Source organism: Xenopus laevis, chromosome 3S, assembly GCF_017654675.1.
Source record: "Xenopus laevis strain J_2021 chromosome 3S, Xenopus_laevis_v10.1, whole genome shotgun sequence".
In the NCBI taxonomy this organism is placed as follows: domain Eukaryota; kingdom Metazoa; phylum Chordata; class Amphibia; order Anura; family Pipidae; genus Xenopus; species Xenopus laevis.
This window is the reverse complement of record NC_054376.1, coordinates 64,855,882-64,910,466: the sequence shown is the minus strand read 5'-3', so window position 1 is coordinate 64,910,466 and position 54,585 is coordinate 64,855,882. Positions and strand designations below refer to the sequence as shown.

Here is a 54,585-nt window from a genome sequence, read left to right as displayed (position 1 = left end):
GCATGCAAAGATCTGTGCTCAAGGCCACCATTATTCTAAGATCATTATTTTATCAGACAATATGTCAAAAAGCCACCAGCTGAGTCCAGATGCACGACTGCCATGTTTTGGTTAAACTGGCATACTTATCTTTGCGACAAAGTTACCGCAGATCTGCATGTTCCCTTGTTGGGATGTGTCTGAAAGGGCTGCTTCACCTTTCGGTTAAATTTTAGTATGTTGCAGAATGGCTAATTCTAAGCAACTTTTCATTTGACATTAATTATTTATAGTTTTAAAATTATTGGCCTTCTTCTGCAGACTCTTTCCAGCTTTCAAATGGGGGTCACTGACCCCATCTAAAAAAACAATGCTGTGTAAGGCTACAAATGTATTATTATTGCTGCTTTTTATTACTCATCTTTTTATTTAGGCCCTCCCCTTTTAATATTTCAGTCTCTTATTCAAATCAGTGCATGGTTGCTAGGGTAGTTTGGACCCTACCAACCAGATTGCTGAAATTGCAAACTGGTGAGCTGCTGAATAATAATCTAAATAACTCCAAAACCACATAATAAAAAATGAAAACCAATTACAAATTGTCTCGGAATATCACTCTCTACATCCTACTAAAAGTTAATGTAAATGTGAACAACCCCTTTTAAATGGCTGGCACAGGGATTAGTTCCCTTTGGTTACAAGTTTTCATTAACAAGAAGCCAATCGACTGCATTTAATGGATTTCTGAATTGCTTTGAAGAATCCTAATACTAATTATGACCATCTGTAAAGAAATAGCTGATGTGGTAGACTGACATGCAGTGCTATTTTAGTGGCCAGTCAGATAATAATTAATATTGGACATGAAACTGGTTAAGGGCTCTTACAGATGAGCGTTTTTACCTGCGCTCCCCTGCGTTCTGGTTTAATGCGTTCAGCCGCAGGGGAGCGCAGGAATTCTTTTCAATGTGGATATACTCACACAGACGCTTGTAACCGCTGAATGGGACGCATCAAGTTGCATTTTACCTGCGTTCGGCACTTACATGTGTCTGTGTTTGTACCGCCACATTGAAAAGAATTCAGTGCATCTACTCGATCTCCTGCGGCTGAGCACATTAAACTTGAACGCAGGGGAGCGCAGGTAAAAACGTGCTTCTCTAAGAACCCTAAAGCAGGAGAGGACAGTCTAGGGGCCCCAGGTGTTGCTGAACTATAGCAGCATTCCTTTTCCAACTCTGCTGATATGGGAGCAATGAATTGTGTATAGTGCCAAAGGTTGCCCATTTCTGAGTTCAAGCTTTCTTAAAAAAAAAAACATTGGATTTAAGCAACTTTTTATATAGATGGGATGGTTGGAATGGTCATTTCATTTCAAAAGTCTTTTCTAACAACCCTCTTCCTAATTTACCACATTAATATATCCTACTCTGACACCTTCATTAAAAGCCTAAAGACATTTTCTGGGTGGAAGTTGTAGTTTGCTTCATATCTACCAACAGAGAGAGAGTTTGGTTCCCAAAAGCAAAATTTCATGCTTAAATATCAGTTTGTCTAATATGCACAAAATATTTGAGAAGCTATGGGCCACATTTTCACTTAGCCAAATTTTGGCACTAGGTTCCGGGAGGTCCCCATAGGCTAACATAGCAATTCGGGAGGTTTAAAGTGGCGAAGTGTCGAAGTCGACGTTTTATTAAGAGACAGTACTTAGATTTTCTAATGGTCGAATATTCAAAGTATTTTCAATTTGAATCGGTCGAATTTGGCCTATTCGATGGTCGAAGTATCCAAAAAATACTTTGAAATTCGAAGTTTTTTAATTCAAAAATTCACTTCGACCCTTAGTAAATGTGCCCCTTAGGGGCATATTTATTAGGGGCCGAATTTCGAATTGAAAAAACTTTGAAACTTGAATTCAAAAAGAACAACCGAAATTAAGTCTAAGGTTTTTTTTTTTGGTTGAATAGGTCCATTTTCGAATCGAATAGGTCCATATTCGGCCAAATTTGAATTGAAGGAATAGCGCATTTGATCAAATTTGATTCAAAAATCTTCCCAAAAAAAACTTTGATTTTTTAAAGTCCACCAATTGACTCCATAAAGGTTCTAGGAGGTCCCCCTTAGGCTAAAACAGCAATTAGGCAGGTTTTAGATGGCGAATGGTCAGTTAAATTTCTAGAGAGACAGTACATTTAGATTTTTGAATTTTTTTCAAATTTGTATCGAATTTGGACTATTCTCTAATCTAAGTACACAAAAAAGAGCTTGAAATTCGAATTTTTTTTTTCATTCGAAAATTCACCTCGACCTTTGATAAATCTGCCCCTTAGAGACCCATTTATCAAAGGTCGAATTTTGAATTCATGTGAATTTTATTTAATTCGAATATATTCACAATTTGACTGGGAGATTAAGAAAAAAAATCAAATGTCTGTTAGATCGAATAGTTCTGACCCCAAAAATTCTAATCGTATTCGATTTGTACAAATCAAGTTTTTCTCCAAAAAAAGACTCGAATCTCAGGAAGGCTAGTAACCTCTCCAAATGGCTCAACTGACCTCTGCCATTGACTTGTACATGAACTCGGCACATTTTAGGTGGTGAATATTCAAATTGACTGTTTCTATGGTCGAGCAGTGCTAAATCTCAAATTTGAATGTGTGAATTTTGAAACTCTAAAATTCTAATTTACTTTTTGGCGCTTGATAAATCTGCCCTACAGTGGAATTCTGTCTAGTTCTCCACATTGTTTCTGATCTGCCAACCTGTAACAGTATTACTCATTGATAGAAATGTACCTGTACGTGGGTAAGGTTTTACAATACATAAAGTTGCACATTAGATTTTAAATTAAGGTGGTGACTTAATAAATGGGTTCCCGGATAGAATTCTCTGCAGCCTTAGAAGTGTTCTGCCCATAGAAAACAATGGCCATTAACCTGATGACCATATAAAGAATTATATAAAGAAAATTAATGTAATTTCAACAAATCTTTATAGGAGTTGCTGAATTTTTCAGAATGCATACCTCCCAACATTTTGGAAATAGAAAGAGGAACACAAAGAATTGCAGTGCAGAGAAATTTTTTGACCGAACCCATTTTGTAGCCACACAATTACCATGTTCATTTTACAAAATTTGGCAGGTTGTGAAAGTTTAAACACATTTTTGAGGTTTTTGTGTTATTACTAATGAAGGTGAATTGCCCTTTAAGATGCAAGTCACAGTTTCCTCAAGAGACCTGCTTATCTTAAATTGTTACAATTGCGTGTTTGCTTAACTTAAATTGTAACAAATGTATCTATTTTGGGCTCTCTGCCAAAAGCCAATTAAGTTAGAAACATTGAATCTTTTTCTGGCTGTTCAGTGCAGGAGATCAGAGAAAGTCTGGACATTTAAGTAACAATCCGGGACTGCGGTTGAGCTGTCAAAATTGGGACTTTCCCCGAAAAAACTGGACAGTTGGGAGGTATGAGAATATCAGTGAAACTATGATAACATTCTAACTACAGGGAAATATAAGGAATTCCAGTGTGTATCCTTCAATTAGGCTCTCCCAGAGCCTAAGCAGTTTAAAGGAGTATCAGAGATAAATTGCAGTTGAATGTGACAAGATTTGGAATGGAGTAACATAACATACAATACATAACAGGTGCTTTAAAACAATCCATGTGTAAGAGCAAACAGTTGTATCAGCTTTGCCATTACATGGGAAGCATGTCCTAGCTGCATGGTTAGAAACAACCAAACCCGATTGGGAGTAGTAGTAGTAGTTCCACTTCAGTTACTCTTATAAGAAATGTAATTGCCAGAAAAAGTATATATTTGATATAAACGTAGAAGAATGCTTCCATGAAAATAAAGATTTTTAATTACCTAAAAACCATGAGTAATAATTAATAGTTTAACTTAAACCATTCGTATAACAGGGCAATAAGCACAAGGTTTTTGTTTTTAAATGTTCAAATGACTTGTTCCTTTAAAAGTGTTGTTCAGTGCACCAGGATAAGATGCCGGAGGCAGGAATGATAGAAGATGCAGAACTACAACTCGCCAACTACCCATACACCCAAGAATTTCTGCCCAGTATTGCACAACAGGGGAATGCAGAAGGGAACATTACAGTCTTTACTACTAGTTCCTACTCCCTGTGAAGTATTAAGTTGCATTCCACCTGCGTTTAGCACTTGCCTGTGCCACCGTGAGAATGAACTAATAGAATCAATTGCGCTGTAGATGACCCCATCTAAAAACAAATGCTCTGTAAGGCTACACCTGTATTATTGTTGCTACTTTGTTTTACTCTTTCTATTCAGGCCTCTCCTTTTCATATTCCAGTCTCTTATTCAAATCAGTGCATGGTTGCTAGGGTAAGTTGGAACTTAGCAACCAGATTGCTGAAATTGCAAACTGGAGAGCTGCTGAATAAAAACCACAAATAATAAAACCTGAAAACAAAATTGCAAATTGCCTCAGAATATCACTCTATGTTAAACTAACAGTTAACTTAAATGTGAACAACCCCTTCAACAAAAGAGGACATAGCAGAGAAGACCTATATGTTGAGGTGCCAAGCTTCTAGTACAGGTATGGGACCTGTTATCCAGAATGCTCGGGACCTGGGGTTTTCCGGATAACGGATCTTTCCGTAATTTGGGTCTTTATGCCTTAAGTCTACTAGAAATTCATTTAAACATTAATTAAACCCAATAGGCTGGTTTTGCTTCCAATAAGGATTAATTATATCTTAGTTGGGATCAAGTACAAGCTAATGTTTTATTATTACAGAGAAAAAGGAAATCATATTTAAAAATTTGGACAATTTGGATAAAATGGAGTCTATTGGACACAGCCATTCCGTAATTCGGAGCATTCTGGATTTTGGGTTTCCAGATAAGGGATCCTATACCTGTAGTAGTTCTGCCCAGGTCACGTCCTGCAACAAAACTGTTTAGTTAAGTTGTGTGTATATTTACATACAGTGTGTCTGTATTGGTGACTATTGATTATTAGTGATTTGGGCAGAGCCATTATCTTCCTGAAACCGTGAGACTGCCTGCAACCAACCGATTGACTAAATGCCCAAAATGGAGGCAAGTCTAAGGTAATGATTGCACATCAAGGCTGAAATCACTAGACTGTAGTCTGTAGCACACAGAACAGCTTTAATTGTACTTGTGTACTTGCTCTCCTTCATGGAACAGCTAACTGTGGAACAAATGCCAAACAATATCGTTTCAAGTGAATAAGAACAATGGAATATATTCTGCAATGGTCAGACCAGTTCTAAATGCCACAAGCTGTGCTCAGGTGGAACGTTTCATACAAAGATACATCTTTTTAAAAATAATAATAAAATAATTGTGTGATCATCCAATAGAATGACCATGGAGCAAAGAGTCCTCTATAGCTCGATAGGCACTGAAGATATTGCACCACTTTTATTTGTTTAGAAATTGTTCTCTTTAGTTTGGTGTTTATCACTCTACGGGGGTTATTTACTAAACTCCGAATGCAAAAATGCCAAAAAATTCTTCCCAAAAAAATGGGATGGAAAAGTCAGAATTAGAAAATCTGGCATCTCAGACCTGTGGTGGTTGCATATAAGTCAATGGGAGAAGTCCCAATGATTTTTTGATGTGCACTGGGTTTCGTGCAATAATCCAAAGTATTTGGGGTTTTCAGGTGAGAAAAAAACATGAAAACCGTGCGAATCTGGGGGTTTTTTCCCCGGAAAGCAAATTTTCGGGAAAATGTAATAAATAAGTGTAAAAAACCCGGATTTGATCGGAGTTTGCAGCAGAAAATATTGAGATAAATTTGGACTTTGATAAATGAGCCCCTACATGTGAACTTTTCCACCCCTTTTGCCTTAGGTATAAACAACAGTCCTTTAGAAAGCAGCAACTAGTGACATATACTTGCTATGAAGTTCCAGTCCTTTTGATGTTCCTTATGGACTATGGTCCTACAAGAGTCACACCTCATCGGGCCTTCTTTAGGACTGGCATTACATATATCCTGAGAGCTATAATGCATGGCTTTGTTCACCCTAATTCTGCTACATGTTCCTAGAGCATAAGTACTACTAGTTATATATCTAGCCTTCTGCATCTGGTTCTACAGCAGGGGAATGTAGGGTGAAACATCTGTGAGGAAGAACCCTTATAGAATTAATGGCCAAAAAGTATAAGATAGCAAAAAGCATCAAAATCATACCTGAAAACATTTTACAAAAATGGGTTATTTATAAAATTTTAAATTCTTATGATTCTTTAAATAATTTATAGCATAAATTATCCTGACTTCCCCACAGGGTAATGGTCTGGCCATCTTTCTTGCTGCATGGACTACATAGAACTTAGAAATAGAGAAAACATGGTGTTATTATTTAAAATACAACCACAGAACAGCAGGACTTGTGTCAAACCACATGGCAGTATCAATAGCCTGTTTCTGTGGTACATGTATGTGGGAAAATTCCTATTATATATATATAGTGAAGCCATCTGAGACAATTCCTGGGGGCAAATTCACTAACCTCCGAAAAGTCACCAGCGATGGCTTCGCTCACATTGCAACACTTTGCCAGGCATAGATTCGTCAGGACAATGCTAATCCACTAAAATCCGAAGTTGAGTCCATGCGCCGAACGCTGGCGAAGTTGCGCTAGAGTTACTGCGTCAAGCGAAGCAGGAAACCTTAATAAAAGAAAATAGAGCTGTTATATTGCCCTACACATGACCTAGTGTATAGTTTATGTGCCATATGTTAGGAAATGTAGGGGGAAGCCGGGTACCCCAGAAAAAATGTACGATCTATTGCAGCCTATCACCCTGAAAAATGACAAGTTGCCAGCGTTTTTTGGGAGGAAGTCCTATCTACTCTATTGCACTTCGCCTGGTCTGAGGTGGCAAAAGCAAGTCTGGCGCAAGAGGTAACGTTCAGTGAAATCTGCATCTTAGTGAATTTGCATAGTTACGTCCATTTGCCAGAGCGCAACCTCGCCAGGCGTAAGGGAGCGAATTACTGCTAGAGTCTATCTCCTTCGCTAGTGAAGTTACACCTGCACCCCTTAGTAAATCGACGAAGTAAAGAAATTACTAATTTTCGCCAATGTTAGTCACTTCGCCCTTTAGTAAATCTGCCTCCTGGTGTCTTGTCACTAAGGGTTTTACACACCGACGGTTCAACTTCCATCTTATTGTGGAGTGGAATTTTATGCATCCCCCCTACAAAGCAAATCAATTATACATTATTATCTTTCTGTTCTATGAGTCTCTATCAACAGGATTGTTCAACAGTGAAAGCAATTCCTGGTCAGTTCTGTGTAGGGAGGCACTGAATCCAGGATTCAGATCAGGTTTCAGACAAGATTCTACCTTTCTCACCATGATTCAAATTTGGCTAAATCCAAGTGCCTAGATGAACCGAATCCAAAAAAAAAATCACGTGACTTTTTGTTACACAAACAAGTAAAAAATGTTTAACCTAGCGCAGTGCACATTTCTCTTTCTCATTCTTTCCCCTAATTTACATATGCAAATTGGGGTTCAAATCTTTCACAAAGGATTCAGGGTTCGGCCAAATCCTAATATAGTGGATTTGGTGCATCCCTACTCCTGTAGATACAGATCCATCAATAGGGCAGTTTTAGCAGCATTAGCACTTGAATGTCATAGGCCAAAATTAGCAGGATAAAGGTAAGGAAAATAAAATATCTCCAGTTATTATTATTATACAGGCTTCATGATATTCATTAAGTAGTGCCTATTGAAAGGCCCAGTAGTGCTATGTGTTGGTTGCATTGATTTTAACCTTTGTATCTCATTTAGGGGGAAATTTACTTACCTGCAAAAATTCGCCAGCTGGCTTTGCGCACATCGCAACACTTCGCTCAGTGTACATTCGTCTGGACAACGCTAATTCACGAAGATCTGAAGTTGCGCACAGGGTACCGAACGCTTGTTAAGTTGCTTAGCGAAAATACAATCAGCAGTTGGAAGTTACGCTAGCATTGGCTAATTTGCATAAGGTGTGCAGTTAAAGTACAATGGGTGTATATGCTGCAGCAAATACATTACACTACACAAGGCCAGGGAACCTTAATAAAATTATATAAAGTTGTTATAATGCCCTACACATGTGCCCACAGTTTAGTTTAGGTGCCATATGTTATCAAATGTAGGGGGAAGGAGGATACCCCATATACTTTTTTCAATCTTTTTCAGCCTATCAGCCTGTAAAAAGAAAAAGATGCCAGCGTTTTTTGGGACTTAGAAAAAATTTCAACAAAATTTCAAGTAAGTCCTATCTACTCCATTGCACTTCGCCTGGTCTGAGGTGGCAAAGGCAAGTCTGGCGATAGAGGTAACGGTCAGTAAAATAAAAAACTTAGTGAACTTGCGTAGTAACGCTCTTTCGCCAGAGCGAAAATTCTCCTTCACTAGCGAAATTTCACCAGCGTTAGCCACTTTGCCTTTTAGAAAAATTTGACCCTTAGTTCTTTGTTTTTAACCTTTGTATTCTCATTCAGTTCTTCACTAATATTTGTTTTACTGAACTCTTTCTTCCAGGAATAAAATAAAGAAAGCTGGTTGGTTTCATTCTAAAATCGCTTCATTCTACATCTCTGAATCTACAGGAGGGGAATGTTTGGAATTCAATCGTGAGCTGTACTCAAAACCTATTTGCATATGCAAATTAGCACCAGGAGTGGGAAAAAAAAACACAGATGTGTTCTACATGCCAAAACTGTCACGCACAATTATGTTTGCACATTGTCTACACCAATCTTGTGCAGCTTTATATGCATGGAAAATACATTCTGAAAACGGGGGGGGGGGTAGATTAAATTGTACCAGACCTAGGGATAATACATATTAAACAGTGTTTCGGGGGAGGAATGCGGTTTGTATGAATTTTAAATTCTGTCTAAAACCTATACAGGCATAGGTAACTTATGCATTGAAAAAAAGGGCATGGAGCAGTTCATCATTATCTTCCTTTAAAATAAATGCATACCTTTAAAATGGGAATAGCATGCAACTCTATTAGGCAGGTTATACATGAGGGTAAAACAGGCCCCATCCTTTTAAAAGACATTGCCTGTTATGTATTGTTACTATTCATAAATACACAAATGCTATTGTATTGCTTAGAATTTTTGTGCATCTATTAACATATTTGTGAAGTTAGAACACTGCAGGGATATGAGGCTAATAGCCTTTTCCTGGCTAATTATCCTGGAGTGAAAATTCGTCCAAAAGGCAAGGTGCAACCAACATCAGATTTTCTCTTCTTCTAAAGTTCGTTTGGGTCTCAGAAATAGTGGGAAACAACTGTGCCGTACAATTGCTGCTGTAATATACAGAACAACCATTAGATGTCGGCCTTGTCTAAGAACACTGCCTGCGATATATTAATCGGATGGTGATTACATGTAATGAAAAGGAGTGGTTCACCTACAAAAACTATGGGTTGAGGAGAGTTTTCATTGGATCCTGTTTGTTGAGAGAGGAAAGGTTTATTCACATGTCTTGCATTATCAAATGAAATATACCATTTTGTAACTTATATAGCACACATTTGTATTTCCTAGAATTTGTACCAGGGATTATTAGCCTAGGGGTTGGAAACAAACATAGCTCCTCATACTGTTTAAAAAACATTTTTACACCAATATTATTTGGCTACCCAGGCAAAGCAAGTCCTAGGATGGATATCAGATAACCCATTAACAGCATGGGCAGAAATTGAGAGGACTTATCCCCAAATGGATGCCCCGACAGGTGCCCTTTGGAAAAGCCGCAAACATGCAGAGCAAGCTACATGCTGGTATAAGGTGACCTCTCATCTGAGATTAGACCCTAGCAAGTCCCCCCTGATCCCACTACTGCTCAATCCTGATTTCCCTCCGGGAATGTCAATAATTACCAGAGAAACTCTAAAATCAGCTAACCTTGCTCACCTTTGGAGCATGTTCAAAAAGATGGACAGAACACTACGCTCCTACGGAGAGGCTGCAAACGCAGGTGAAGTTTCTCATTTCCTATATTTGCAGCTGCGGCATTATACTCTATCAGAATATCCAAAGGCGTATTTACCACCAAACCATCTTCTGATTGAACTATGCACGCAACCAAGCACTCAGCGGAGACTGATCACTGGCTGGTATAAAATTATCAACAAGGCAGACCCGGTTCAACACCCACATAAGTGTATGAGATACTGGGAAAAGATGTTAGGGGAAACAATACCACTCTCAACCTGGGAGAAGGTATGGGAGAACGCCAGGAAAACATCAATCTGTGCCACAATTAAAGAGAACATATATAAGGTGATAATGGGATGGTATCAGACACCCCAACTTTTGCATAAGCTGTTTCCAGATACAGCAGCTTCGGTGTGCTGGAGATGTGAGGAACAGGAGGGTTCACTTCTACATATGTTCTGGAGTTGCCAAAAATTAAAGAGATTCTGGGAAATGGTGAAGGGGCTAATTGAAAGAGTGACAATGCTAACACTAGATCCAGACCATTTAATCTTTGTACTAGGTAACAAAATCACTAATTTAAAAAACCCAGCACAGAAAATGGCCAACTGTATTCTCACAGCAGCTAGGTCTAATAGCAAAAAAATGGAAATCAACGATTCCCCCCTCAGAAAGTGAGTTATTGGAGAGAGTAAGATATGTACGCAGAATGGACTATTTAACAGCCCTAAAACACGATAACATTGACTTGTGTGACAAAGTCTGGGGCTATTGGGATGCAATAGAGGCTACTGAACACGTCAGACATGATGGAGGACATTGGGCTTAATGTGACAGGGTGCACACAGAGGTTAACCCAAATGTCTTTACCAAAGATAAATGAGAATGATATCATGTATATTTGAAAAGCTAAATATGATGTTATGTCGGATTATGCATAGTATTTCACCACTGTATTTGACCAGAAAAATGTGTTTTTCTTTTTATTGAGCCTTGTATAGAAATGGAAAATGTTATTGCCCTTGAGGGCAATCTGTCTGATGTTTCTTTGAAAAATAAAAAAATGATGAAGAAAAAAAACCATTTTAAATATCTTCTTACAATAGGCAATAATAAACAAAATAAATAGCAGAATTCATTCTAAAGCAGTTCTTGGATGGGAAAGTTGACTCTGACATAGCTGAAAAAAACCCTGATAAAAAGCTTTTAAAAATGAAGCTTTATACAATATTAAATCTTGTTGTGGATAACAGAATCACGTCACATTAAATATACATTATCTGCTGGGTGTTCTCTGTAAATGTAGATGCATTTTTAAGCCAGTGCCGTACTTGGGTAATTCCTTGTGCCATCAGCCTAAAAGAACTCATTCTGTAACAGTTGGTAATAATATTTGGTAGAGCCAAATGCTATGCCTTCATCAAACTCTTGAGTGAGCTATTGTGTCTATTTTGACTGCAATAAAAAAGCTCAGACATTTTGTTTTAAATAGGCAATAAGTAAGTTGAGCTTACATTTCAACTGCCTGCTATTACACATTTCTTATTGGCTGTATGACTTGTAATGCAAGGCAGGTATTTATTAGATCATATATATATATTTGTCACCAAAACAAGTATAAATAAATATACATGGAAATAAGGGGTACGTGGCTGTAAATAAAACCCCTCAGGGTAGTTGTTCATAGCTTCAGTAGGTTACTTAGAAATTGATGTGGTTCATAGATCCCCAAACCATAAGAGCTGCTCTAACTAGAGGAACTTCTAGCAGCAGGATAAATGGGCAGCCTAAAAGCCAGGTAGAACAAGATAAGAGGTGAACTTCTTTTTTTCATTATCAGTTTTATTTTTATTTTGGGTAAATTCCACGATGTTAGTTACAGTCTTTTGTGCCCTGTTTAGTTACTATGACTGCCCTGGAATGTTTGGTCTGTTATCATAAGTAAAAAGAATGCCCTTTGGCATCCAGTTGGCAGAGTTTTCTTTTTTGGAAGCTTGAGCCTGATGGACTTGGACTCTGATTAAAAGTTAAGAAAAATGGTCTTGTGGGGAGCCATCCAATCTTTACCATTTGTATGCAAATGAAATGATCTATTATTATATGTTCGGAATTGCAATCTAGATCCGAATAAATCAATCAAGCTAAACAAAAAATCTTCAAATAGATGGAATCTGACAAAAACAAACATATGGTTTTAAACTGGCAAAGTATCCTAACTTATACAAATAAATACAGATCTCTTTTAGCTCTTTAACTAGAAGTCTGGCATTTCTGGTGAATGATTTATTAAAAATGTGTTCCCATTGATAAAGCACATCTACAATTGGCAGTGAGTTGTGGCCCATATAGTGAATAATGCCCTTTCTAGCATGGCTCACATCATGAAGAAGAACCTCCAGGCACTTTTTCAGTGGATATCAGAGCACAACATTTAGAAAGGAACTGTTGTACAACAGTTTGGAAAATAGATCTTGGGTGAGCAGAAACTACAAAACTAGCTCCACTGTAATCCACCTTTACTAGTCCCTATAGATTAACAGTCAGAGTTTGTAAATATAAAAGAACATCTTGTAATAAGTACATGAGTTTTTGCATGTGTTCATAAGGTAACAAGTTGGCAGCCAATCAGACTGTTAGAATGTTTACAACACTGCCATTGAACAAAGGTAATACTAATGGAAATATTCAGACTTGTTCAGCTGCTGGCACTCAGGACCTGAATGATATGGCCACACATATTTTTTGTAATACATGAACAGCTTGCATCCTTTTTGTTATCCTATTCCATTATCATCTATCATCTATCTATCTATCTATCTATCTATCTATCTATCTATCTATCTATCTATCTATCTATCTATTTAGCTGCAATTTTACTCAGCCCAGTCCTTAGGAACCACCAAATCATTCTAGTAACTTATATGATCCTGATTTAAAAACAGATGAGCAATGCAGAATGTCCAAGCTCCTTACCACCGTTTCAGTATGTCACTAGGGTTCCCGCAAGGCTCCTCTACATTCCTTGCAGAAGGTGTGCTGAGGGCTGGGCAAATACACATTTTATAAATATATTATATCATGATCAGCATGGTTTAATGTATAAAATGAAATTATGGGGATATTGCTTCAACTGTTTAGTAAAAGAATTCAACTGAAATCAACCATAGATTAAAAATATGTAAAGGACAATTAAAACAAAGAACAGGGTTACATAAAAAAGTTAAATCAATGAATTAAATGAGTGGGATGCCTTTCTTGCTTCATCTGGACAGACGAAAACTGGAATGTGTTAGTGTCAGTATTTTTTTTTTTCCAGCAAAATCCTCCTTTAGTGCATTATTATTTGTTTGCCATCTGTGCCACTATTTGGGAAAATGGACCCTTCCATTTATTATTCATTATATGTAAGTGCTCCCTATGGACTCTCTTTTCTCTATATACATATATATACATCATTCACAAAGTATCCACACTTATACCTAAATATGTAGTAGACAGTAAAACACACACTCACACACACGGACTGGTATCTTCAATTGGTGTAGTAGAAAACCAACATGTTGTTCCTCTTAACAATGGGCTTGGGGGCTTTCCTAAATTATCTTCATGTGAAAATATACTCTATTTATTAGCAAAATTTCTATTCACTTTTTAAATGTCAGATTACAGATGTAGTGTATTCTGGGCAGTTAGGTGCCTGTTTATATTTACTGTCCATATAAGTACAAGCTTCCTTATGCTTCTCATTATGGTAAGTAAAACGTGCAATAAAAATGGAAGTATTTTTGCTTTGTGTTACCAAGAGATGTCTTTTGAAAAATATAAAACTGATATATATAACATTCATGTTCCATTGTTTTAAAAATGCACACTGGGTCAGCAGAGTGATTACAAATAGTTTCTAAAGAAGGAACGTAATTTAAATAAAATGTATGTATTGATTAGTATTTTTTACAGCCACTAAGCCTTTTCCAAAGGGAAAAATATTATATTATACATATGCTAACACATTCCACCATCTGCAATGTTTAAAGAATGATACTGTTCTCTGAAGAACCTTTCTGTTGGTTAAAGGGAATGTTTACTTATCAACTACCTTTTAGTGTTAAATGGGACCCGAGTAAACAAGCAGGTTGAGGTGGAGAACAAAAAGCCAAATAATTCAAAATAATTGAAAAAGTGTTAAAAGATAAAAAAAAAATCAAATATAGGGTAAATGTATTAGATTTCTATATAAAGCTTTCTGGATTGGCTTTTTACAGAGAGATCATGAAACTATTATTTCGTCCCTTCAACCAACAGCTTTTTTGTACTTTGTCTATCACATGACCAGACAAACTGGCCTATAGATAACACAAGACGGTCTTTGCTATATATTGCCATTATGCATAATCCCATATAGCTGTCCACCCCCCACTTAATGTACTATAGGGAATTTAGATCTTAGATACATTTGTCAAAGGGACATAGGCCATCCTAGATCATCAGAGCCATGCTTTTTGTGTTCACAGAATTATGAAGATGATTATTACATTATGATTAATGTTATAATTAACACATATTTATAAGCAGCAATATATACTGCAAAGTTGCACAACAGAAGGGTGTATACAAATGATAGGATTCAAGAATTTTTTTTTATTGTCAATACACCCATTAAAGCGTATTGAAATCATGTTTCACCAAGGCCCCTCACAGTGCAAAAATAAGAAAACTGAAGAAAACTCAATAAAATAAAGTCTATTCTATGACTCATAGAATAAAGAAGGCCCTGCTCAACACAGTTTACAATTTTTGTTCTATAAAATACTCTCCAATATTTTCTGTTAAAATTATTTTTACACGCACACGTTATTCTTCTTTATTTATATAATCGAGCCTAAGCCAGCGATGCTAGATAACACAACCACTATGCCACTGCTGTACATATGTACACTGATTTTAGATTGTATTATTACAGAATATACATTTACCCAGCAATCCAGCAGAAATGCTTCAAAGCTTTAACTTCCTTGCCCCACATTTTGCCTTTATCACTCTGTAGCATAGAAACATCCTGCTCTCATCTTATTACCCTGCATCATTTTGTGGCGTTGGGAAACAGTGACACATGGTTTAATGCCAACTTTAAGGTCATTAATAAATAAATGAAAAAGAAGAGGCCCAAGGACAAATCCCTGAGGTACTCGACTTACATGACTGGCCCAACTGTAAAACACTGGATTAACTGGGACTCTATATATTTCATTTTGCAGCTCCTTTAACTACAATTTGGACAGTGTCACTGTCGGACTGGGGGGGGGGGGAGAGCTGGGCCCTCTGAGACTGCCACAAGAGAGCATCACTGTGATGAAAGAATAATCATATAAGTGCAGCATATATAAGTACAATAGAACTCCCATTTTACATTTTTCAAGTTTTTCAAGGGAACCAGAAAAAAATGGTGTAAAATCCAGGAAAATGTAAAATCAGGGAAATGTATTATGCATAGTATATACTGTAGGTGGGACCACAAACAACAATGTCAAATGAGGGGAAACTTAAAATCAGGGGATGTAAAATTGAGGCTTCACTGTAGTGCTATATAAATAAAAAAACGACTAACATACTGTACGTATTGTTTTTGGCCCAGTTTCCAACAGGGTGATAAGAGGAAAAAACCTCAGGACCCAGAATACAGACAAGCTGAAATAAAAGGAACAGTTTCAGAGACCCAAGAAGCAGTATAAAATCACAGGACTTTTGTCTCCGTGATTAGAATTAGGTTCCTAATTTGTCATAATCCTCTGCTACATTTCATTGACAGTATAGAGGAAACATTATATGGCTGAAGCCTTTTGCTCACTGGAAACTGTAGACAGTGCAGGGCTGGCAATGTACCATATTGTTAACAATGGACACACTGAGACAGTACTGTATTACAAGAGCTGACTCACTGTTTGCACACAAAACTAATATGACCACCCCCTGTTACCTGTAACGAGAAGTGGAAATGAAGTGTGAGGCCTTTGGATAGCAATGTACATGAGGGGGTGCCATAAGGAGACATGACTATACCTGCTTACTTTGAGCAGCAGGAGACAATGTAATGTTGCAGAGCACTGGCCAGTATTTTGGACATATGGCTGCTTTGTATCAATTGCCCATGCTCAGAACAACAAACATTATAAAGTCATGCAGGCTGAGGCTATAGCTCATTACTCATATAATTTCTCTATACAAAAGTCTTCTTCCTATGAATGGCGTTTTGATTTTTGCCAGAACTGGCATTTTTCATAGCATACCCACTCTGGAGTGAAGTCCATTTGATGAGGGGGGTCAATACATCCCAGAAGGGGTCAGTACAACCTCAGCTCCCTATAACTTATTCATGCATCTCTTAACTGCATTGCGTTGGCTAAGGGAGGGGGACTAAATGGGCTGTTCGATCTGGGTGATGTAATGAGCCACAAATAGCTCTCTTTCAATCCAATTGGTTCAGTGGGAGATGAATGCATCACGTGCCTTGGCTTAGAATGACATTCTGTAGTTGTCCTCAGCTAATCCTCCTGCAGGTTAACCAGTTCATTACTAGGGATTTACACAGCATCATCACACACCACGTGTACTAGATGGTAATGGGTTAATTGCAGGGACATCTCACACTATTTTATATTTGTTATTCGGATGTTTCTTTTCCTTCTCTGCACTTTATGAATTGACAGCATCAGTGTAATTAGACTTCACAGCATAGAGCTGAGATGGGACTTTTTAAAAATCTCAAAGCATTCAACCTGTAACAAAGATAAGGATCATGGGCAGGAAGTGTTCATTGTTATGAATAAGTATAGAAGAGGAAAGCTGTACCCGCTCTTGATCATTTATTTATAGCCACAATAAAATATATACAAACATACACCCATGCATACATAAAGGGAAAGGACATAAAGCCTCCAGCAAGTTGTGTACATTTGTGTTGTGCTATTTGCACCATATGCTGGCATACCACTTTGCCTGGTTTATTCACATAGCTCACCGCACTAACATAACGATGCCTACATGCAATAGGCTGTCCTTGCTTTTCCATGGCTAACTGGTGATCTGCTTTGTGATCAACCAGATCACCAATCACTTACACATTCTACTCCCACAATTTAAAGGAGAACTAAACCCTAAAAATTTATATGGCAAAAAATATATTTTATATAGTGAACTTGCACCAGCCTAAAATTTCAGCTTTTCAAAAGCAGCAATGATCCAGGACTTCAAACTTGTAACAGGGGGTCACCATATTGGAAAGTGTCTGTGACACTCACATGCTCAGTGGGCTCTGAGCAGCTGTTGAGAAGCTAAGCTTAGGGGTTGTCACAAATTATAAAGCAGAAAATTAGGTTTGCCTGTAATATAAGCTGATGCTACAAAGCTGATTATTAAATTCTAAAGCTAATAGCCTTGGTTTCTGTGCTGCCATGTAATAATTATCTGTATTAATTAATAATCAGCCTTATAGTGTGATATTTATATTCTATGTGAACTGTATATTGTGAGTGGGTCCCTAAGCTCAGTAAGTGACAGCAGCATAGAACATGTGCAGTGAATCAACAGAAAAGAAGATGGGGAGCTACTTTGGCATCTTTGGAGACACAAATGCACCACAAAGGGTTGTGGTTGTCCTGGGCTGTTAAAGAAGTACACAATTTCTACCCTACGTCTTTAGTTAAGCTTTAGTTCTCCTTTAATCAGATATGGATCTATTCTTATCTTAAAGGTCTAGGCAATAACCTCATACTGGCACTTACTTGTTTGTTGGCTCCAACTGAAGCTGTGATGGGAATATGGGACTCTGAGAAAGAACAGCTCTTTAAAGCAATAGCACATAGGATGTTTTGATTTGCTGCTGCTTTTACAGGGATTGAACTGACAGTTACTTAACATAAACCTCTTTCCAATTATATCAAATACCTGTGTTTTCAGGCAGTAATCACTGGTCTGGGGCAGCCTGCAGTTTCATTACTGATGCTTGTAGGACTGGGGAGCAATCCTTGAGGCTGCCTGCCATTTTGATTCTCCTACAAGTAGGACTAATAACACATTTTGCTCATATACAGTTTGTACAGAAAATTATATGAACATGACCATAAGGGATCATCATCCTGTGTGTGCTCTTTAATATGGACAAAACTGCATACTATGTTGTTCTGTAAAGTTAAAATGAATCCCATCTGTAGACTGCAGTGTCCCTATTTGCCATGTTATAACAGAAACAGGAGACTGTCTGGATAGATTTAAAAAGCAGCTTTGAATCAAGTTTTTCACAGCTATTAGAAGGGTACAGTTCTTTTACTCAGCACATGAAGCCAAAAACAGACTGTGGACTGTGGATTATATTATATATTATAACAATTATATATGTACAGTATTTAGATTGTTATCTTTTGAAAAAAAAGATGGACCTGTAAAAATGTATTTATTGTTGTACAGTATAGCAACATTATTAGTTTTCAGCTCATTGACAGCTTCAAACTGTTCAGCTAGGTGTCAGGGCTTGCCAAAAAATGGTTGCCGACCCTTACCCAGATCATGTTTCCATACACAGGCATACCCAGTACGTCCCTATGTCATTACTATGTCATTTGAGACACTCAATTGGTGAAACCAAAAATGTGAATATGAGCTCTATGGGACAGGAAGTCACATGGACTGAAAACTCTTGTTAAAACACAGCAAACAGTTATTTCATTATAAGACATGGTTAACCTAGTTAACAACAGTAGGTGTGCTTCATTAATTGGCCTCTTTTAGTTATGTCAGCCAGTTTACAGCTTGTATCACAGAAAGTGCAGAAACACAAAGGATGAATTAACCAGCTAACTACCAGACCCTGTGGAGTTGCATACATTTTTTTTCTTTTGGTGAAATATTAGTATTACTTCCCCTGTTTCTATTTTCTATATATAGAATTTTATTTTTTCTTCTTTTACTAGCATGATAATATATTATTCATAGTATGTTCTGCAATAAGGCCTATAGACTGTTTTCACCTAATACACATTTTCCTTTAGTATTTGGCATTAATATATGTAATATGCTTCCACAGCACCACAGTTTGAGAGAACACGTTATAATCCTATTCTGTTTTCGTCACTTAGAAAAGTTATATAGGAAACATAGTCTCTCCCATAAACATAGACTACCCACCTTGAGGCTAGATATTTACTGTACCCCTTTCATAGCTAGTCTCAGTGGGGAGTCCAAGAAGGGCTCAAATAATTGGAATTACTTATCTGAAAAGGTAGAAAAAGTTGAAATGGAAACTTAAGAAGCTACTAATATACAGGTATGGGACCTGTTATCCAGAATGGATAACAGCAGGCGTGGATTGGTAGACAAAATAGGCCCTGCAATTCCAAGTACACAGGGGCCCAAACGGCCCCCTACCAGCCCACTATATGGTAACTTTCTATGGAACCATACAGCAGCCCCTCTGGCATTTGCCAGAACCCACAGATTGCCAGTCCGGGCCTGGATAACAGGTCTGGATAAGGGGGTCTTTCTGTTATTTGGATCTCTATACCTTAAATCTACTAAAAAGCAAGTACATGGTACTTATCTATTATTACTGAGATAAAGGAAATCATTTTTAAAAATGTAAATTATTTGAATAAAATAGAGTCTATGGGAGATGGGCTTCCCGTGATTTGGAGCTTTCTGGATAACGGATTTCTAGATAACGAATCCTATACCTGTATAAGGTACATGCCAGGTGGCTTATCAATTTTATGATCATAATTTTGTAACTAAAAAAAACCTATTTTGCAAAATACATGCATTAGCTTGGATACTAAATTCATTTGTGAAACAGGGGACCAGGGAATGTGCATTGATTTTTTTTTTTTTTTGTATGTTTGTAACTATCCTAGCCAGATCAGCTGCACTTTCTTTGTATTTTTATTTGGCCTGGGAGTGCTCCCACAACTGCCCCTTTTTCGTCTTCTTCAACAGAGTGCCTAGAGTTCTTCTGCAGGAAGAATGGCCAGACTTCCATGTGGTTTTAGCGTCCCACACTTGTTCCTTTAATGGTAGTCTTATGTCTTTAAGAATAGGTGTTGGCAATCACTCTCTTTTAAAAGCCGCAGACAGGGGGGAAGGACAAGCCTATGACACTGTTGCTTCAATCAGGGCAACCTCTCCCCTATAAATGCTGTGGCATAGGAGAGGATCGAGCCCAGTTAGATCAGTTCTTTGGTGCTGGTCTGAGTAATCACTCTCTTTTAAAAGCCTTAAGTGGGGAGGAAGGAACACGTCTGTGTAAAAAAAAATCAATGCTTTGGTATTGGCAAACCTCTCCCCTGATAAAATGCTACTGGCATGGGGAGGATCAAGCCCATGACATGCTACTACACAGGGAGGTGCCAACCCAGAAAAAACTTGACCAGAGGTTAACAGTTAGGACCACCATATAGGGTTTACTTTGACGAGGTATGGTGGCTTATCAATTTTATTGTCATAATTTTGTAACTAAAAAAACGCTGTTTTACAAAATACATGCATTCACTTGGATACTAAATTCATTTGTGAAACAGGGGACCAGGGAATGTGCGTTGATCAATGTTTTCTTTTTTGTATGTTTGAATATTTCTACAACCCCTGGATGGTTTGCAATGAGTGAATCATGCAGTTGTGGCAACCATGTAAGGGTCATGCATGTGGACAGCCCTGGGCACAACACATACCAAACAATAAATAAAAAGCACAGCACATTTTTCAACATAAAATGTATTACACAGAACACGGTAGAAAAGTGTAAATTACCTATTTAAAATGTGGAGACATTTTTTGACCTTTGTTAAAGGAGGAGTTCACCTTGGTATGTTATAGAATGTCCTATTCTTGTACGTTTTTTCTTAATTTTTAACATTTTTTATAGATTTTAAATAATTTGTTCAACAAATGGCTGACTGACTTCAGCAGCCAAAAATGTTTACTCTTTGAGGCTACAATTTTTTTGTTGTTGTTATATATTTATTTTTTTTAAAAGTTTTTATTGCACATTCGACAAGCCATTGAAAAGCATACAATCAACATATATCATAGAGTCCAAGTATCAACACAAGAACTTTACAGTTACATAATGATACAGCAGGAAAATGACAGTAATTAGATAAGTTACCCATCATGTTGCAGAGGAAAGGCATCAAGCCATTTCTCCCAAATTTTGACGAATTTATCAGGCATGCCACGAGCTTCATACGTTATCTTAATCATTGGAAGCATGCGATTCACTAGATTTACCCAGTGATCAAAAGAGGGAGGTACAGGTTGTAGCCAATGTTGAATAATGGCTTTCCTAGCATAAAACAGTAATGTCCTATATAGGATTCTCGTATACTTTTGAGGGACTAGATCATCCACTACCCCCAGGATACAAGCTTCGGGAGAAATGACCTGAGGCAAATCCAAGTAGTCACTGAGACATTGCACCACTCTACTCCAAAAATTCTGAACTTTGGGACAGACCCATAGAACATGAAGGAAGTCTGCGGAGGGGCATGAGCAGCGGGGACACAGCGGAGATTTATTCGGAAAAATCCTATTGAGTCTCTTAGGGGAGTAATAGTACAGATGTAGGATTTTGAAGCTAATCAACCTATCACGTGTGGAGATCAGATAGTAGTACATTCTGTCAGTGGCCTCTTCCCACATATCGTCTGTAATCGAGGGCAAAATCAACTGCCATTTTGCAAAGGCTAACTGAAAGGGAGAAGGTTTTGCCTCCAATAGGGACTTATATAAAACCGAGACCAGCTTCTGAGAATCCGGGGAATGGAGCACATTGGTGACCGCAAACTTATGATAAATTGGGTTACATCCACCAAATTGACCCCTAAAGGCATGTTGCAATTGCATATATCTAAAGGGGTCAATTGGGCGGTTTGGATATCTTTCCTGGAGCTTGGGTAGAGTTAGGAGAGTGCCCTGGTCAAGCAAGTCTCTTAGGCATTTAATTTGCAAATTAGGCCAATATATAAAGTCTAGAAGATTCCTGAAATGAGGAAGGTGAGAGTTCCCCCAGAGTGGAGTATGGGGTGAAATGAGAAACGGCTTGATCCCAAATATACGGAGAGCCTCCTGCCAGGCTAGGTAAGGGGCCTTCAGTACAGGTGGTAAAAAAGTAGAGTCCCTCAATTTGCGCATGGGACACAGTGAAAGTGACTCTAGCGATCCCAATATGAGGGCGTGTAGGAGCATGTTAGGGTCTTCCGGATCAGGGTTGAACCAAGTGTGAATATGAGACAGTTGTGCTGCTAAGTAATACTAAGCCCCAAAGGTCCGGCAAACCCAACCCACCCTTCGAGATTGGGGCGACTAACAATTTCCAGGAGAGTCTCGATTGTTTGCCCGACCATACAAATGAAATTAGAATGGAATTCACTTTCTTAAAGTAGGAGGTAGGAATGGTGGTCGGGGAGTTCCTAAACAGATACAAGAATTTAGGCAAGTATATGATTTTAAAAAGGTTTATTTTCCCCCACATAGTAAGCGGCAATTGTTTCCAGGACGTGACTGCCGAAGTGAATTTTCCTAGTAGAGGGATTAGATTAAGATCCAAAAAGTCAAGTTCGGTAAGGCTGCCATTGACCCCAAGATATTTAACTCTAGAACAAGTGGAATGTTAGAGGGACATAAGTGTTGGGGAATATTATCAAGAGGCAGTATGAGGGACTTATCCCAGTTAATCTTTAAACTAGAGTATCTCCCAAACTCCTGGACAATGGTCAGCGCAGTGTGTAGGGATAAATCGGGATCAGCCAGAAATAACAAAATGTCATCAGCATATAGCGCTATGCGTTCCTCACATGTTTTATATTTGAGGCCTGAAATATTATGGGCACTACGAATTGCAAGAGCCAAGGGTTCTATCGCCAGGGCGAATAATAAGGGGGACAATGGGCAACCTTGGCAGGTGCCCGTTGTTGTTATATTTTAATACAAATCTTTCTGTTCTTCTATACACACTCTAGTCTCTCATTCAAACCACTGCTATGGAAACTGAACCCTGGCAACCAGTTAGCTGATGAAATTCCATCTGGAGAGCTGCTGCACAAAAAGCTACACACAAATTTTAAACAAGGAATCCAATTAGGTATTGTCTCAGAATATTACTGTCTGCATCATACTGAAAATTTATTTAAAAGTGAACAACCCTTTGTTGCAGAATTACACATGATGGGTACTGTTACAATGGGTGGTGTTACTGGTTTTTTTTTATATATTTTTAATTTTTATTGTTTTTACCAAACAGAAAAACATAATCCTATATAAAACACTGCAAGTGAAACATATCCTTTACCCTAATCAAACTTTATATTTAGATGCATATTCATCATAAATGCAAATTCCTTTGTGTGTGGCAGTCATGGAAATAATCCATTACAAATAACACATCAGTGCATTTATAAATGTATGTAATTTTTAGTGACACAACCTATGCCATTATTTTTTACTCAAGGAAGTCAATGGAACAAATCTGTGTGACAAAGAATTGCTTTAAAAAAGCTTGAAAAATTACATAAAATGATGTTTTTACATTAAAAAAAAATATTACACCCTTTATAAGCCAGAAACCTTAAACGGAGATGCACAATAACATAAAATCATTAGACAGCCTTATAGATATTTTACGTTTTGTCTTGCTGTTAATGTAGAATGAATTATATTCTGACATTGCTTTTTACTCAGCCTTAGATGGGCCTTAGATGCAACACTTCTTGAAAGCTGTGTCTGAACTTACTTATGCCATAGGTTGTTCTCTTCCTTATCAAGTCTAGTTTCAGGAATACATATACAGTATATTGACCTCACGTGAGTTTGGCACTTTGATGCAAAGCTATTTGAATTTTCATACCAATATATAAATATATTTAATAGCTAATTGGAATTTCAAGCTGCAAATAAGTTGCATTTAACATACTGATGTCTGTCTCTTTTCAGCCATTGTTGTGCATTTGGAGGTGGATTTAATGTACATAAAAAATAGCATGCACTACTGGTGGAGAAGCCCACAATACAGTGCAAATATGAATTTGTCAGCAATATGGCTTCCTGTTATCACCCTATCAGCTCTTGACTGCTCTAGATTGAGGTTTATTGCAATTTAGATGCTATAGTGGTTTAATATAGATTAAAATAGGTACAAAAGCTATATATCCCTGATAACCTATTTTAAAGGAATTTTGAGAGCACCACAACAGTACACACAAGTACAAAAGTCAGACAAGAATGCAGGAAACTATATATCTCTGCTTACTGAGTTTATTAAAACCATTAAACTAAGGGGCAGCCTTCATATTTGTCGGTCATTGTGTTAGGGGGATACAAATACAAAAACAGCTTTTTAAACTACTTTGTTTTAAATCATTGATTACTTCTTCTTTCATAAGTTGGATTTTTTCCATTATCTTGCATTTCCAAAAAAGTAAACTGCTAACCAGATTCTAAATGGCTTTTTGTAAAAAATGACTTCTGAGTTAAAGAATTAACTTCCAGTTTTTGCCTTTTTATCACCTGCACCTGATGAACAAATAATAATAAATTTGCCTTTACACGTTTTGCACTCAAATGGTCCTGTGACAAAAGGGCAGTTGGGGGTGTATGTATAATATACCCAGCAGGTGTATGATCAGTGATGGCTCCCTCTGTGCAGTCAGCTATGTAAATACCCTTCTTTAGCTAGGAATGGAGGCTGATTGAGGTGCGCAGCTGCTATATGTTTACCTATCTGTGTCATTGCAGTGTTCGTTGAAACATCAAAATATGCACAGCTAATTAATAAATGAACGGTAGTATTACCACCAGTGCCATCTCACACAGATTTCCACAAATTATTTGCTTTGTACTTGTGTGATCTGCTTAGATATCTTTAATCTAAATATCAACATAAAGAAAATGTTGTAGATAATTAACAGTAGACATGCTGGAATGTATTTTTAGAGTTTCCATAAGCATTACATGTTTCTAGGCAGTGAGTATATTGGAGACAATTTTGTAAAAGTAGAATTGGGAAACCCTGTCATATGGACAGCGACAGAATAGACTTAATTTGCTCATATATTATATTCAGACCTGTTCCACTCCTTAAGTTTCACTGTGTGACATTAACCATGCCAACCTGAGATGGATTGACTAATAAATGTTGCAGTAAGGGCTTAACTTGAGATGGAGTCTGTGTTATATTACCCACCTGGAATAATGCCAAACCTGAAGTGTATTGTTACATGACTGTCTTTGCAGATGGATAAAGGATACACTCACAGTGAGATCTTTGGGTATCATTATCACACAATGCTCCGGGAATTGGATGGAGAGGTGGTTGCTGGGAGGCAGTTCTGCTCTCGCCTTCCCTGAAATAGTACAAAAAAATCGCTCTGTGTAAGGCTCAGAAAGTCAATAATATAAATATATAGTGAATAAAGTACCCCCTTTTGTAAAATATAGGGATATTATAAGTTACCGAGGAGTTTCATGACCATATAAAAACACGAGGCCGAAGGCCGAGTGTTTTTATACAGGTCATGGAACTCCGAGGTAACTTCTAATATCCTCATATTTTACAACTGGGGGTACTTTATTTATTATAATACACAAATTTCAATGAGTCATGTGACAGAAATGACATCAGAACTCACCGTTTAGAACTGATGACATCAGAACTCACCGTTTATAAGGATATAATTTACAGGATATTCATGGCTTTTGTGTATTATAATATATTATTATTATTATTATATATAATATATTTCCAAAGCACCACTGTAGCCATTTTGATGGTGAATTTGAATTTTAACTTCTTCTAAGATGGTACAGAGCAATAGAACAAAGAATATTATAGGATTTTGCCATATTTGTAAAAGAAATTTGGTGACACCTTACAACTGATGTATTTCATTTTCCATTATTTGCCTTCTCCCTGTGTCCTTGCTGCATGTATGATAAACAAAAACATGATTTGGGCAGTTATCCTCCAAATCCCAACCCCAGCTTGATAAAAACCAAAGAATATGCTGCATAAAGGCTGAATAAAGTAGTAACAAGCTAACTTCCATCTATAGCTGATCCCTTACTAACTCCCTAAATGAGAAGACTACAAAATCGGTAACCAGTGGCGGAACTACCGGGGGGAGCAGGGGGTGCGAGCGGGCCAGGCCCCCCCCCCGGCAGCCCGTTCACCACTGAAAATGCGGCCGTACGGAGGGGGGGGCAGGCCCGGCTGCGCGTCACACACCAGGGCCCGCCCCCCTCTAGTGATGCTACTGTTGGTAACATGTAGGGTCGCCAGCTTTTCTGAAAAAAAAATACTGCCCTTTCTATATATTTTTCTTTTTTCCCTATTAATAACATTGGGATCAACCATCATTTTTAAAACACCGCCAGGTGGCAACCCTAGTAACGTGCAATTCAGTGCTCGGAAGGTAAAGATATACTGTAAAACACAAAAATACCAACCTGTAGTTTCCTTAAATGCTTATAGATCACCAGCACTGGCCCATATATTTTACAGATTTTACATTTAATACTTGTTTCTTAGTGTTTAACTCTTGGTCTTAATCTTACTAAATTGAAGTAAAGGGACATATTTTTAATTGTATTATTAATAACTATTATTAAGAAACAATAAATTATTATTTAGATACAAATTTTTTATTATCCAACCAGAGTTTCTGATGTCCATGCTTATATGTGAGTATATTGTTGACATGCCTGCAAACATTCCTACTTAACCACCTCTAAAACCTAAGTACAGAGCCTTTCAAGACAGCTAAGAAAGTAAATCTACAATCTACATAGGGATCAGGTATATAGAGTATATGGAGAGAGTATATATAGAGCCCCTGACCCATTCCTTTACACTGAATTGGGATACAATCGCCACTCTTTTTGTGACCTTGCACCCATGCACCCTGGCTATGACCAAATCCCTGCCCCTTTATGTGGCCAACCTTCCCCTTTTTCTTCACCATTATTAATTTTCTATACAAAAGTGTGACAAGGAATATTCTAAAAGGAAATAAGATACTTACAAATGGTTTTGAGATAGGTAAACAAATGGAACCTCAACACAAACAGTATGGTGGCACCATAGCAAGCGTTGCTCTTGCATGGCTAGTGTTCATGCAGAAAAACTGGTAGGTTAATTGGCTTGTGATGAAACTGACCTTGCAGTGCAATTGTAGTAGGGAAATTAAAGTTTTACCAGGGACTTATGTAAATGTATAACTTGGTAATGCTGTTTCCATTAATAGGGAATAATAATAAAACCAAAATGTGTAATTGTGAACAAGCAGAGCCATATCTTCAGCTCTGTGCTTACATAATTTTGCTTCACCCACCAACTTTTACCTTACTACTGACTGGACCAAATCATGTAATGTGGTTACTTGTGTTATCTTTCTAGCTGACATTTTAAATGGGTAGCTATTTACAGATGTGTTTGATGTTCACCTGTGGGGCTGGCTGTCTCAGGTATGCTATAAGCAGCAGATGGGGGGCAGCCAGTGTGGTAGCCAATAAAGATATCTATTGCTATCTAGAACTTTTTGCATAAGTACAACATTGGCAGCAGAAAGCACTAGAATTTCTCAAATCCATACTGCCATAGTAAAATGTAAGTTTTTTGATTATCTACAAATAATATATTCCAACTCTGCCCATATGATGACTCTTAGAAGCTGAAGGTTGGTATTTGGAACATTATAAAGGATAAACTGTGGTTAGTGAGATTAGCAGAAGACATATGCCTTAGTAAAGTTAAATTCCAATTAGTACTAACCTTAATTTGCAGTACAATAGAAACATCACACAAGCTTCAGCATACACTGCTTACACAAACCATGTAACTAAAATCTATGGGAAGAATACCGCAGCCAGTACATGTACTGTTAATATAACACTATGGGGCACATTTACTACCTCGATATTTGACCCTCAAAGCTGGCCTGGACTGGGAGTCAAAATAGGCCCTGCCATTCCAAGTACGCAGAGGCCCAAACAGCCCCCAACCAGCCCACTCTATGGTAACTTTCTATGCAGCAGACCCTCTGGCATTTGCCAGAACCCACAGTCGAAGGATTTACCGAAAATGCTTCGATCGAACACTCAAAGGAAAAATCGTTCGATCGAACAATTAAATCCTTCAAATCGAATGATTCGAAGGATTTTAATCCATCGATCGAAGGATTTTCCTTCGATCAAAAAAAGCTTAGAAAGCTTATGGGGAAGGTCCACAGCTTATGGGCAAAGTAGGTAGTCAAAGTTTTTTTTAAAGAGACAGTACTTCGACTATCGAATGGTCGAATAGTAGAACGATTTTTAGTTCGAATCGTTCGTTTTGAAGTCGAAGTCGAAGGTCGGAGTAGCCAATTCAATGGTCGAAGTATTTTTCATTCTTATCCTTCACTCGAGCTAAGTAAATGTGCCCCTAAATCTCAAAGTGGTTTATATGTGAAAATAGAATTGTGCAGATTCAGGTTTGGTAAACAATATAGATAATCCAGAATACATTTTGCAAATATACCGTGTTTACATAGATACATGTGCATGTGTACTTTGTGTACTGCCTATTTAAAAGACAAAAGTAATGTAAATGTAAACTATGAACACGGTTTATACTCCCTTTAGGTTTTAAATTATTTTTTTGAGATTACACCTTAATTCATAAACAGCTAACTCCCTTAAATGAGGAAGCAATAAATTAGATTGAAAAATGTTCTTATATCTCAATGCTAAGTTATGAAAGAAATTACTCTTTTTTTATTGCAGACAGATTTTTGTTTTTTTCTTACTAAATTTGTACATGTTCATTAATCTGACAATATCTAGCGGTTATTTTTGAACACTGCACTTTGGGAACAAAAAAATGTGCAATGTACTGGAAAATTTGATGCTGCAAAAAGTGCAGTTTAAATAGCTATAAAATAATAGGTAGTGCAGTTTAAATAGCTATAAAATAATAGGTATTATATTCCGTCTTATACTGCAGACATACAGTTTCTTAGGGCAGAGGCAGACAAGAAGATTCGGGGAGATTTAGTCACCCAGTGACAAATCACTTCTTCTTTGGACGACTAATCTCCCCAAACTGCCTCCCCGCTGGCTAGAATCTAAATTGCCAGCGGGATGGCACTCAGAGCGCTTCGTTTTCCGAAGTCGGGCAACTTCAAAAAACTAAGTGCACCAAGTGCCATCCCAAGGTAATTTAGATTCTAGCCGGCGGGGCGATTAGTCACCAAAAGAAGAGGCGTTTTGGCGCCAGGCGACTAATCTCCCCGAATGACTATGTGTGGCTCTGCCCTTATAAGTAGAGAAAGCAGATAGTATTTGTCTTTATATTAAGATGTAACAACACTTGAAAAAGGGTATGTAAGACCCGAAACATGTTGTGTAGTAGTCTTGAATAAACAAAACCACAGCATTTTGCTACCCTGGAGTGCTCTCCTCATTTTTAATTAAGTAACAAGTCTTACCAAAGGCAGCATAAAAAACCCAGCAAAATAACACTAGAACTTATACACATAGGACAACCATACAGATAACACAAAGTTCTCCCATGCTGGAGAAATAGTTGAACACACCAGGCTATGTTACACAGCAGATAGCAAATAAGAGAAGAAAAGGGTTCTTTGCATGCAAATCTGAATCAGCAAAACAGCTTAGGCAGTTCAGGGCTGCTGCAAACAAATATAAACAGAGGCATGGAAATGCTCTTCTTCTGAATGTATGGATGAATGCATTTGTAAAGATTCAAATCTATCCCAAACCAATTATTTCGGGGGAGGTGGAGGAGCCTATCACCACCAGTATTGCTTAAAAAAATTAAGGGTTTTTTAATTCTGGTTTTCTTAATCTCCAATAGTCTCCTGATATTACCCACATATATCTCTCATAACCCTTCAAAAAGTACTTAAGTTTATACTATGTGTTATGTTTTAGGTAGCTGAGGATAAGTAGAGTATAACAGTGCTTTATTAGCAGTTTCATGCAGGTATTACACAACAGTAAGCTTAAACTCTAACACTCTAAAGCTGTACAGAAAGTCCTGTGTATGCACAGTACAGGTCCTGTGTACAGTGACACCTGCAGGCCATTTGTATAAACACCACACTATGGTCCTATAATACACTTTACCTACTTAGCTATATAACATATAACTAAGACTCATTGCCAAATACTTCTAAATACATGAGTGGGTATATAACATTGCATTCTCATTTATACAGAAATAAATTCTCAGAAAAGGATACATTAATAAGGGTTACTAAACAATACCAGAAATACTATTTATTCATGTTAAACTTACCCATAATCATAAACAAGATAACAACAAATATGGGGGCTATGTATCTGATAATGGGATTTAGATGAAAGAGTAATGTTAACATACAATGGTTAACAGTTCATTTTAACATTCATTTACAAACTCTGAGTTATCTGAACAGCCTGTTACTTGCTATCAACATATTAGGATTATTCTTTTATTAATTGTATTAACTGTGCCTTCCTGTGACCCTAAACGTGGTACTAGCATTCCAATAACACACAGTTATATGCATTGTTTGTCTGTTCTTTTATTACCACATTTTGCTTTAATTCTCACTTGTAAATAATAAATCAGACATAACAATGCTTCAGATTAGGTTACTTTTTTAGTGTATTCATTTTATTTGCTGCATTTATGCTCCTTGAAGTGGTGAGAGACATAGCAGGATTAAGTCTTTGAATGCAGGTAAGAAATAAAAGGTTAAACCCTGTTGAACAGTTGATATACCTATAAAAGGGTTAAATTCTATTTAACAGGTGACAAAACATATCTTGTAGAACCTCCCTTAAATCTCTTGTGACCACAGCTACAGAATTCCTGTTTGCATCAATATTGCATCACCACATCCACCTGATCCTACTAAATAGGGACAGTGTTTTGGGATACTGTAACCTTAACTTAACCCTTCTTTTGCTGACCACAATCTTACTGCTACCGACTATTTTATAAATGGGACCATTTATTTAGGTAAAAGGCATTGTTTGTAAAACTGCATTAAATGTGTGCGCAAAATTATTTGATTATATTCAGGCACCTACAGTGTATAAATATTTAGAAGTCCAGTGCATGTAGCCCTGTACAATAGAACAATTAATAGAACATACAGGGTTAATACATATATATAATAAAAATAAATACAAAATATATTAATATTCAAGATTTAGTGCTAAGAGTTAAGTAGGAGGAGGTCCCTGCCCTGTAGAGTTTACAATGTACAGTTATAGATACAAAAAGGAGGATAATTAGTGCTATAGTTTACAGTTGTCACTGCATCATACGAATAGACAAAATCACTTCTATTTTGGATTTAATAAGCAATCCCCTAAATATCAGTAGAGAATGAACACACATAAGAAATCCCAACAGAGCATGGCTTGCTATTACTTGCTGTTGTGTGGCAATCTTTTTCCCTAGGTCAAATCAGCTGCTACATATTATCTGTTGTTCTGAATTCTCTGCTGTTCTCCTGGAGACTTTCCACCTAGTAACAGTATGGAGGACATCAGCACAAGTTTGCTGGGTGTTCCATAGAGTTGTACCATCACAGAGGATCAGGGATTTAGAAATACTGTACTTGTGCATTTCATCAAAACCAATCTACCCTTCAGTGGCCAGCATCCACAGCTATCTATCTAACTTCCTCTGCAATCTGTGTTCCATGGGTAGAATGTGTTGATTGTTTTCCCTTCAAAGCGTGATTCACCTTTTTTTTAAAAAAAAATACCCACACATCCTTTTTTATCAATTCTTCATTACCGAATGATTTGCTTTTTCTCTGTAATACTAATACAGTACCTTGTATTTGATATTTACAAAACTATTATAAATCCATTTTAACAGAAAAACATTCCTTTTGGGTATTTTAACAATCAGATGTTTTTAGAAGCCTTAACTTATGGTGCTTCAATTTATGCAAATCGCTAAACATTCAGGAAAACAGAAAGATAGATAGGGTGTTATTATACGTTAAGAGAGTGCTATATTTAGCAATAAAAACAAGATCATTTTTACTGAAAGCACTACACATACCCCGTACATGACATCTAGTAAATTTGCCTAATTAGCTAAACATTTGTCAGAAATGTGGCACCTGTGCAAGTCTAACAAGCTGGATGTCTGAGCTTCCATACAGAGTTGTGTACACTTATCCTTTACAATATTTGCCTATAATGCATCTGAGTGTAAAGGGAAACTAAACCCAAACCAATGAATGAATGAATGAATACAGAGTTACACATGGTGCTGCTCTGAGCACTTTTGCGGTTTACATACTTTTTCTATTTTTAGGGGTTTCTGAGATATTTGTATTTATAGAATGAAAATATCAGGCTTTTAGCAACTAAAAGTCAGTAACCCTAGAGTAAAGTGAATCCAGGAAGTGCAAAGGCCTTGGCCTTCAAAGAGCTGCAAGCCTGCCTAGCAGTATACATCTGTGTAACACTATGCTAATATCTCAGAAAACACTTAAAATAGAAAATAAATATAAATTCAAAAGAGGACCACTCAGAATTAGTTTCCATCAATTTATTTTCTTGGATTTAGATCCCCCTTAACTGTAACCATGTCCTTAAAACCAAATGTTCTGTCAAGTATGAGTGACTGACAGGAGAAAGGAGATACTTTGGTGTTACAGAAGCTGAGTGTAGGCAGTGAGCATGCACTTAACTGTGGAATAGTGGATTTTACAAATACTAATATAAAACTTGCACTTCTTTCATAAACATCTGGAAACAATTACCTGCAGTTTAACCCTTTTCTTGTAACTACATATTGGAATTACTGTCACACATCACCCTCTTTTACAGCAAACCTTTTCCTGCCTATAAGTCATGTGACTACACCAGCCAATCATCATGTCAAAACTACACTAGAATGGGAGTGTTGTGTATGCTGGTCAAAGGAAAACCATAATTGCTAATGGCCCAGTGAAAGGCATCTAAAAACTGACTTTTCATTTAAGGAATTCAGCCATATGCATTGAATGTATAAGAATGTGGCAAATGGCTCTAACAGGGCAGTGAACACTAGTGACCCAAGTCCAGGTCGGGATTGGGATTTTAAAAAGGCCCTCGTTTGCCACCAAGCTGGTATTTTATTGGCCTGGCTAGTAAAAATGATGCTTAAATATGGAAAATTATAGGAAGCCTGTTAAAAAGGGCAACCCTAAGGCTCATTTCAGGGCTGGGCTAAGCCAACAGGGCAACCTAGGCAACCTAGGCACCCCAGTCGGCTACCCTCACCCATAGAGTCCGTCTGTGCGTTTGTGTGTCCACACGCACACAAGTGCGCATGCACAATAATAGAAGAGAAGGGAGGGGACAGCAACAAAGGGGAAGGGGAGGGATGAAGGTAGGGTGAGTGACAGAGGGAGGGAGGGTAGAGTGATAGAGTGGAGGAGAGAGGCGAGAGCAGCAGGGGAGCAAACCAGGACTAGGGGTAGGCAGAAGACCTTTTAAAAGGTACCTGCCCAGTGTCCTCACATTGTTGCGTCCAGTGGCGTAACTACAGCTAACCGGGCCCCCCTGCAAAAAAATCTTCAGGGGACGCAGCTTAGCTGCACGCACAAGTGCACATGCCTGCGCACACACATGCACGACTGCTGACTTTTTTTTCAGCACACATCAAGTTCTCCTGTCCATCAGCTCCACCACACCGCTCCATTACTTGCGACAGGCACAGTGTTCAGGGGAATTTCAGTTCAGCAGACCCCCTTGGTCCATGCCCTCTGTCCCCCGGGACCTCCCCTGCGCGGCTGCAGGTTCTGCTGTATTATAGTTATGCCACTGGTTGCGCCCTAGGCAGGTGACTTTTCTACCTTCCCCTAGTTCGGGCCCTGTCTCAAGCAGCCCACCACCAGCCCAATAAACAGTGACTGTCTATGGCTTCTTATAGTAGCCCATCTGGCCTTTGCCAGTATTCACAGATTGCCAGTCTGGGCCTGCCCAAGCCTGAAATCACTTAATTTGCAGTAGGAATGTACTACTTGTGTGAAAAGTGCTGCTGCAAATATTGAGTGCAATTAGCCTTTGAAACCTTAATTCTGCAGACAACAATTTTGCAGAATACGTTTGCTGATCAGCAAAAGCTAGTTTTGTTTCTTCGCTCTCTGGAGGGCCTTTGTTATGTTCTTTATGCTGTTGCTAAGTGGCATTCTCCCAGTGGTATAAAAAGCAACTTATATATGTACTATACAACACACATGATTTTAAAATACAGGGCACTTTTGCACTTTGATGTATTTGATGCACACAAATATGTACACTAACCAAGATGTAAAAATAGTGATTGCAAATTTCAAAAGAGAGGACTTCACAGAAGGCTTCTGTTTCATGATTCCTTGGCTAACTCACTAGTCACAGAATCAAATTATTCCTGAAATACAATCCAATGTATATAGAGCCTGAAACATCTTTGCTAGTGGTGAGCAAAGCAGAAGTTTTCTAATAAAAAAAAACAAAACATTACCCTAAACCAAATATATGAAAATGATTAAGCTCTTATACATAAGTGAGAAGAGCAATACAAAATATTAAGTTGGAATGTTGCTTAAATATAATGATTTACCTTTTGCATGTATGGAATCCGTTCTCCAGAAACCCGTTTTCCAGAGATCTTTGATTAAGGGAAGGCCATCTCCATAGATTCCATTTTAAATAAAATAAATCAAGATTTTAAAATCGATTTCCTTTTTATCTGTGCTAATAAAACAGTACCTTGTACCTGGTCCTAAATAAGATATAATTAACCCTTACTAGAAGCAAAATAATCCTATTGGGTTTATTCAATACTTAGGTGTTTTTTTTTGTATACTTAAGGTATGGAGAAAATTACAGAAAGTCTCCTTATTGAGTAAAGTTCAGGTCGTGAACATTCTTTATAACAAGTCCCACAACTCAATATAAACAAATCTATTGGGTCTTTCTGCACCCATAAAGCCTGATATCAATCTTGAAACATTTTGGGGAAACATAGTCACTTGAGGCAGTTGTAGAACATGAACTGGTACAGAGTAGTTTCTTCTATCCATACTGGCATGTTTCCGTTAGATGGAACATGTGAGCGTTGCTTTGAGCTTGCTATACTGGAAACTCATTCATCGTATTTATGATTTAACACATACGCAATGATGCCATGTCAATGTCCTGAAGTGCTACGTCACACAGGTCTCTACATATTCAACAATATCTGCTCAGAGCTTGATACAGACCACATAAGGCTGTGGATGCAGTTCTACTCTGACAAGTGATTATGTACCTCAGTTTATGGCCAGTATTTATTATCATTGTCTTCATCCTACTGGCCACCAGTGTTACCCCTTATAACCCCTTTATTTGTTTTAATACTTATCCAAATATGTAGAAAACTGTGTGACCTAGCACTTCAGGGCATTAATCTGGTATCACTGGGCATGTAGCCAATCATAAATAAACACAATTTGACAAAACATTTTCCAACAACAGTGAAACATTATTCTATCTGATGATTTAGTGAAAATGACAATCATATTGTTCATAGAGCCATCCTGACTTAGTTTTGGCTGATCACCCAATGCCATGTTTATATCCAGAGTTAATTACCAACCATTTGAAACGTCATCTCAATTGCAATCAAGCGGGGTGCCCCACAAATGTGATGAGTAACGTAAGCTTGGGTGCTAATGCTGAGTATTTAACACCTATATTCAGGAGAAGTGCAATGTTTGACTACAAGTTGTGATACATGCACGGTTTTAATGGCAACAGTTGCATTAGAATAGGGCTTGGAGACAGAGTTCTAAATTATTTATCACCCAATATTATATAATCTAATAGTGCCAGAACTTTGTAGAAAATGTCACTGATTCTGATACCAGAGCGAATTTGGGGTTGTTTGAGCTTATACAGGAAAGATGCCTTCATTCATAGGCAAATCAAGGGAAAGTTCACCCATCTTAGCTCATTTCCATGTAGCTACAGAACAGGTGCTCTGCATTTGGTGTCTGTTAATAACAGCTTTAGGTTGAGTCAGCACAGCACCATATATAACTTTTGTCTGACCTACACATGCAATACTTTTTTTCTCTACGTTACACACAGTTGCAAATCATATGTACTGTTTGCATCACCTGTATTCATAGGAAAGTCTTGAGGGATTTGCACCCAGGACTGTTTTTTTCCAGCTGTTATTGCCAGAGGAATCACATATGACTGTGGAAGTGGGAAGAGGAAGCATGTAATTTCTAGGGCAAAGTGAAGCCATTACTTTCCTCCTTGCCTATGTAAGCCACAAACGATATTCATGAATGATCAGTACTGTACATTACCAACATGTAGTGAGAATTTGGGGCAAATTCACTAAGATTCGTAGTTGCGCCAGCGTCCGCTTCGCCGCACTTCGCCAGGCGTATTTTCGCCAGCGATACACAAATTCACTAAAATCTGAAGTTGCGCTCAGGTCTGAGGTGGCAAAGGAAGTCTGGCGTAAAAGGTAGCGTTCAGGGGAAGCGTAAGGTTGCGAAGTTGCGCTAGCGTTAATTCACCAAGCAAAGCGAAGTTATGCTAGCGATGCTTAATTTGCATACGGCGCCAAATTGAAGTTACAATGGAGGTATATGTAGCATCACTACACAAGCCTGGGAAACCTTCAAAACAGCAAATAAAAATTTTATTTTGCCCTACACATGTGCCCACTGTATAGTCAAGGTGCCATGAGTTAGGAAATGTAGGGGGGAAGGAGGGTAGCCCCAAAAACGTTTTCAATCTTTTTCAGACTATCACCCATAAAAAAACGCCAGCGTTTTTCGGGACTTAGAAAAAATTTTAACTTTTTTTGAAGCAATCCCTATCTACTCTATTGCACTTCGCCTGGTCTGAGGTGGCGAAGGAAGTCTGGCGTAAAAGGTAGCGTTCAGAAAAATTTGCGCGTCAGTGAATTTGCGTAGTTACGTCCGTTGCGCAAATTCGCCAGGCGTAAGGGTGCGAAGTAACACTAGTGAATTTACGCCAGCGCCCGTTGAATCGACGAATTAAAGAAAATGCGCTACGCTAGCGAATTAACGCTAGCGTTAGGCACTTTGTCCTTTAGTGAATTTGCCCCATAGTGGTTTTTTTTTAGTTCCTAACATAGCAATTTTCTCTTGTATGTCAGTATGAGATACTCACTCTTAGTGCTATCAGCAGCAGTTCCTTTACTTTTACCTTTAATAAATATTAAATACTATTTTTGTGAAATGTAATTTTCTGAGTCTTTAATCCTTTGCAGAATCCATAAAAATGTTACTATAATTGATTAGAAAGAATTTTTGCCAAAAATTACCTTTTGCAGTTTGTAACTTTGCACATTATGTTAAAGCATTTTAATATTGTTTTTAGTTTCAACCTACGATTATGATTTTCCGGTGTCATTTCGAGATCACATGTATAACAATTTTAGCAGCTTATAAAGTTGTACATAGACTTGCATTGTGTTTCTTTTTCAGCAATTTGGTAGTCAGATAGTATCCTGCCCTGCCATGTGAATTAGTCAGAAATAAATTTAGTCAGTTAGAAACAAACATAAATTTATACTGACAAAAAAATGAGGACATGCTATATAAAAGAGACAATTTGTTAAATACTTGTCAGGAAAATTTTACAAAATGCCATAAAATTTTAACTAGTATTCAATTGGCTGGAATCTCCAAATCCACCTTCACAGAAAATCAATATAATGATTAGCCTTGTTACCTACATAAACATTTGCTAAGAATGGAATTGACACAATATCATGTGTTTAGTCATTAACATGTCTTATTCCGTCAGTGATCTCCTGCTGAAGACTGGGTTGCAGAAAAATATCTCTAGCTAAAACTGTCCAAAAGGAAGCCAGCAGACCAGAGATGAACCTTCCATTAAATCTGTACCACAAGCAATCTGCCCAAACATTCTATCTACCACTTTGTATTGCATCTTCATTTTATTACAGTCTGACTTCCAAATACGTGTATTTTGTATATCAAGAAAAAAATTTAGGCAGCAGTGTTCTAGTTTGCACCAGCCAGGTACACAACATTTTGTAATTAAAAAAGGCAGTATTTGCTCAGCTACAGTAACCTAGAGCAACCAATTCAATGTTTGCTATTAAAGGTGAAGACACACAGAGCTACTATTAGCAGCTAATTTTCTGGCTACAAATTACCCTGCCATAGATAATACTAAGAATTGCCTCAGTTAAAACATGTAGCATCTTAGAAAAGCCAATTATCACTATTGTCTATTTAGTAGCTGCAACAAGTAGCTGCTAGTAATAACTCTGTGTGTCATTGTCCTTCCAACACCTTCCAACACTTTATTTTATAATTCATACAATAATGGCTAATATTCCATCGATGTGGCTGGGAAATATATGAACTCATTGTAACAGTTCAGAATACACATTAAACTCTGAACTTCGGTTTTGGAGAAATGGTTAAAAAATGGAAATGGAAATTGAATAAAGTCTTTATTTCTGGTGAACAATACAAAAACAGTTGAACTGAGTTTGGAAAATGAACGGCCTTTTTAAACTATTGCTCGGTGGGTGTAAAAAAAGATGAAGGGATAAAAGTTGTCCTTTAGAGCAGGGGTTCTTAAACTTTTGCAACAAAGACTTCATATGCTTAACACAGTGACCCAGTCAGCAGTTCACATCTATTTGAAGAATAACAATCAAAATAACAGTAATAGCTACAGATGTGAGCAAACATTCCATCATTTTCTTGATGGAGCAAGTTGTAGGGAAAACAACTGAAACATAATATTATATTAGAGTATTTAATTTACAGGAAGTTATTTAAAAACTCAACTTACAGTGTGTTTATTTCATTATTCTATATTTTAACAATTTGGTACTCTGCCATCCGTTAGTGAAAAACTGTTATCTGGTTATTAGGCTTTTATAATGATTTTTTGGAAACTAGGATCATGATTCTAGCAATTAGAAAATAGGGAAACAGTGAGATTTTTACATGAATACTCTCTCTTATTCACTTACTGTAAAGGGCACCTGTTGCCAAAATATATAATCCCCAGCCAAAGGTGTGGGCTAATGAGGTAAAAAGGGGTACCAGTAGTTTTATTTTTTTTAAAAATGCCCCCCACCAGAGCTAGGCCACCCGCACCGGGAGGGAGCTCTCTGTTCGAGCAGCCCGCACCTTTGGTTGGGAATAATATATTTTGGCAAAGGGTGCACTTTAAGTAACAGGAGAGCTGCAGAACAAAAAGTTAAATAATTAAAAACAAAATGTAAATAATGAATGGAACACTCCTGTTTCGTATTCCTGTACTAGACTTTACTGTGTAATGTTAGGCGGTGTAGATATATATATTTGGAACATGGAGGAGCACTCACCAAAAAAAAACACAGCGTGCCTGAGTGCAGGTGTGTGTACAAAATAACAAAAAAGGTACTGCACTTAACAGGTTCAGTTAGAGGAGCTGATCAGTTACTCTAACTGAGCCTGTTGAGTGCCGTATCATTTTGTTCAGCTGGGTTATAGCAACCAACAGCCATGAGAAAGGCAATTCCAGTGAAGAATCTGATACTTCCAGAGCTTCTATATCATTAATAACCAGAAGGGGTTGTAGTTTAGTCAAATGAAAAGAATAAAAAAAAAATATCACTTAATATATATTAGAAATGTGTGAATTTATTGCAATTTGTTAGCACTTTATTGCAAAACCCATATTTCATGTATCAATAAAACAAAACAATACTCTTCTATATTTGTTCTTTTATGGGAAAATAAATTATAAGACACTGTTCTGATATGCTGCAATTAAATAAATAACAGAACTTGTACTGTAATGTCACTAGATGTGCTAATGTCAAATATTAGCATTATTGCCACCAAAGTCACATCACTATATTTATCAAGCCATGAAAAACTGCCAAAGTGATATATGAACGCCAAAGAATTTTGCCAGGTCAGATTAGGCATTACAGATTGTAAAAGTGTTTCATTAATCATTGCACATAAACAAGGACATATTCTCTTTGTGTGCATTGAATAAAACAATCTATTTTTGTTTAATGCTTTGGCATTTTCCAACAAAGCACTGAGCTACAGATCATTTTAACCTTCAGCTATAATAATGCCAACAATAAACCTTATTATTGCTGAACTCACTTCTTGAAAATAACAACAAACCTAGAAAAAAGGAGGAATATGGGAAAGAGAGTTGTGTGTGAGGGCATCTCCTGATTGCACTCACCTCTCTGCCCCACTTGACTCCTCCCCACTTCAAATACAAATAGAAATGTTATTTTCATGTTAAAGATCATTTTAGAGTTCATTTCAGCGTGACATGATTTGGGTTATTTAAAATCCGAATATTTCTCCTAATTATTTTAAAACCACTTCGACCAAACTCCCATGCACATTTTTATCTTATATATTAATAAATTAACTCGAAAAAAAATCTGGTGCAGGAAAAAGACTCGATAAAAACAATAAAAAAATCAGAATCGTACAATTTTTTTTTCAGATTATCGCCCGAAAACCACAAATTAATCAGATCATTGAGCAAAACCCAGAGTAGATCATCCTATCTTCCAATTGTAAACTGGATATCAGGCATTGACTGCTACATCACCACACAGGTTTGAGATGGCGTACTTTTTTATTCGGACTTTAAGTAGCCTCAGGATTTAATAGATCTCAAAACATTCGAGTTTTTGTTTACTCATGAAAAAAAATGGTCTAAAAAGAAAAATTCTTACTTTAGTAAATAACCCCCTGATGTCATCTTCAGTATTTCATATCATCCTAAAGTTATCCATCAATTTATAAAAAGAAAAGAATAAAATCTCAATAAAAGAATAATTAACATGAAAACATGTTGCTAATCTATTCCTATCAGTAAACTTACAACAATAATATATTTGTACCTGGCAATGGCTATGTAAACCGCATATTGGATAGATTTGGCAACATTGTGTAGGTGATTCTCTGTTTTCCCTGTCCCTATTATTGGCTCCATAGGCTAGCACCCAACTCTTCAAGGACAAAGCTAGTTTTTGACTGTTGCCAAGCCCTTATTAAATAGTAACTAATCTGTATTTTCCATTGTTAAGTTGTATTTGATAGGGAATAATGGTCATGCCATTTGGATACTCACCATGCATTGCATGCCTAAAATTATTCAAACAATAACATCCTCTGGAAGGTACTCCCTGTCACTACCTGAGGGTCATATTACACAACAATGTATTTCAAATGTATTAATTTCATGGTTTTAAAGTAAGTGCATGTACCAGTTTTTTTCTTTATTATTTATAAATTAGACACCATTGGAATTGTGGGATTTAAAAAATACATATAAAAGTTAAACGGCTCTATCTCCATGTCATGAAAGAGATAATGACCCAGCCCTGGCTTTGATGAAAGCATTTTCCACTTTACATCAAAGGGTAAGAGAAAATGAGGTGATGAAAATAAAAATAAAAAATGGTTGATATATCTGTAATGTTTCTACAAACTCCAGTTCGCTAAATTGAACAGCACACCCAGGTAGCTTATACATTGCTAACATTACATATAAATCAAATAGATCGATTTTCAGTATGGATTCTGGTTGTTTAAAAGGGTAATTTACACTAACTAATACTGGTTCTAGTTTCTTTGCTTAAAATGATGTCAAAAGCATTAATGGGATACAACAACAAAAAGAGCAAGTCAACCCCAAAATAAATATTTGCCTAATAAAAGAAAACATAATTCTATACAACTTTACAATATTCATTCATTACAAATTCTCTGTGCTTTTAAAGTTATTTATAAAAACAATTGCTACTGAAAGTAGCATTTGCTTAACTTCCAGTTGTTACTTTTTAAACAATGTTGCATCAGTCTTGGTTCCCCAGCAAAGACAGGTCTGTTAATCAGCTCTTGTTTTACATTGTATCAACAGACTTAAGCTGGCCAAAGATGTCAAGATTTTTAAAAGATCTTTTCGTTATCGTTAGACCAAGATTATATTGAAACAATCATTTAAATGTACGATTTGTCCATCAACTAAAAAGACCATTTCAAGCGATGTTATCTAGTTGAAGCCAGGAAAACTGAGGGTAGCTGCCTGCTTGGCCCTGCAAACAATTGGACAATAGATAGATTTCACTGATAATTTTTCTGACCAATGTCGGACAGAAAATCGTTAGATGCATGATCGTTCGATTCCCACTAACCTCACGATAATTGGACGGATTGGTTGGATTGCACTAAAATCCGTTGTTCATCACAGAAAAATCTTTGCGTCTATGGGGGCCTTTAGACATTAGGGCAAAGAATAGAAAGGAACAGACAAACACTGCTTTCAATAGCAATACATATACAAATAACTGAAAAACCATAGACAATTTGTAATTAATATGTATTGAAAAGTTGCTTACAATAATGTTTTCTTTTATGAGGCATTTTTTTTTATTTTGGGGTTGACTTGCCCTTTAATAATAAAAGCATCTTTCCACAGAATTTGAAATAAGGCGTGACTGGAAACCAGAGACACCATTAAATGGTTGTTTGTTAGGGATTGCTGAATAAGCCATTTTCTAATGACAACTTCTAACCTGCCCTCATCTTAGCACTCTCTACCCTAATAGCAATGAGGTCATTAGGACATTTTTTAAATGTAATTTTTGCTGTAAAATACCTAGCAGTTATTCTAGAAGTGAGTACCTTCAGTGCTAACGTCTCTTTGATTTCACCTTACACATATATACATATAGGATTATAAACCCCCCATTATAAAATATAAAGATATTATAAGTCAAGGAGTTGCTCCATTACCATATGCTTTTATACAGGTCATGGGACTCAGATGTGACTTTTAGGGCAGAGACACACGCGAAGATTCGGGTAGATTTAGACAAATCGCCTTACATCGCTGTAAGCACCAGTTAGAACTGATGACATAACTAGGAATGACCATGAAATAGGCCAAATGGTTAGAAGCAAGAAGCCAACTGACACCTGGGCCCACTGGGAGTTTTCCTGCTATCCCGGTGAGCCAGTCCGACACTGCACATGACTCACTAAAACTTGTGTATTATAATAAATAAAGTACCCCTTGTTGGAAAATAGTGATGTGCAGGCAGACCCGATACCCGCGGGACCCACAGGTTTACCCACGGGTCGGGTTGGTTCGAGTCGACCTCGCACTGCTCCTCGCCCGCCACCTTCAAATGCCGGCATCCGACTTCCGGGTTCTGGTTTTATCGTCTCGGCTCTGCTCGCACTGTCCCTTTTGTGATGTCATTGGTGGGGCAGCGCGGGTCTATAATAGGGTTAGGGTTTGGAAAACCCTGACCCGCACATCACTGTTGGACAGGGTCGGACTGGGAGGCCCGGGGCCCACCGGGACTGCTGTCCAGGGGCCCCCCGCCGACCCCCGCCCCCTACTAAAACCTGTCGGCCCAGCCGTTCGGCGCGCATGCACAACAGCGCCGTTCGACGCGCATGCGCAACAACAAAGCCGCTCGGCGCGCATACGCAGCAACGCCGTTCGGCGCACATGCGCAGGCGGCGCTGCGCATCGGCGCAAATAAAAAAAAATTTCGCGATTGGAAATATTGGGAGAAGGGTTCTGGCCCGGCGGGGGCCCACAAGGGTCGGGGCCCACCGGGTTTTTTCCCGGTATCCCGCCGGGCCAGTCCGACACTGCTGTTGGAAAATATGAGGATATTAGAAGTAACCTTGGGGTTCCATGACCTGTATAAAAGCACAAGGTCGAAGCTCCTCAGTGACTTATAATATCCTTATATTTTTCAAAAGGGGGTACTTTATTTACTATATTATTTCCAGGCTATTCGTGGCTCTTGTGTGTACATTTGACTGAACTTGAAGTAATATAAGGAGTAATGGAATGCTATGCCTGCAATGCTAAGCCAACTGTATTGCACTTTATCGCAGCTCTTGGACCAGTAATTTATACACAAACATGAGCAGTTGAGCCACACACTTCTCCCAGCACCAGATTCTTGTGTTGGTAACACACTAACATCGAGCGACTTTTGCGTTGTCCAAAATGCCGGATGTGAGAAGAAAGCCACGTGAGAGGGCTGTTGTGCAAGACATTTTGGCGCGTGTGTTGAGGTGACTGTAGCAGCCATGCTACAAAATTCCAAGGGTTAAAGTGAACAGAGCTCGCTCCTGCTTCCCACTGACCTCTTTTCCCGCTAGTAGGATTATCCATGTCAGCTGGGCTCTCATGTAGAAAGTTAACAACACAGTAGCTGCCTCGCTCGCAGCCTCTAGGCCAGTAGTTGCACCGCCGGGAGGGGGTGGGGAAGATTTGCCTGTAATCCCCAATCGCTGCTGCTGCCTTTTAGCAATATGATCCCAGCTCTGGCAGACCTCGCACAAACTGGTCAGACAGGTTTTTTGATCCTGTATCCCAAATTCCCTTCTGGATACACATTCTCTGTCTGCTAGGCTGAGGTAAAAAATAGAACATAAAAGGTTTTGTAGAGTCCCAGACTCCAAACAAGGGATGCCTTGGAACGAATGTGCATAGACCAGAGACACACGATTCATTTAAGTCAGGCTTTTGTATGTTATTTTACTATAATTCTACTAAGCAGGTTGTTGTAGAAATGCCCCTTTCATTCCTGTAGGCAAGGGGCTTGTCACACAGCGGCAATAGTGAATGGCGCATGATTCTACTGTTTCTTCAACCTGAGCCCAATGTCACACGTGCGCAGCTGCCAATAAATTTATCGATCGTTCTTGATCCTTGCGTGTTCTTTAAAATAATCCTTATGCCTTTACTATCTTTGTAGATAATCCATTAGCTATAAATAAATCATGCAGATAAAATATAGCGAAAATCGTTTCAACTAAATGAATATCCTCTCTTTGGTTTGTTAGAGCTCTATTACAATAACTTAATGTCATGCCAAGAGCCTGGGACTGACAAACCCCTGGACTGACAAACCCCTGGACTGGACTGACAAATCCCTGGACAGACAAACCTCTGGACTGCCAAACCCCTGGACAGACAAACCTCTGGACAGACAAACCTCTGGACTGACAAACCTCTGGACTGGACTGACAAACCTCTGGACTGACAACCACCTGGACTGGACTTACAACCCCCTGGACTGGACTGCCAAACCCCTGGACAGACAAACCTCTGGACTGACAAACCCCTGGACTGACAAACCCCTGGACTGGACTAACAACCCCCTGGACTGGACTGACAAACCCCTGGACTGGACTGGCAACCCCTTGGACTGGACTGGCAAACCCCTGGACAGACAAACCTCTGGACTGACAAACCCCTGGACTGACAAACCCCTGGACTGGACTGACAAACCCCTGGACTGGACAGACAACCCTCTGGACTGGACTGACAAACCCCTGGACAGACAAACCTCTGGACTGGACTGACAAACCCTTGGACTGACAACCCCCTGGACTGGACTGACAAACCCCTGGACTGGACTAGCAACCCCCTGGACTGGACTGGCAAACCCCTGGACTGAAAAAGCTCTGGACTGGACCGACAAACCACTGGATTGACAAAACCCTGGTCTGGACTAACAAAGCCCTGGAGTGGATGCGGGGCGTGTGTGCGATAAAGACAATACGATCATATAGTATTTCCGCGCAATTCTGGTGTCTGATTCAAAATAGTAATTTCTACCGTATGTGTAATCGTCATTAATAGAGTAAAGAAGGACTGAAAGGATTTCACCGTGTGTGGCAAATAATAGGAGGCTTTCACTTATGTTTACGTTTATACTTGCAGAAATAATTGGGTACATACATTGCTAAACTATATCTCCAACTGCCACAGCAATATGATAAGATCTGCTGATTTATGCACAGATCAGTTTGAATTGGGAATTGTTCCTGTAACCCTCCTCGGTTTAAAATGATTCAGTACCTGCAAAGTATTACCAATGCTAATGTGAATTCTCTCATTATCAGCTGTAGGAAATGAATCTAGATGGCCGTGCCAGTCAGTAACCAGTATATATAGTGGGCACTGGGCTGATACAGAGCATGACAGCAGCACGTGGCCAGCTTGGTGGCCCGACACTTGGTACCGCTGGAGAATGCTGGATTTAGGCGAAAAGTTGTGACCTCGCAATTCCCTCTAAGGGTTCTAATATTAATGCTGTGGTTGTTGTGGCTGGACTACGAAGTGCGCTATGAGCTGGAATGGGTTCATCATTTTTGGGAAAATGGCCATAAAGTGCAGTTGCTATGTTGCGCTATGCAGCTGCAGACAGGAGTCAGAAAGGTGTGGGCTGTAGTTACCCCATGACTTAACCTCATACCATAATTATATGCATTGCTTTTATTATCTAAGTTTGGTAAAAAAAACAATATGCTGTTTAATTAAAGGGCAACTGAACACACGATCGTTCAGAGGAAAGTGAATTTGCCACATACTGTATATACCAGGAGTGCCCTTACTTTACTAATGCCAGTTCTACTTTTCCATTATGATCTACATCTATAAAGTATTTCTAGCATTCTATTCCATGGAAAATGTTACTTAAATATTAATATATGAGAACATTTATATTGTTATTGTTACAGTATATTGTTACGATACCGTATGTAACCTTAATGTTATAAATATCTAAATGAAAAGCATGAAAAAGGATTTTTATTGGGATCTACAGATCACCAGCTAAAACTACTGGTAGACCCAGATCTACTTTTTGGGCACCCTACCCTACAAATAAATGCCATTGAACCACCTGTAGTTTCATCACAGTCTCACACAGTCTCACACGATCTCACTTGTTGGCTCATTAGGAAAGTACAAAATTATTATAGATTTGGTAACTCAGAATCTATTACTTTGCACATTTAGTAACAAAAATCAAAGTGTTGAGCTGAAGGCTGAAAAGGAAACAAATACAGGTCTAATATTTCCCAACCATCTATCATTCTGCCATAGACAAATACATTCCTCTACCTCTAAGACTACATTAACAATAGCGAATCTCTACATATATTCCCCGTACTGTAATGTACCCCTATTGGAAAATGTAAGGGTTTCCAAAATCACCATGACTATATAAAAGCACAAAAATACATTTTAAATTGCCTCCTTGTTAACTGTGTTTAGTTATGTAATCTGTTAATATTGGTTCCTTATTTATGCCAGTTGTATCAAATTTGATATGTAATAATAGAGCCCCCTACTTCAGTATATAAGGATATATGTATACAGAAGGAGGCTGTGGTCCAAGTGCAATTAAACAGCAAATACAAGTCCATATCTATATATGTGAGATATATATTCTCTAGTCTGTGAGTGTACCATCCTGAATACAATATGCATGATGCTATGTAACTACTACATTTTTAAATCTTGAAAGCTTGCATTTATAACATATATTATTTTATCACATATACAAATTGGCTAAATAAATGGTCTGCACTTAGACCTTATATCAAGGATACCCAAGCTGCAACCTACATATTTTGGCGATCTCATAGCTGAGTGTAAGTACAGGCAATTGTCCAGGGCTCATCCTGATGGTCAAATACTAGTAGTGGGCAGAGGCAAAGTTTAGATCTATATATAGTAATGTTCCTATTTTTGGGTAAATGGCTGCAGTGTGTATATAGCAAAGCAGGTACAAGGAAGTGTTTCTATAAACGTTATCAGACCTGCACTCTCCAACTGTTCTTAAAGGGAACTATCACGAATATTAAAATGTAATATTAGCTTCAGCATATGGAAATAAGAAACTTTCTAAATACAATCAATTAAAAATTAAAATTTATCTATTCCTATTTCTCAGCATCTGTTTCTCCTCATTCTGTCTTCATTCAGGAGTTGGGTGTCAGATGAATGATCCAATATATCTTATAGAGGGGCTCCTTTTGCCTAGAAAATGTATTAGAGCTCATTCTATTAGGGACACACTGGGCGATTTGGGGAGATTTAGTCGCCTGGCGACTAATCGCAGCGACTTTTCTGCCCGAATGCTTCCCCTCTCTCTGCGCCTGGCTAAAATGAAAAATCGCCTGCGCTAATCACATGCAGCGATTCGTTTTCAGAAGTCGCCCGAAGTTGCCTCACGAGGAAACTTCGGGCGACTTCGGAAAACGAATCACCGCGTGTGATTAGCGCAGGCGATTTTTCATTTTAGCCAGGCGCAGAGAGAGGGGAAGCATTCGGGGAAGATTGGTCGTGGAAAGTCGCGGCGATTAGTCGCCAGGCGACTAAATCTCCCCAAATCGCCCAGTGTGTCCCAGCCCTTAAGGGTAGGGACACACTGGGCGATTTGGAGAGTTTTAGTCGCCTGGCGACTAATCGCCGCGACTTTTCTCCCCGAATGCCTCCCCTCGCTCTGCGCCTGGCTAAAATGAAAAATCGCCTGCGCTAATCACACGCGGCGATTCGTTTTCAGAAGTCGCCCGAAGTTGCCTCACGAGGAAACTTCGGGCGACTTCGGAAAACGAATCGCCGCGTGTGATTAGCGCAGGCGATTTTTCATTTTAGCCAGGCGCAGAGCGAGGGGAGGCATTCGGGGAGAAAAGTCGCGGCGATTAGTCGCCAGGCGACTAAAACTCCCCAAATCGCCCAGTGTGTCCCTACCCTAAAATCACCAGACATCATGTCTCTCTACATGCAGGATTTGTGCAAAAGGCAGTTATTTTGTTAGATGTTGTTTCCGTGAGCTCTAATTCATCTGCTAGGAAAGGAAGCCCTATAGAAGATACTCATCTGACACCCAACTGCTGCATGAAGACAGAATGAAGAGAAATAGATACTGAAAGAGGAATAGTGAATATAAACTTGATTGTTTCAGAAATAATGCAGAATTTTTAATTGATTGTATTTAGAAAGTTTCTTATTTCAGTATGCTGAAGCTTATCTTCGCGATAGTTCCCCTTTAACCCTACAATGCTTTCAGATGGCAGCAGGTGCTGGTGTTTGTAGTTTAATAATAATAACTGGCTAGCAAGTTTTTTTCTATAGGAATGAGTGCTTGGATGCCAAAGAAGTTGTTATAGGCGAATAAAATAATGGAAGGACTATACAGTATATGTAGGTGCCATTCTCGTGGGGCAGCTAGCTGTAACAATGGAGTGCTGATGCCATGCTCTAGTTACACCCCCCCAAGCCTGACAGACAGGAGGTACAAAGCTAGGCGTCATGTGGAACAGGCCAGGTTGGGCACACAGACATGGAGCACATGAAATATTCATGATGGTTTTTGCCTCTCTCCTGTCGTCTCATTGATGCCTGAAAGCTAAGGTTTCAGCTCCTCCAAAAGTTAATCAGCTAGAAACAAGGGATGTGGCAAAAGATGGCAGTGATGTCTGGGGGCTGCGTGAGGGGTGAGGGACTCTTTATCTGATTGTTCCTGATCAAATGTTAACCTGCTTAATGAAGGCAACCAGATCCCCTTACAGGTTGTCTTTCACGTGTTGGTAACTGGATCCTTCCAAACTCCTGCCACAGCTGGATCAGGTAGGAAGGGGTGGGCACCCGACTCTAATTCTATTCTGCAGGTATCTGTACAATCATTAACAGCAGGTACATGGAGGCAGGGGCAGTTTGGGAGGAGTTTGGAACCAGGGAAAGGTGTATAAAATCCTCCAGGGCACAAGCAGAGACGAGTCCACTGCCCGGTGGATCCAGGATGGATGGGTGACCCACAGGGAGATGTCTCGGTGCATATGGAAGGTATGTGTCTCTCATGACTTCAGCATCTTGTTCAGTCAATATCTTTCACTTGGGAATTGGGTTGATGCTATGCCCGGCCTCAAGGGTTTCCTTAATCCAGGGACAAAGTATCCGTAATCTCTAATCTCCAGCATTTCTGGGAGAGAAGCTCATGGGCAAATGCAATTGAGTGGGCAGTTAGTGTCACACGTTTATAGCGCTGCAGTGCAAGTGTGTATGAGTTGATGTTGCTGTTATACAAGAAGCACAGATTAATGAATTGGTGTAGCGCACACATGTATAGCAAATGGCCAGCGCGCAATCCAGTCTCAGCATTCCAATAGCGCACACATTACCTTTCTTTCGGCAAACTGCTCGGGCACTTTTTAGAGAATTTTGTGGAGAAACATCGCTTCACACTTTGTTAGATATTCGCCAGTGAAATGAGTGGAAAAGCAGGAAGAATGTGGTATTGTAATGCTATGATACATTGGAACGTGATTTATAAAACTGTGGCCGAGGGGCTGGCTGAGCAGGGGGAGTGGAACCTACACATGGAAGAGGGACAATGTGTTTCATATATATAATATATTTCTGCCTGTAGCAAAGACATGGCAAAGCAAAAAGCACGATGTACATTCCTGGGTTTGGGGGAGGCGAGTTGGCTGGACGAGAGCTGTCTGACTCAGTACAGACCATCTGGATACAGACACTTGATCCGACTAAATTGCTGAACAGAGGGCGATTCTCTTAAAGAGACAGACACACTGCATAAGCCGGCCTATGTCTTGCAGTTCAGCAGCACGTGAGAGATGCTTGATCTTGGCCCAAATACGCTGTAAATGTGGAAATATATATATACATATGTGTGTGTGTATATATATATATATATTTCAAGAAAACCAGCAACACCAGGATTTTTGTGTATCAAATCAAAGTGTTTTAATTTATTGCATGAATTGCCGACGTCGGCTATTTATGCAATAAATAAATACACTTTGATTTGATACACAAAAATCCTGGTGTTGCTGGTCTTCTTGAAGTATTTGAATTTTTTACCGTGCACCCAGGGAACACGATATCATCAGCTGCCCTTTTGAACATATATATATATATATATAAAAATGTAGGTACATATATATATATACACACATACAAAGACACAGTGTATATATCATATTTCTTTCTCCCCAGAGGTCACACTAATAGAGAGTGTAGATGAGCAAGAGGCGTATTGTTCTATTGATACTTTGCAGGAAACGGGAGATAACAGATGTGTGCGAGGCTAAATAGCCTTAGGCTTTCAGTAGTCACCCTAACTGCTCAGCTGTACATTTCATTATTTTCTTCCCATATCCACATTTCTCTCTCTCTCTCTCTCTCTCTCTCTCTCTCTCTCTCTCTCTCTCTTTCTCTCTCTCTTTTTCTTTCAGTTTCCTATTGCTGCATCACAAACGTTCAATTCTACATTCTTTAGTCTATTTGTTCAGCTAGGTACCAAAACTTGGGACGGTGGGAGTCTGTCAGTGTGTAGGCAGCCGGTGTACTGTATGAGCTGAGTGCTATGTGGGCCCATAGGCAGTAGCAGACCCAGTGCCCAGTACATTGTGCCCAGTGTAAGCTGCTAGTGAGCTGTATGCTGTGTGGGTTCCCAGTCAGTGCAAGGCCAGTGTGAGGTGCTAGTGAACAGGCTGCAGTGTGGGTTCCCTGCATACACAATCTCACAATCTCTCTTTGTCCTGCTCACAGAGGTGCCTTGTGTAAAGCTCATTTTCTGGAACACAACAGGTAAAGTTGGATGAGGAGCAGAAAAATCTTATCTGTGATAGTAATATGTACCTAAGGACTGAGAACAAAACCCTTAAGGGATGCAGTAGCCCAGGTTCTAAGGACTTGGACTAACAACAGAGATTCCACCAGTGAAATAACTAGCGCTCCTGTTATACTCCATCATGTTTATATGAAGCGCAATTCATTAAATACAGAAGAGACAAGATTCTGACATTACATTTATATTATTTTGCGTAATATTATATTGGTCAAATTCGTAGTTGTTCTGCAGCCCTAACATCTTGACTGGAATTGCATTAGAGTTACATGCTTTGCAGAAATCCCATTTGTTATGCTCCTTCTGTACCTTTTTGATATGCGGACAATTATGGACATTATGGGCAAATTATGGGCAAACATGGGCCTGTAACATGGGCCTAGAGCTAGAGCCTGCTATTGGCTACTGTACTGGTGCCGGCACATTCACTGTGTAACAAGATGCTTGTAGTGAAATGTATATATTCAGCAGCATGATTGTGACACAGAAATGATATGAGACAAACTGGTGTGTATCAATGTTTTTAACTGTATATGAAATGAAGCACCAGAAAACATGAGAGGGGGTTGAGAATGGCAGATCTGTGCGTTATATGTTATATTATATGTTGTGTAACGTCCTCATTTTAACACTGTCAGTAAATAAGGAGAGCGCCAAGGGAAGGCTGACTGTATCGCATCCTATTACGCCTTCAATTGTACTAAAACTAGCCAATCTTGCCACTGAGAGAGACACTTACGTTCTATGATGCCTTAAGCCTCCCAGGCAAGGGTTAAATGATGGAGCCATCCATGGGATGCTCAGATGGACTCGTAGATATTCATCAAAAGGCTTTGGAAATTACATCAGACAAGAAGGCAGGGATTCAGGAGTAGAGTCAAGCCCATTGACCAATGCGCTGGCAGCTTAGTGCCAATTAGAATGTGAGTTGCAAGATGGGCCTCCCCCCCGCCTCTACCTTCAAAAGCACCTGGGCCGCTGACTCTGGCAAATCCTGAGAGAGAGACAGAGAGAGAGACAGAGAAAGAGAGAGAGAGGATGCGAGCGGGCGCTGGATTATTGTCGGCACGCTGTAAGGTAAGCTCCATCCTTCCCCATATGTGTCTGTGCAGTGGAGCAGGCCGGCAGGATAACAGCACCCAGATCTTTATGGGACCTCGCCCTTGTGCAGCTCAGCTCTACTTCTCCTGGGGTAACTGACACCATTTCATACATTATTACTAGAGATCTCGGACAGGGTCACAATCTGGTTTTCTCCTAAGTCTGAAGCCAGAGGGATCCGAGACACCTGTTGCTCTCGGGATAATTCCCAAGGTTAGATCTCTTCCATAGAGGCACAAAGCGACAGTGTTCTTCTTATGCCCCAGTCCTAGGCTCCATCAGGTACTCACTCTCACACTCACTCCAACAGACACTCACTCTCACACTCACTCCAACAGACACTCACTCTCACACTCACTCCAACAGACACTCTCACACTCACTCTAACACACTGCCCGGGGCTCAGCCTGTGTCATCTGATAGGGAGGTCTCTGCTGATGGAACTGCTGGGCCCCTATTCTTCCTCCCTCTCATGTGGATTCTGGGTGGGACACAGAAGAAGAAAGAGGGGCAGATTTCTCAGATATTTTAGCCCCTTTGTATTATGAATAGTTGGGGCCAGTGAATGAGTGAGCGCAGATGCCCAGGGCAAGACACAACACCTGTAGCAGCCACAAGCTCAGGTACGTACAGTACTACTAGGGTGCGGCTTGTCTTGTGTTCTGCCTCATACAAACCCGATGGCTTCTTAGATGTATAGAAATGAAAGATGATAGATAGATAGATAGATAGATAGATAGATAGATAGATAGATAGATAGATAGATAGATAGATAGATAGATAGATAGATGGATGGATAGATAGATAGATAGATAGATAGATAGATAGATAGATGGATAGATAGATACATTCCTGATTTCTGTTTCCCTTGGCAGACTGGAGTGTACTTGTCCCGTTTTAGTTCAATACGAATATAGGAGTAATAAAAGGATATACCATTGCTATTTCCAGAACATAACTATGAAATCAAATCTATCGCCCGACGCGTCTGGTGTCCCTACGACATTAGTTATTGGCTTCAGTAGAACATAGCTAATCATTTTCTTTTTTTTTTCTGGAAAAATGTTTAGTTATTTGATCACCCAACGTTCTGGGTAGCTGGGTTATAATAACTGAATGCAACATTCATTCGTAGTAGAAATGTGCAGTTATTTCCCAATCAATGAAATATTGTCGTTATTTTTCGTTTTATTCGATTGCTAAAGGTTAATTGCTCGTGATAGAATTGTCGAAGAAAAAGCCAGTGTCGTATACAGAACAATATGAATGTGTGCCAGGCGTGGAAGCAGTGCTCCTGTCATTATTGTACACAGTAACGGTTACAGATACTTTAGTGTGTATATCTCTGAATGTAGTCGTTCATGTATGGTGGGTAGATACTTGTATTAATGGACTTATAGAGGATATGATGAATCTAATCTATATCAACTCAGTTTTAGTAAGATTCATCTATAAGGTTGTTAATGGCAGTGTTGGAGGCATATACCTGCCTAAGGTCTGTGTATACACGAAATACAGACAATGCCATTATAACCTGGAAGGTTGCCCCAAGCTGAATTGCAATTGTGACTGCAGGGGTTAATAAGATTGGTGCAGTCTGCCTGCTGAGGAATGGCATTTAGAAGAAGGAGGGGATTTGGATGGTCTCAAATTGGTGCATAGATGGAGCTTGGAGTCCATTTCCAGAACGTACTGTGCTATTCCCATTACTCAGTGATTAGGGCACAATGAAGGTGCCAGGAGGTGCTCACGTCTGCACCTAAATCCTGCAAAATTCCTTGTATCCAAAAGATAGCTGTCCCAAAGGCTTGCTTTTCTGTAAAAAATTCCTTTATTTAAATCATCATTAAAAATATTTGGTTACATTCAGTCCCCCCAGGCCCACCTTACGCGTTTCGCACCTTCCGGCGCTTAGTCATAGGTGTATGGTAAATCCTGCAACCCTCATTTTATCCAATGTCCCAAAAT

General features: G+C 38.7%; 1 protein-coding gene across 1 annotated transcript; it reads right to left on the bottom strand.

Annotated features, from left to right (window-relative positions):
• Window positions 1-19,850: 19,850 nt before the first annotated feature.
• On the bottom strand, window positions 19,851-45,704 carry LOC121402175. The gene is made up of 2 exons (XM_041588446.1): window positions 44,210-45,704; window positions 19,851-25,357 (listed from the first exon to the last, which is right to left on the bottom strand). The coding sequence occupies exon 2, from the start codon at window positions 22,203-22,205 to the stop codon at window positions 21,123-21,125; it is 1,083 nt and encodes a 360-aa protein (XP_041444380.1). The 5' UTR covers window positions 22,206-25,357; window positions 44,210-45,704; the 3' UTR covers window positions 19,851-21,122.
• Window positions 45,705-54,585: the final 8,881 nt, after the last annotated feature.

Coding starts and splice junctions, on each gene's coding strand:
- LOC121402175 (XM_041588446.1), bottom strand. CDS start 22,205: ATGCTCCTACACGCCCTCATATTGGGATCGCTAGAGTCACTTTCACTG.